The sequence below is a fragment of the Larimichthys crocea genome, chromosome X (genome assembly GCF_000972845.2).
Source record: "Larimichthys crocea isolate SSNF chromosome X, L_crocea_2.0, whole genome shotgun sequence".
Taxonomy (NCBI): domain Eukaryota; kingdom Metazoa; phylum Chordata; class Actinopteri; family Sciaenidae; genus Larimichthys; species Larimichthys crocea.
The window spans coordinates 3997209-4060246 of NC_040020.1; the positions used below are offsets into that span (position 1 = coordinate 3997209).

General features: G+C 40.2%; 6 protein-coding genes across 10 annotated transcripts; 1 reads left to right on the forward strand and 5 right to left on the reverse strand.

Annotated features, from left to right (window-relative positions):
- The first annotated feature begins 5295 nt into the window (after positions 1-5295).
- On the forward strand, positions 5296-19608 carry LOC104927261 (calcium uniporter protein, mitochondrial). The gene is made up of 8 exons (XM_010741298.3): positions 5296-5698; positions 16042-16111; positions 16308-16475; positions 17828-17932; positions 18101-18261; positions 18430-18633; positions 18878-18994; positions 19303-19608. The coding sequence occupies exons 1-8, from the start codon at positions 5588-5590 to the stop codon at positions 19378-19380; spliced, it is 1014 nt and encodes a 337-aa protein (XP_010739600.2). The 5' UTR covers positions 5296-5587; the 3' UTR covers positions 19381-19608.
- A 136-nt stretch (positions 19609-19744) lies between these two features.
- LOC104927260 (caspase-6) lies at positions 19745-31375 on the reverse strand. Of its 4 annotated transcripts, none has more exons than XM_027282970.1 (8): positions 30554-30653; positions 30249-30290; positions 29042-29084; positions 28797-28937; positions 28545-28621; positions 28212-28387; positions 22045-22195; positions 19745-21886 (listed from the first exon to the last, which is right to left on the reverse strand). In XM_027282970.1, exons 1-8 carry the CDS (start codon positions 30582-30584, stop codon positions 21651-21653), a joined length of 897 nt encoding a protein of 298 aa, XP_027138771.1. In that variant the 5' UTR covers positions 30585-30653; the 3' UTR covers positions 19745-21650. The 4 variants fall into 4 exon arrangements, with proteins under 4 accessions (XP_027138771.1, XP_027138769.1, XP_027138770.1 ...); XM_027282968.1 differs by lacking the exons at positions 28212-28387; positions 28545-28621; positions 28797-28937; positions 29042-29084 and adding exons at positions 22277-22452; positions 22594-22670; positions 22792-22941; positions 23037-23079 and having other exon boundaries at positions 30554-30652; XM_027282969.1 differs by lacking the exons at positions 28212-28387; positions 28545-28621 and adding exons at positions 22277-22452; positions 22594-22670 and having other exon boundaries at positions 30554-30652.
- An 816-nt stretch (positions 31376-32191) lies between these two features.
- Positions 32192-35674, reverse strand: pla2g12a (phospholipase A2, group XIIA). Its single transcript, XM_010755763.3, has 4 exons — positions 35286-35674; positions 34967-35043; positions 33433-33598; positions 32192-33132 (listed from the first exon to the last, which is right to left on the reverse strand). The coding sequence occupies exons 1-4, from the start codon at positions 35482-35484 to the stop codon at positions 33014-33016; spliced, it is 561 nt and encodes a 186-aa protein (XP_010754065.1). The 5' UTR covers positions 35485-35674; the 3' UTR covers positions 32192-33013.
- Positions 35675-38307: 2633 nt separating this feature from the next.
- dnajb14 (DnaJ heat shock protein family (Hsp40) member B14) lies at positions 38308-45679 on the reverse strand. Its single transcript, XM_010755764.3, has 8 exons — positions 45425-45679; positions 41414-41588; positions 40602-40747; positions 40307-40495; positions 39924-40009; positions 39678-39787; positions 39368-39540; positions 38308-39247 (listed from the first exon to the last, which is right to left on the reverse strand). The coding sequence occupies exons 1-8, from the start codon at positions 45561-45563 to the stop codon at positions 39123-39125; spliced, it is 1143 nt and encodes a 380-aa protein (XP_010754066.1). The 5' UTR covers positions 45564-45679; the 3' UTR covers positions 38308-39122.
- Positions 45680-48256: 2577 nt separating this feature from the next.
- On the reverse strand, positions 48257-54100 carry LOC104939256 (tetratricopeptide repeat protein 39B). Of its 2 annotated transcripts, none has more exons than XM_010755765.3 (18): positions 53895-54100; positions 53437-53462; positions 52960-53064; positions 52732-52863; positions 52381-52457; positions 51957-52089; positions 51751-51856; positions 51522-51587; positions 51325-51433; positions 51168-51235; positions 50993-51052; positions 50695-50856; positions 50519-50610; positions 50310-50430; positions 50110-50221; positions 49905-50022; positions 49063-49179; positions 48257-48851 (listed from the first exon to the last, which is right to left on the reverse strand). In XM_010755765.3, the coding sequence occupies exons 1-18, from the start codon at positions 53922-53924 to the stop codon at positions 48737-48739; spliced, it is 1749 nt and encodes a 582-aa protein (XP_010754067.2). In that variant the 5' UTR covers positions 53925-54100; the 3' UTR covers positions 48257-48736. The 2 variants fall into 2 exon arrangements, with proteins under 2 accessions (XP_010754067.2, XP_010754068.2); XM_010755766.3 differs by having other exon boundaries at positions 51957-52086; positions 53895-54095.
- Positions 54101-56583: 2483 nt separating this feature from the next.
- Positions 56584-62923, reverse strand: LOC104929370 (snRNA-activating protein complex subunit 3). The gene is given in 12 exon segments (XM_027282520.1): positions 56584-56703; positions 58251-58381; positions 59484-59631; positions 59634-59709; positions 60084-60102; positions 60105-60161; positions 60246-60290; positions 60293-60395; positions 60496-60597; positions 60746-60823; positions 60912-61008; positions 62679-62923. Coding segments are annotated over 12 exon segments (1206 nt in total). The 5' UTR covers positions 62909-62923.
- Positions 62924-63038: the final 115 nt, after the last annotated feature.

The window sequence follows — 63038 nt, forward strand, 5'->3', positions numbered from 1 at the left end:
ACTTTAATGTCAAAGTGAAAACAGATCTCTATAAAGTGATCTAAATTAATAAATGATTACAAAGCCCATTGGAAGTCACATAATTAGTTAAATTAAGACCACCCCTGTGTAGTCAAGTGTTTCATTTGATTCCAATAAACACACACGTGTGTGTGTGTGGAAGGTCCAACTCTCGGTGAGTCAGCAAAACACACACCATGAAGACAGATGGACGCCTTCTGTAAAAAAAAAAAAAGCGTCTTTTTCTGTAGATCAGTGACAAGAAAGCTACTTTGTTTTTTGTTTTGTGTTTTTTTGTAAGACAATAAAAGATAAAAGGGCAAGAATATTATTTAGAAGCACTCAGGCTGCACAATTAATCAAAATATTGCTGACATGGCAATGTGAATCACAGAAGCTGAAGTTTTCTGATAGAGGTAAAATGCGTGACAATATGTAATGTATTACAGTTCTGCAGAGGTGCTGTTCTCCAGATGTAATAAAACATGTTTGTTTGGTACAGACCCCAACAAACGTCACATCAGTCCCACAAATCGTGAATCTTACTGCAATCGTAATCACATGATAAAATATATATATCTTTAACATATCATAAGATAGGATAAGTTCAATAAGAGAGACTTTACTGATCCTACTCCAGGGAAATTCACTTGTTACAGCATGAAGCCCTAATAGGCACTATATGTTAAACTACAGTTGTGCTTCACCCTGTGTTACACCAGCTAACTCCCAGTGGTAAAACCCAACAGATTTGACTGACAACAAACAATCTGTAAAATGGCAACTATTCAAATAGACTGGTGAATGCAGTCTGAACACACAACCCACTGAGCGACATACTGTAAGTGTATCAGTAAACTTATAGGTACATATGAAGGTTATAGAGAAGTTTTCTAGATTTTTCTCTGTCTTTCTGTCTAATTAACTGAAGTGCATTTGACTTGTTACGGTTCATCTATAATTTTTCCACAGGCCTTTGATATTCAGTCTGCAGATATTAAAAATTCAGGGTTAACTTGTCTCCGAGCCCATGTGCCTCTGTGTGTGCAACGGTCTCTCAACACAGGGAGTTTGGATTTGATGTGATATGCAGACAGAACCACAGGAAACTTTTGTGAAATTCTTTAGTCACTTCTATTTTTAATGACATCAAGAAACTGTAAATGAATGAGTTTGCCCAAAAAATTGGAACTATTCATGCTCCTAAAGATGTAATATGTTTTTATACATGCGTGCGTGTAATGTTAGTAAAACCAAACTGTTTGACACAGACATGCACTTAACTTACCAGGTATTTCAGACATTGTTGCATCATTTTAAACCTGTTTGAACACAGTCAGAACGTGAGACTGTGTGATACCACAAGATGGTGCTAACCATTCACAGAGTGTAAGCTTTACAGAGAGTACCAATGTTGTTGTTTTGTTTATTTTTTTTTAACTCTAACCATAAACCTTTACACTGTATGGTACACTGTTCATTTTAGTGTAATTAAGCACTGAATCCTGAAGGTCAGCACTTCTTTATTGGCTGTACAGTGCTTCATTCATTGAGCATTATGGTTTTGTAATGCTACTCCACATACACAAGGTGGCAGCCTTTGTCTGCTGAACAGGATGGAGCACCCAACTGAATTTTAGAAACTCACCAATCAAGCTCTTTGTTTGAGTCTTCTGCCAATCCCAGCAAACCGTAACCGAGCAGGTTTTTTCAAGTCCATATTACTGCAATATACCTGCAACACAGACCAGTGGAACACATGAACAGATAAGTGGAACACTGAGAAAACCTCTATAGTGTAGTATACTATCCACAATCTTCCATTAAGTGTGAAAGAAAGAAAGAAGTATGAAATATATTTCAAGTTTTAGAATTAAAATGTAAATCTAAATTTAGATTTGCCAACAGAAGACTTCTGCCACCACAAATATAGAAACACCAGCCAGCATCACCTTTCCATTCAATAATTAACTTCCAAACAAATCTCTGTGCAAGCAGATTGTGTTATTAAAGTGCAGCTTCTCTCAACGGCCAAAGCACACTAGCCAACACACAAAAAAAGAAACCTGGCACACTTCCACATAAATAACTTTATTCAGCAGGAGAGCCAAATGCAGTTTTTACTCAGTCAGCTGGTGACAAGGAGGCATAATGGCTGACAAAGAACAAAGAAGATTAACTGGGGCAGAAGATTTTATTTGCAATTTCTTTAATTAGAGGGTTTATACCAAGTTAAACTTGCACATGGTGACTGACAGTTTATTATGAAAGCCAAAGAGGCAGCATTTTCTTTCCACTGTTTCTCTGTAGAAATGTTTAAAAGACTTCTTTGCCAAAAACATATTGATTGCACCCGGCCATTTTGCCACCCCTCTCTGTCTTCTCTAGGGGAGTATGGATGACTCGCACCAATCTGACAGGTTTCATTACGCTGCTGTGTAGGGTTCGGCATAATAAAAAAACTTTTATGAAAAACACCCCCCTCCTTCTTTATATCTAATATTTTTTGTATTGGAAGTGGTATTTTTTTTTTAGCCTGGGAAGTTCGGAGAGAGGAGTAATGTCTCAATTTGCATCCGCTCATTGCGTTACAGCTCGTTTGAGCCTGGGAAACATTCTCCTTTAGGGCACTTATGAGGATTAACATAAACCCAGGTCCATGAACAGTTATAGTAGACGCAATTATGTGTAGAAAGTGAGGCATTTTATACAAGAGTGTGTGCTGCTGCAAACTGCAGTCACCAGTCAGCTGTATCTTAAATGTGACCTTGTGCCGTTTGGTCCCACCTATGAGTATTGGTCACTCCTTGGAATGAGAGGCATGAGCAATTTCCTTCTTTATTGACACAGCTAAGAGGTTCGTTGATTAGATTGGAGGCAAAGAACTAATAGGTCCATACCCATCAATCGACGTAAGGTACAGTTCGGGGCAAGCCATCAATCAGACTGATTAAATGTAATGGTGCACAGGCTCTCTATGCCAATATATGTATTTTCATTCAAACCAAGCATGTGCTATGTGATAATCACAGAAGGAAAATGCTTCCGTTTTCAATGTTTGTCACACGAATAGTTAAATGACACTCACAGGCACAAATATACAGGCAGTGGTACATAATTCTCAGTCAAATATTTATTTATACATTATTTATTTTAAAAGGATGAATGCATGTGTGTTTCCTGTGCTTTGGTCTTTGTATAACATCGTAACAAAACAGCAATTTAGCTCCATTCCGCACAAATGTAGACACATTTTTCCAAATGTATTCATCATTTGTTATGTCGATGAGGAAAGGCAAGGTCAGTCTAGTTATACCCAAAGTCCAGGAACCAGAAGGGATCTCTGAGGGAGCGTAGTTAACTTTTTTATTATTATTTATTGACCTAGCCAAATACAACTCGTTCTCTCTCTTCATCAATCGTTTTTACAGTCCCACTGAGATCATATTCAGCATCATAAACCTTCACAGGTTTGGATTGGACAGAAAAAAATCCCATCACTGCCTAATGTGAGAGCGCCAAAATAGTTTACAGCTCATGCAGCGAAAAGCAGGACAGTGGGGCCATGTTTGTTGTTGTAGCTGAAAGTCTGGACTGGGAAATACTGGACTTGAACACTGGTTTCCACAAGGGCAAAGATGTTCTTATCACAAGCAGACAGTGCAGCACACTTCTGAAAATACCTTGGAGGTTGCAAAACATTGCCAGATAACAGGTTATGAAAAATCCCTGATAAGGTTTGTGCTGAGAAGTATCCAAAGTGCAGAGATCACATATGGGGCCACCACCGTCTTGGCTGTACTGCTTCTTCCGCCTCCCAGCTAATCTAAATATTGGCAAAGATGTGGATCATCAGTGGACCTAAGGTGGACCAAATGATGCCTGGGTGCTCAGATAAGCCTTCTGTAACGGCACTTGACTGTCAATCAAAACGGTCACGCTGTTAATTATGCACAACTTTAAGCCTAAATGTCATTTGAATGAGTGAGTAAAAAAATAATAACAAATTCACCCTTTGTACAGTTGTCATGAACGGGGACCAAAACTGTTTTTTTGTACCAGGCTGTAAACATGTTTATTTCTGCTGCGAACATGGGCACTTATGGAGATTTGGGGCTCCTGCAGCATGCCTCAAGCGGCTTACAGTTTTTGACACTTCCTTATTGGCTTTACTCTACAGCCACATCTTTGAAAAATCCAAGATGGCAGATATAAATTCTTCCCTGCTCATTGGAGTGCTGCCACTAGTGATGGGTCGATCGTGAACGAGCTGGTTCGAAGAGCTGGCTCTTTTAAGTCAACAACGGGAGCCGGCTCCTGTCAGCAAGCTAGTTACTAGTGCATTCATTGGGTCTGTAAATGAAATGAAAACAATTGGCTACAACAATTTACTGATTAGTCGTGGGCCGATCGATCCAAATATCGATAGTATCAATACCACGTCGGTATCGGCTCTTTTGCAATTGCAATGCTGCGGGCATTTTCTATTTAATTATAAACTTTGTCCTAATTCTGTCCTGGGTTTGAAACACTTAAGGTCATGAAAATGTATTGAGATTTAGCAATTCAATGCTGCATCCACCTTATTTATTGAAAAGTATAGGTATCGGCGATACTGGCCAGTATTTACCTGGTATTGGATCAATAATAAATGTCATTTTTACTTTTGAATACTTCACTACAAAGGATGTATTTAATAATTTAAGTGCTTATATATATATATATATATATAATATATATCTATCTATATAATGTGTGTGTGTGTGTGTGTGTGTGTGTGTACACATACAAATCATAGGCTATAAAAGGCAAAAGTGGTTAAAAAATGAAGAGCCGTTTGGGAGCCGAAAGAGTCGGCTCTTCTTGGTGAGCTGATTCGAATGATCTGACTCACTAAAAAGAACCGAACTTCCCATCACCAATGGCTGGAAGGTGTACTGCAACATTTGTTTGTTTGTTTGTTTGTTTGTCATGTTTTGAAATATTTGTTATATTTTCAAATTTCGGCCTGAGATAGCAAACCTACCTAGAGTGAAGTGATAATTAAAAATGAAAGAGAAACCAATGCTGTGAGGTGTTGTGAGTCCAGGACTGGTCCAGGACATCTCTCAGAGTCCTCCAGCTTCTGTTTGCGCTTCATAATCGGTAGCAGCCCACACACAGCATGCTGTTTCACCGATTAACACACATTTACCCGGATAATCACTGTGTTCAAAGCCTATGTGCGTGTGTCTGTGTGTGTTTGGATGTCACTCACTTCGGGGTTGCTGGGACGGTCAAGTCGCTCCAGCTTTCCCCCTGTTGGCTACTTCATGCAAAACACAGAAACGAAAGAGAGAGAGAGACAAAAAAAAGAGGGTGGGAAAGGAAGCGAGGAAGACAACAGTCTGGCACTGACCGCGTTTGTTGTTTAAGGAGGAAATGGTACGCAGCTCAGGCCGGGCTGCTCCTGCCTCTGTCCCGTAGCTCTCAGCTCATCTGTTTGTTATTTACGCACGGCTCGCTTTGACGCACGGAGGCTCGTTACCGTGGAAGTATTTCAACCCGGAATGCCCGAACCAGCGGCCGAGCTAACACGGTTTTAACGATGGCTTCGGTGCGGATGGTCGGCAAAGTTACGGCGAGACTTTTGGGAAGTATTCATCCTCCTCACTGCTCTGCTCTCCAAACTACTCGTCCGGTTACGTTTCTGCACCAGGTAACCATTAATCTAATGCGTCGTGGGTTTGTATTAATTTGAAGTGTGCATTAACATAGTTGACGAACTGGTTTCCTGCTTTTTTTGACGCTTTAAACAACTTAAGTCATTTAAGGGCACAGAGGTAACTCCTTATTTTCTGCCACATCAGACAAACATCTCCATTTGTGCAAACTTTAGAAAAATCTTGGTTGTTGGATCTATTTTTTTTCCCACACTCCCTCTTGATTGAGGTTTGTATGACTGTGAGGAAAGGCATTTTCTCTTTTCAGCCTGCCAAGCTCTCTGTGATTTTCAATCAGGACTTTACAGGGCTGCAGATAAATTATTCAAAGCCATTACATAGCTTTGCAAAGGGTTTAGATGGTCTAAACGTGTCTACATAACTGACTGATCATTACTGTCTCATTACTGTCCCCCTGAGGAAGGACGTCCCAAGATGTGCCCATTTGGAGAAAGAGACCACAGGCTGCTAAATATACTTCTAAACTTTAAGTAGAGACTTGAAACATTGCTGTATTCTGCAGCCTACAGGTCAATATCTTATAGTATCATATGTCAGTGTTGTGCATAAGATGCAGGGTGAATGTCTGCACAAGTGCATGCATGTTGGTGCATGATGAAATGAAATTGAGATCTTTTTTTTGTGGTGTGTGGTTTAATAACAAGGTGTTTTTCAATTACCTTTCTTTTTTGTGTGGTTTAATAACAAGGTGTTTTTCAATTACCTTTCTTTTTTTTATTTTTATTATCCATTTTATCATCCACTGCAAGAAATTGCAGAGGTCAGCTAAGTCAAGAGCAAACAGATCCCCCGAGCGGGTGCCTCACATCCTGGGCAAGTGCAGGAAGAACGCGGCACACACACTGTATCGCTAAATGTGGTTAGTGTCTCCACATCGAGTGAATATTGACGTGCAGTTTGTGGGATTGAGGAGAGGAGAAGGAGAAAAAATAAAAAAAGGCATTCTTTCTGCGAGATGGGCAAGCTGTCATGAGTCACTCCTGCATGGCAGAGTGACTAAGATGACTATTTTTAGACTGAACCATATATAAAAATCAGAGCTGCAGTTTCCCACTTTTCAAACGACATATTGCGAGAAAGGTGTTCTCACAGCAGGCCTTGTTTACCTCTGTGAACACAGTAAGAGCTCCTCTTCATTGGTATGCTGAGTATGCTCCACACAAGTCATATTTTCACCAAACTATGGTTAAGGTCACCACTTCCTATTGTGCTGTTGCCTTCCCTGAAGCCATGAAAGGGACAGCAGGAGCATTTAGCCGCCTTAAACACATCCATCAAGGGTCCCTGCAGGTACATGGTCAGCATCTTTAACCCCTAGGTCACCAGGATGCCCTTCTACATACGTGACTTATGCCTGATACTCAAAAAATCGATTTTATGCCGAATATTAAACAGGCTGATTCAACGCTGTGTACGTTTCCATATCCAGGTAGAAAGTTCTCCATCATAATGTGAGATGGTAAGGTGTTGAATAAAGTTTAAGCTGTATGGCTGCATACAAAACTACTTGGACTCCAGAGGTTGTGGATTCGAAAATGAAATTGGTTCCTATACCCCCTTGTAACAGCAACTATAAACAACATATAGTGAGTGTAAGCTGGCATGAACTGAGCTTTGTGAGCTGTTGTTTAAACCTGAGATGTGTTCTCCAGTGGGTAGACTTGAAAAGTGTCACTTTTTTTTTTTGCCACATTTCATTTTAAAAACAATAACAATGTAAAGCTTTTAAGAGCGCACAGGAGATACAACCTCCAGCAACTCTCTTTCAAATGCTGTAATTTCTGTATCGCCTCCAGCAAAAGTTTGAACATTTTCTATCCAAGCAGACATTTCACTTTTATGAGACAAGCTTTAGGGAATCTGTCTTTTTTGTCAGTAAGTGGTGGTGCTGTCAGATAATTTGCTTCTTCTCTGCAGTCAATACTGGCAAGCTATACCGGTGATACAGTGGAGGTTGAAATGCCTCTAAGCAGGGCATCCAATGCAAATAAGTGATGTTTTGCAGCAGCAGGTCATTTTTCATTTCCTGTATTTGCAGTAACACATAAAAGGGACAGCATGCAGAGTACATTTGTTTGCAATTTTTTCCTGAGTGAGACGAAAGGATCAATATCAGTTTCCCCTGTCTGTATCCAGTATCGAAATGTTCAGGAGGCAGAACAAAGACGGGGAAGTGTAGCTCCATTAAAAGTGTCCAAACCTTTCTTATTTACATTTCTATAAACATACATAGTACCTCCTGAAATGAAATGCTCTTTCTGCAAACCGCAGGGCATGACGACACACATTATAAAGCACACATGATATATATACTGTTTTCATAGCAGGTTGCCAGTTCATAAACTCTACTCCCTCTGTGACTCCTACCAGCTCGCTGTCAAGGCACAACATGACAGCTCTGGAGTAGCGCTTCTCCCTGCTCCCCGTTTTTGTGCCTACTGGGTTAAATCTACTCCTAACACACTGAACCTTCGCACAGAGATAAAGACTGTCAGGATGTACTCCACCACTTGACAGTTGGTGTTTGCGAATCAAAATGTCCTAAAATATAACTTTGTTCCTTTTGAAGTATGGACACAACACTGCACAAGCAGGGTTCCCACAGCTTGCAGGAATGAATCAGGACTAAATCGCATCGTTGTCGTGGTCAGTCTGTCACAACTATTTGGTTTGTCCTTTCTGAATTAATGAGAACAGTTGTGCCTGAAACGAAGACAAATTTCTGATATTGCACAGAAACGATGAAACCGCCCTGAAAAACGCTGCGACAGCTAAAACAAGCTTCACTTTGTCAGCCAAAGGGTTGACATTCTTTTGCCTGACAGCTGGCTCCATCTGCTGCCGCGCACATTTCATCACCTGGACTGGCACCATAATGAAAGATGGAAGAGGTTTCATTCCAGCAAGACTTGACTGCCCGTCTCAGTGTCAAGAGTGGCCATACCAGACGCAGAGATGTGCTTTATTAGTGTAGTCTCCACAGAAATAGAATGAAAATGAACTCCTGGTATATGCACATAGACATCACCCGTAGGGAGACTTTCAGACTTGTGTTTCACTCAGTTGATATCAAGCTCTTGAAGTCAAGGCCAGCGCTGCACAGAGTGGAAAATTCCTAAACAGAGCTGTAGTGAGAGAAATAGTGCAGCAGACTCCATTAAGTATTATCATGTATTCTGGGACGTCTGGTGGCCTAGTGGTTAAAACGGATACCCTATAACCACAACACGCCCAGTTTGATTCCACATGGGGACTTTGGTTACCCCTTTCTCCCTCTTTGTCCCTCTTTTCTACTATCGACTGTCCAGTAAAGATGAAAAATGCTGAAAAAATTTGGATATCTAAACTGGAAAAGGGGAAATACAATAATACGAGCTGTATACATGCAGGACCCATTGCAACTGGAATCCTATCAGACAGAAACCCTCTGGAGGTGGGCTGTCTCGCAGTGTAATTAGATCTGAGTCAGGTGTGAATGCAGTCAATAAAGTTAAACCACATTTTGTGTCCTCCTTCTGTCTCAAGCAGGACTGTCAAAAAGACTGCAGACAAGCTCATAGTTTGGAAACGAAAAATGAGTTTGGTCTGCCAACCTCTTTTGCACACTTTGATCTGCAAGTCAATCTGCAAATTGCTCATTGCTCAACAAGAACACTTAATACCAGACGTAAATGCAATTGCATCAGACTAAACAGATGATGTGAGTAGATACAAGAAGGTTTTCTGATATTTAGTAAGTGTGGTGTTGAAAACTTTGGGTGTTTAATGTGTGAGGCAGCTTGACTGATGCAACTGTGCAATCGGCAATGGTTTTAAAGTGAAACTGAGAGTTCGAAACACCAAATACGCCTCTGTTGAGTCATTCCACTTTAACTTCGATAAGAATCGCAAGGTACTGCCAGGTATAAATAAGGTTTTAGTTTTCAATCTTCCTCCAAACTTTAGAAGTAATAAAATGTTATGCAACACTTATATATATATTGAGGAAGTTGAAAGTGTTATTGTGCCTCACTTGATACCTGAATATCTTGAATATCTGGCACTGGCTTTAAAGCTTACACTTGAGCTAAGTGGAATGAAAACAATGACAACATGTACTGATGAGGATGTTCATTGGACAAGGCAATCCCAGAGAATCTTAACAGTCATACAACACAAGTGAATTCATTTCCTTTGGCTGCTTAACCGGAGTCGTTTTTTTTTAATCTAACAACTTGCAGCAGTTATCTCTTGTGCTTCTAGTCCTGGCATGACCTTGTGATGATGCACAGCTTTGGCTATGCGTGACCCAAGAGGGAATATGACTCACTCATTTTGGTAAAGACAAAGTTGTATGTGGCAGTTTTGCTTTTCAATTCAGGGAAGGAAGTTGTATTTGTTGTTTTTTCTGTTTTTTCTGTTTTTCCTGGTAGCCGCACTGGACCTTTCCACATTTTTTTTGTCCTCTTCTTTTAAGCATTCAGACTCTGTCGTGTTATGCTGGGCTGCATAGTGAAGAACCGTTAGCTGATTTAAGCTTGGAATATCTAATAAATATAGGGATTTGGGCTGAGCTATGATTAACTTTAAGAATAAAAGTGCTATGAGTGCTTCGCCTTGATATTCTGCACCACCCATGAGAAGTCCATCTTTATATTCGTAGTATGCATTAAATAAATTAAATCTGGCTTTTTGTTTGGCGTAATATTGTGTATTTATAGTTTCCACATTGTTTTTATCCTTTGTTTTTTATAATATATATATATATAATACATTTTTTACCAAACATTTAATAAGTGCTGTGCAAGCACAAACCTTGTCTTTCCAATACCTGCATGCCCTCATACTGCAGCCAGCTTCATCCAACTGTATTTCCACTCCATCCTTCTAGCTCGACCGGTTCATTAACCAGATAGGAGAAGACAAATGCTCCGATGCAAAGCATTCTCATGGTACAGCGCAGGCTGTTCTTGGTCATGATGGCAACAGGGACTAATTCAAATTCTCATCTTGGCAGCTTTCATTTTTCACCGGGGCCTTCAAGCCATTTATCACCTTCACACATTTCCTTTCCGCCTGCTTCAAGTCATGCCTCCAAGATACTGTAAGTCATTTCATTATGATCACACGTGTCTGCCTGTGGAAAAGTCACGTTCCTTTACTTAGTGGTATCAAAGCCTTAACGAGAGTGGTAGGAGATGCAAGAGGCCATAGCTCAGTTATGACAGGATCCATAATGGAGTGACCTGCTGGAAGACTGCAGGAAAAATGAGGCTGCTTGTCACAGTGATAGCCCTGCTCATTGTCGTGCAGGAAGACTCGGCCTGCTTCACCGCAGAGGAGGGACATGGCAGTTTGTCTCCATATTGCACGGTTTTCACTCCCCGTCTTCTCTCTCACTCCCTCTTGGTATGGCATAAATAAGAAACGCATCGCTCGCAGGGTAAATATACCTTCAGCTTATTGTTTTGACAATGAACAGTTGGAGGAAATTATTTTGGTGAGGAGGAGCAGGTGTGCAGCGTTGTTCCCTACAGCTGTAAATTGACAAAAATGTGCAAAGGACAACTGATAGACAGCAACCACCCTGCACTCTGATTAGTTCTATAATTGGGACTTGTGTTTTGTTTTTATAAGCAGACAGATGTTCAGCTGACATGCGTCATCTTGCAGAATAGAAAGGAGAAGAGCCCACTCCCTTCCCTGCAGGCTGTATGTGTGTCTTGTGACATGGCATTGGGTGTGATCGCATGTTATTCTTGTGTTTGCTTTGCATAGGCTTGTTCAGGCAGTACAGTCTTCGCCCTGTATCCTCTACAACCCTTTGCAATGTGTTTGTTTATGGGTGTGTCTCTCTTTGCATGGGAGTAGCCCCAATGAAACAAAAGATAAAGCAGGTTGAGGTTGGATATTTTTAGTAAGTAATTGGTCGCATGTAATCTCTGTCTACCACACATAAAAATACTGACTCGAAAAAGCAAAAGTATGACCTGAATGTATCTTAAATTCAGAATGTAAGTCACGTAATTAAGATTTTATTTTAATTCGTCTTTGTCAGTGTCTGCATTGACAAGTGTTATGGAAGTCAGCAATAAAAAGTGATAAATGATTAATTAAAAGCTATCACCACCCAACTATGCCGGTAGCAGGAAGGCTCTTTGTTGGTGCACCTCTTTAATGCAGATTGCAATATTGAAATAAATATTGGATAGTGTCCAGAGGATTAAATTTAGCTTTATGACCTCCTGACTTTTCCTCCATCACATCCAGAAGGTTGCCTTTTTTTTGTGTGTTGAGTGAAATATAAACGGTTTACAGTGTTTTCCGAAATATAAGCCGCTCCTTTTTTCCCACGCTTTGAACCATGCGGCTTATACAACGGTGTGGCTGATTTATAGATCTTTACTGGGCATCGGCCAACGGGAAGCACTCTCTAGCAGTAAATCCAAAAGTGAGACAGACATGTAGGGAAAGATTATGCACCAAAGAAGACGCTAGTTTTGGATGCATATGATGCAGCTTTTAAGTTAAAGGCAATCGATCTGGCCGTCAAAGAAGAAAATAGAGCTACTGCACGTAATCTTGGCATCCTGTGTTGATGGCGTGTCTTAAATTAAAACTTAAAAAATCTTCCACTTACCGTCTTTCTGTGTAAATACCTCATGTTACAACTTGTAAAACCTGCGGCTTATATTCAAATGCAGCCTATATACTGTATGTACAAAATGTATTTTCTTTTCAAATTTGGCTGGTGCGGCTTATATATTCAGGTGCATGCTGACATCCTAAGATATATGCAATGACAGTAAAAAGAATGGACAGCGCATGTGCGACGTCACCCGTAGGTTTCTGAAGAGCCCTTTTGAAGCTCGAAATGTGCCGAGCTGGCCGCCACCATGTTGGCTGTCCTGCCTAATCACAAAATCAGCAAAGACGTGGTGAAGTCAGACATTTTAATACGGGCAGTTGCGGAGGTTGAAACGTTGAAATGTTCTGTAGCCAGCCTCAAGCGACCGCTCAAGGTGCTACACTTTTTGGCACTTTCTCGTTGGCTTCATTTCCCAGCCATGATGATTGAAACTTTAGGCAAAACATCAATATGTTGATATATATGGTTCCATGCATTAAGACTAGCAGTAAGATTATTCCCATAGGGAACATAAAAAGCATCATTTCATTTGCTCCTCATGTGTCGGTCATTGAATGTAATGAGACCACAGGCCTCATCTGCGGCTTTTTAATAGTCTTGTTCAAAAACTCAACCCCAATGTTCACATATTACTTAACACAACATATTGTGGCTAAGCTGTTTTTTTTAATGTCCTGTACATAGAATATTTTTAATGCAGTGTGCTAAAGACTGTAATAACACAGCGCGAGCAGCGTGGCTTTGGAAATGGACTATCATTCATCACACAGCTGTCGGACTGTATTATCTGCCACAGTAACCTCGACGTGTTGATTTAGAATGGGAGTGGTATATGTGCGGCAACATACTCTATAGAGTCAGTCAGCTGTTGAATTGATTTTGGTCAGTGATCCTGCACATACACACACACACACACACACACACACACACACACACACACACACCCTCCCATAAGGTAAACAGCCCAGTCTCGCTCCAGATCTGCTGTTTTCACATCAGCAGTGCACCAATGTGCAGCGTGAGCTCAAGTGTTTCTCGACTCACTCCCCTGTTAAGCTACTTTGACATGAAATGTTTGCTAATGAGAGCGACGGAGTAGAAGCATTTTATTCAGAATGCGGCTGCTGCATTTGTTAGCAGTCAGCGCCTGCACCGCTCAGTTTAATGAAGCGCTTCCAGGCTGTTTACCAAACTACTGATGTGTTCGCTGTCTGAGGTTAACTAACAGAAATACCAGACTCTTCCAGGGTTCAGAGACAGCATGGTTATAAACAACTGTTCAGTGTTTGGGTGATATGATGACAGTGAGATATTACACATTTGGCAGCTGTCTGGTATGGCACTGCTACTACCTGCAACCCCTCATCACAGGTTATGGCGTCAGTGTGGACATGAGTTGCAAGCAGTCCAACCAAATAAATACTGGAACTATTTTAGAGGCCTTAATGAACCGGTGTATAGGATTTAAAGGCATGTAGCAACGTAACTGCAATTGCAACTGCATCACCCTTTCTCTATCCGGTTGTGTTTTTCACACTTTTTGTGCCACCATAGTCCTATAAAGAGCCAGTTTTTAGTGTTTTCACTCTGGGCTGCTGTAGAAGCATGGATAATAAAATCTTACACACTGGACCTTTTAAGTATATCGTATTTTCATAAGAAAAAGCAAAACTAATTGAGAAGAGTCCAAAAATTATATATATAAATTTAAGAAAGAATTCAATAAAGATATAAACACATAAAAAATATTGTGACCCCTGACTCTGTTTGTCCATAAATAGGCTTATTGTCATAAATGGCTTGTTAATTTATCATAAAATTACACATACACAGGGATGCAGGATCACCCACTCTATCCTGCACTGTATGTTTCACCACTTAAGACTTCAGATCTTTCAAAGCAGAGAAAAGTCATTAACGCTTGCAGAGCTGCAGAGCTACATTAGTTAAGTCAGCGTTGAGTCATTTTATAATAAAATATGGCCAAATTCTCTGATTTTAACTTCTCAAGTGTGAATATTTTTAATTATCTTTGAGTCTGCTATGGCAGGAAAACTGAATATGTTTGGGCTTTGGGCAAAATTAGACACTAGAGAACATTTTTCTTGCATTACTGGACCAAGCAAAGAATCGAAATCAAGAAAATGATTGAACCTTGTTAACCCTATGCTTTGTGTGTGCAAGATTTATGGGGCTCTATTTATAGAATACGGCAGGAATCAATCATAGTGTGCATAACAATGTTTTCATTAGAGCAGTAGTCCACCATGTTGAACCACCATGTTTCTACAGTAATGAACAAACACTGGCTCTAGACGGGGCCTTTTGTGATTTTCATTTAGTTTTCGTGTGTTTCTGCATCCTCCATAGTTTCTTTTTCATGCTTGGAAGGACGGGGTGAAACAAGGTGGCTGTAATCATCAACTACACCTCAGGATGCCGTTAAATCCTACACACCGCTGCTCTAACTTTTATGATCGTAGATGCCACCACGCTTGTGTGATTATATCTGGTTGCATGAATTCTAATTTGTCCCCTGAAGATATTTTCTCTCATTGTCCACAGAGAGCCGGTGTGCTGATGTGTAGGTGGTAAAGCTCTGTGACAGTTTTCAGCTGTATATTAACAGCTGGAGATCTCACACAAGCTGAGCAGATAAATCCGGTCTCACTGGGATCACTTTGTTTGGCTCTTTTTGGGACGTAGAGTGTTTATAGAATCCCCTTTTCCGTCACAGTATTGTGCATCACGTCATTAGCAAGCTGACAAAGATTTGTGGTTTAAATTTGTATGAAATCTCCAGATGACAAAAACCTTTCAAGTTGTCTTGCCATGTTTCTTTCTGTTTCATCTTCTGACCACTGTAGTCCACGCTTCAGTTTACTCATTGCACATCCTAACCAGTGAAGCGCGAGAGACTAAGGAACATCTACTCCAGCACTGAGCCCCAAGACTTGTTTGCTTCCCCAGCCCATGACAACGGACTGCTCCCTTTCTCCGCTTTAATGTGGTATTGATTGGACGAACTCCCTGCTGGGGGACAAAGGGGTGGGAGAAAGTGATTGCCACATCCTTAGATGTCAGTCGGAGAAAGATGTATTCATGTGGGACGGAGTCTCTGTGGAGGAACCTGTTTCACAGGCTCAAAAGGCCCAAGGTTTTACTGTTAGACACCCAAAGAATGTCAAATACAGGGCAGCGACGTGATCCTGCTCACTATGATAACGAGATGTTCCTTGTGGATGCTTTCTCTATTATCAGGTGTGTGGGAGAGAATCAAGGCCGTGCAGAGCAATAATATGTTTCATTGGCATTTTATTGAGAATTAAATGCATCGCGCTGAAATTTAATTAACTAAATGCCGTCCATCAGCAAAAAGGAGCCGGTTTAATGAGGAATCAGGTCAGATTACACACCATTGAGAAAAGGCGGTGAACCAGAGTGCAAACGCCGGCGAAGAAAGCCAGAAGAAAATCATATTAACGTAAAAGCACTCTTGAGAGTGAAGCCGAAGCCTGAAAGAAATCAACTCAAGCCAATTCAGATCCTACTTTTTCAGGATGCTCTGCATGTGTTGACTCTCAGATGACAGCTGATGTGACAGTTTACCAAGGGAGGTGTGTACTTTGAATATAAAAACAAACCGAGTCAGCTGATTATGTGTCTTTGTTTTGTTTTTTTATCTCTCAGGTTCAGCGGAGACTGCCTCTACTTGGAAATCATCAAGCACTTTTCTACAGTACACTCCCACCCTCCAGTGGTAATACACAGTCACTACAGCCACATGATGATAAATTGCTGTATGCCACATGGCTGCCCTCTGTCCGGGGCCTTTACAATCACTCCTGCTGGGTTATAAAAAAAATATATGTCAGCTTGACTTGATTACCTCAGCACAAGACGCATGGCATAAAAGCACAAACTCGACATATTTCAACCCCCTCATTGTGTTGCAGATGTGTCCTTGAAGTATAAATATGGTCGTTTGGTTCTGGAGGTCCCGTTGTCCTCCAGGAATGAGAAGTGTCTTTTCTTCCTGAGGCCGATGCTGATGAATGTTGGAGACCTGATCTCAGACCTGCAGAAAGAGGACCCAGGAGCCACTGCCTCCATTCTCTCCAAAGGTAGGACACCACAATTGTTGGCTAAGCATGAACCGGACAGGTCACATTCCTCCGGATCACTCATTTTTATTGCTATGTGGTCGGGCAGGTTGGTGGAAGTGAAAGCTGAAGAGCAGCTTGGATTAGTCCGGCACGATGCCAGGATTACTTCACGAACCATTAATTCATTTTCACCACTGTTGCAGCATTCACCCTAAAGGTTTTAAAGGTTAATCAGATCTGAACAGAGAGAACAGTCATTTGTTGTACTTTGCTTGTAACAGATATAGGAAATGTATCTCATTTGTAACAGCTCAGTGGTTTCTAAACCTTTTTGCTTGTGAGAGCTTAAAATAAACACATTTCTACTTGTGAATCTTTAACGCAGGTTATAACCTTACAGGGGAAATCACACTGTACAAGTCATTGCATAAAACTGTTTGCGGCTTCAAAGGGAGCTGTGTGAAGTCTAAGTTACCTCAAGTCTTGTTGGTGTCAGTTGGGTTTGAAGACGAAGCAAATCTCCAACCACATTGTGAGCGGTTGATGATATCGTGCAGTATCTGTGGTTCTGCTGCATCAGTTTTAATGGTTCTTTTAAAAGAATGCCCACCATATGGCAAAGGTTAGGTGGATTAGGAGTGCAGTCCTAAATTGGTGGAGTATTCTATGTGTAGTACTTTATTGTGGCTCTGAGTTCAACCAACCGTCTTAAATTGTTTATTTTGTTGGATTTTTAGTCCCCTGAAGGGATGAAAGTCTAATATTTCACAAGACAAAAAAAAGCTGAATATTCCAGAAAAGTTGCAAAAAAATTTTTTTTTTTAAAGTGAAAATAAAGATAGTTTATCGATTTTTTTTCTTTTCTTTTTCTAGCCTTTAACCACCACATGACTCCTCAGATCTATCTCAGTTTGGCGACTGCAGCAAAAGACCAACTGTAAATGAGATAACACGATGTTGACTCCAAGGCACTTACAATGAAGTCAAACATCTTAGCTATCCTCATTGGCAACACTGCTGCTGTGTAATTATGGGGTATGACTCACATTCTCCTGACTGGAAAAACATGTTTTTTTTTCTGTAGTAATCGCTCTATCTGTCTGTGTATCTACACCACCCGAATGCGACACATGCAAATCACCAACCGAGGCAGGCTGACTGGTTACCATTTCAGGAAAAGAGGACATGTTGACAAGAACTGTAGTTTTACAGTGATGAGTTACGTTGTTTAGCCTGTGGATACTGACCCCAATCGCAAACAAGGTCAATGAGGTTTATCTAGTGTATTCAAGGAGGCTCCGACAGGCATTTATTTTATCATGTTGCATGTCATGAAAGTACTTAGTTGGACATCTGTCCTCTTCTAACAGATGGAGAGCGTGTAGCCACCACGACGCTGATCGATGCTCTGCTGGACAAGGACTTCCAGCTCGTCATCAATGATACAGTTTATAACGTCTGCTCTCCTGAAAAGGGTACAAACACATTTCTCTGCGGTCATAAATGGTTCTAATTTTGCCTGCTTGGTAATTACAACTCAGGCCTGCTGATAAATGGCAGTTATTATCTCTCCAGGCGTGACTCCACTCGCGTTTCATTTCACTTTCTCATCCTCATCCACCTTGCTGTACCCTCTGCTGCAGTGTCTACGTCCAGCGAGCATGCCATGGGACTGGAGGACATGAAACATGTCGTGCATCTGCTGCACACGGCGCTCCACCTGCCAGAACACCACATACTGAAAGAGAGGCAGCTGCTGGAGAGACTGGACATCTTGAAACAGGAGCTTTCACCTCTGGAGAAGGTAGAAGATGCGTCTCATTAAACATTTCTCCCTCGTTACATCCCCTTGATAGTCTGTTTTTAGTAATGTTTTTGGAAGGAACAGGCATTTGTGTCCTGTTAGTTTTGTTGGACAGGGTAGTATAATTTGGCTGGTAACCCACCCCATCTTTTATTTACTGCCCAACAGATGAAGGCACAGCTGTCCCAAACAGCACAGTTCCACACATCCAAGGTTGTCTGGGCAGGTTTGGCCCTGTTGTCTGTGCAGGGTGGTGCTCTGGCCTGGCTCACCTGGTGGGTCTATTCATGGGACGTCATGGAGCCCGTCACTTACTTCATCACCTACGCCACCAGCATCGGAGCCTTCGCCTATTATGTCCTTACCAAACAGGCAAGTGTCAGGAACAACAGACAAAAAGTTCCAGTCATGGACTGATTGAATTTAGATTTTTAGATCAGTACCACTGTAATGTCCGTGCATTAATGAAAGTAACTTAGTGGATTTCCCCAATATGTGGAACTATTTTTCTTTAATGTAAAATTATTCAAACCTGCAGCTCAGTTGTACAAAATCATGCATGTGTGCAGATATGTTTGTGTTTTTCCTCCTCTCACTGCTTTCTTCTTCCCCTCAGGATTATGTGTACCCAGATGTTAAAGACAGGCAGTTCCTGAATTACTTTTATAAGGCGGCCAACAAGAAGAAATTCAACGTGACAAAATACAATGAACTGAAGGATGAACTGTCTCAGGTTTGTTAAATGGTTCACTTTTTTACAGTCACTCACTCATACACTCGTACACTCATGATGGTGCTAAATGAAAAGTTAAGTAATCACCAGATACTATGATTCACTCTAAGGCTTGTATAACTGTCATGACATGCAATAGTTGTTGAGACATTTTACTCATGGTGGCACTAAAGGAACTGTCAGGGCATGACCAAAGCCTCCACTTTCATCTGTTCATTGACTTAAGACACCAACAATGATGATCCACTGCTTCCAGGAAATCAGGCTGAATTCATCTTTAATAAGTGGTCTGTTTTTTTCTGTGTTAGGTGGAGGAGGACCTGAGACGTCTGAGAGACCCAACCCAACTTCAGCTACCACTCGAACAGATCCAGCCAAATCCATGAACGGAGCCAAGCCTTATATAATGATCACTAACGCTTAGACACTCCAGAGAAAAAAACAAATGTCCTGCTTTATTTTGATAACGGTGCATTTATACCAGGAATCCATATCATTCTGTGTTTTGTTTACAGTCTTGATAATGATGCCAATTATATCTTTGAGAAACACACAGACACTGCGGACTATTGAAATAAAAAGTATTTCCCAAAACGTTGGGAGAATCCCCTGTCTGCCTCGTGTCTTTTAAGGAAATGTGTTGTGATTGTACTCACTGCTGGTAGACAAATAGCCCAGGGTTATTTCAGAGGACTGAGATTTGTAAACAGCTTCAAGGAACGGATTTTTTAAAAAAGACATGACATGACATTTTCCCACAAAAAGAGTCAAAGTTTTATGGAACATGATCACTCAAAAGTCACTAAAAATCTAGCACAGATTTTACTTTACAAAGTCACAACAGTAAGACTGCAAAAATACAGGATCAGTGTATGCTGGTAATTTCATTTTTTTTTCCTGAGTTGTAGATAATGTGACACAGCAAGGAAGTCCACAGTACAGTTTTTAAAAAATAACCCTGAGGTACTTTCCACACTGGTGTTTGTTGCCATTTTGGGTGCAAATACGCATTATTAAACGTAGTACTGCAAACTGCTACAACACAAAGAACAGCACAAACATGAATTCCCTTTTTGATGGAGCGAAACACAAACAGCATGTTTATGCGCTGCCTGGACAATCTGTTACGAGAGATAACAAACCCTGATGTGGATAAAAAACAGAAGTACCTGATTGTCTGCTGTTATGTCACCTGTCTCTCAAGATATGGGTAAGTTGGATAGTATTCGTCCTGTATATATACCTGAACCTGACTGCACAGCCAAGAAAATAAGAGAACTGAAATATCCGGCTTCCTCCGAGACAACGTTTAGTCTGAGAAAAGCCCGTGCGAGGCCACCAGAAAATTTTAGCTTCTACTGTCCTCTTTAGCTTGCTTGGGGAAAAAAAGTCAGCTGCAGGATAAGGCAACATTTATCAAGAAAAAGTGTGACAAACGGCTCAGAAAAGTATCTGTGGTCCATAATAATCCTATAGTTTCAAAGCAATTTCTTCAAAGTGCAACATGTGTATTGATCTACAGGGGCTGGACAATATAACAGGAACAACATGACATCATAATGCAATCCAATCCAACAAGACCAAAAGTTAGGGTCACAATAAGCAAAATAAGTTAGAATGATACAAATTGGTTATCAGGTAGATTAAAAAAATACGGCAGATACTGGCAAATATATGTAAATATGTATTTAGCTCTTTCGATTTTAATTCAAATCAATTTAAAACAAATATTACCCCTCTCCGATATATGACATTTGCTGTGTAAAATGCTGCCTCTTTTCTATGAAGGTTGTCTTATTTTGTAAAAGTATATTAACTTATGTTAGAGCGGTGGTTTTGTTTGTTTTTAGGTCACTGCAGCATACAATCTTGTGAGAGTTGTGACAAATACACACTAGAGGCAGGATATTTTCAGTTTAACGATGTATTAACTGCCCAATGATATGATCAGATCTGTGATATAGTATAACAGTTGAGCATACCAGACAAATTATTATGAAACTGTTTATAAGATCAAAACCTTTTTCCCTTCTTATCAGACAATGCATATGTGTGGCTGTGATAAGTCACTGGTCTAACTTTGCATTACTGCAGGTCTGTTGTATTAAATTGCATCACAATGTCTATTATATATTTGCATTCGCATAAGAAACCGGATTAGTGTGAGAAACCGGCTTCAGATGGGTTCAATAAACCAAGTAAATCAGAAAAACACGACGTGTTTACCAGCTGCTGGCTCCAGATTTCTCATCTACCTTTATCAAAATGCAAAAAAGCTGAAAACACCCGTTATAAACCAGGTCAAGGTTTTACTTTGCCAAGAAATCTGGTTTCTCCAGAAGAAACGTGATGCATGAAACCACTGTTTATACGAATGACTGGGTTTGGAAATGCAATGATTGCCTCAGGCAAAGAATATCAATATGTCAGTGCATGTCAATGCAAGTTGTTCCTGTTATTGTGTAACCACTGATTTCACTGTAGATACAAAGGCTGACAATTAGCTGATTGCTCTATGCTTATGTAAATTAGTGTTCATGATCAACATATAGTAGAAGACTAGAGAAAAACAGCAAAATTCTTTAAAAAATCTCCCATGAGGAAGTTCGGTTTCCTCTGGCATGGAGATCAACCAGCTCATTTGAACAGAAACTGTTTACTTTTTTGGTCTGAAGTAGAGCTTCTTGGTCAGCATTGAAGCAAAGCAAGGTACTTGCTTCTTCCCGATGGCATTACGGTCATTACAGTTCCCGACACTCCTCATTGACACTTTCCTGTTGACCAGTGTGAGTAATTCTGCGAATTCAAGCGAGTTTCCATGCTTCCGAATCAGCTCACACAGATCCTGGACATACCAGGAGCCGTTTATGGTCTCCCGGTGGGAATAATAACCTTAACAAACAACACAAGGGACAGACAGGACAGGATAGTTTGCAATAAGCACAGAGCGAGTAAAACTTTCACTATAGTTTCCAAGTTTGAAGCATTAACTGAATCAAAAGAAGTGGATCTTTAATTGAGAGTTTTAAATAACATCCCTGCAGACTCACCTTCAGCCACAGAGTAGCACATGATGAAATCAGCCCCAGCAGGGAGGGTGTGTACGGCACTGGCGTCCACCACCACCTCATTGGTCTTCAACTCGCTGTCCACATCATCACAGGCGGTCACTGGATTATCGTGCTTGTCTCCACGGCACGCCTAGACAGACGCAGCCATGTTTACTTTGTGTTACCTCCAAATGAAGCATTAAAAAACAAGTAATGCTGCACATTAGTGTACCTGCAATATAAAGATCTTTGGCTTTCCTACAAGGCTCTTGCACTTATCTCCTTTGAACAGGGCTGTGATATCCTGGATGCAAATTTTTCCATCATAGGTGTAAACATGATCGTTCTCGCCATGGCTCAGGAAGACAAGTAGAAAACAGTCTGCGTCTGAATGGTCGGACTCTGCGGCTGTTGGGACATGAGATATTTGTTATGTACAGCAGATCACATGATACGATTATCTGTACAGGACAACAAAGAAACAGTAAGAAAATGAATGTAGTTCTGCCTCCTGAACATATATTTAGTCATTTTTGTGCCTGTGCTTACCTTCACTGATTTTATCTAAGACTTCCACCTGTTTATAGTTATCATAACTCTTCACTTCGAAGTTTAGCTCACTCAGTCTAAAAGAGAGGTGAAAATAAGTTCAGTATGTAACAAATGACACGAGCAGTTCTTCTGTGTTACCACAGAAAAGACACACATTCGCCGAACAAATACAGACAGCTGGCTGGGACGGGATACCTTTTCTCCAAGTTTAATCGGTCAGCATTGGTTCCATGTCTCTCATTTAATCCCAAGCGCCAGAAGAAGCGCTCTTGGTTGAAGATGAGTGCTAGGCCTCGTCGTTTGTTGTTCATTTTGTACTCCTCTGCAGGATCCAAATCTACAGAGCTGTTTCATGATGGAAAAAGATACAAAGAGGATAATAAGTGCTGAACCGAAGGGGAGCTGATCCAACCACACAAATAAAAGAAGAAACAGCTTACCTCCTGATGAAGGCATCAGTCTCCGTTAGGTTCTCCGTGCACGCTGTAGAAAACAACACACACGTGAATTACTCCAGAACACATAGGAGGATTGAGCTGTTCTGGCTTTCGCTTCTTTGTTGAGCAGCACAACTACAGGTGCATGAATTGCTCCACTGCTGCTGGTATGGGGTCAAGCAGCCATTGTTCCATCAGCTTAGAGTCCCCTGTGGGCTTCAATAGCTGGGTGACAGGTGGAGAAAGATGGCAAAGGCTGCTAAAAGAACAGAGGGCAAAAGTGACACCTCCACACCCCACCCTACAGACATGTAGGTTTGTGTGTTAAAGGCAGCAACTTGGAGAGTATTATCTGACTTATGTTTGCTTGTGTGGCTTTTTTTTGTTGTTATAAACCAGTTAGACTAGATAAAGCAAGATAAAACTAATGCAGTGTTATAGTTTCTCTTTCTAAAGAGCTGTAGCTGGAGATGGAGACAGATACACATCTGTAAAACAGCTTTAACAAAAAGCTGCCAGTTTACTAGATGAACCAATGTAAAACTAATGCAGTCGAAGAGAACAAACCCAGTAACAAATCCTAATATCATGAAGGACCTAGTTTCATAGAGGTGTATCCAGAGATAGAGACAGATGACCGTAAAAGTAATTAATCACGTCTTTACAACAGCTTCGACAACCTTAATTAAATGAGTATTTATTTCAGAGCTGTTGAATTAAACTTCACTAATTTGAGCTTGGTGTACCCAATACAAGTTGTCTCATGTTTAATGCTCAATACCTCCACACACACAAAAAAACACCTTTATATCTGACATGTGTTTGCTTGAGTGACTTTTTTTGTTGTTAAACATCCAGTTGTCAGTTTATTAGATAAATCAAGGTAAAAAATGAATGCAGTCTAATAGAACAGGCCGGTAAATAAAGCCTAATTCCATGAAGGTCATAGTGTTTAGTTTCTTTTTTTAAAAACAGCATTAAAGAGGTGGAGCTAGAGATAGAGATAATTAACAAGGCGTAAACAAATAAAATGAGCATTTATTGCAGAGCTGTTGAATTAAACTTCACTAATTCTTAACTTAAGCACCATGCGGATCTAATGTTTCTAAATGACAGATGCCGACAGGGAATATGATATGAAGTTTGAGTTGATGATTAATCACACATCCTGTTTAGATTGACTGCAGATTTCTTTATCATGTTTCACTTTTGATTTGCAAACCTCTTTCTCCTCTATTATTTGAAAACACAAAAGTAATGTTAATAACAGATTTAGTATAGTATAGAGCTAGATAACTGACCATAAAAATAATTAATCACGTCTTTACAACAGCTTCAACAAAAAAAAAATGAATATTACAACCTTAATTAAATGAATTAATTAAATGAATTAAACTAAAAGCACCATGGGGATCAGTTTCTAAATGACAAATGCCGACAGGGAATATGATATGATATGAAGTTTGAGTTGATGATTAATCACACTCTGTTTAGATTGACTGCAGATTTCTTTATCATGTATCACTTTTGAACTTTTGACTTGCAAACCTCTTTCTCCTCTATTATTTGAAAACACAAAAGTAATGTTAATAACAGATTAGTATAGTATAGATAGATAACTGACCATAAAAAAATAATCACATCTTTACAACCGCTTCAACAAAAAAAAAGTATTCACACCTTATTAATGAATTAATTAGATGAACTAAAAGCACCATGCGGGTCAGTTTCTAACTGCACATGCTGACGGGGATGATCTGTTGGTTTGGTTGGCTGCTTCCATGCGCCCTCCTGTTTGTTGCCTGCACTCTTTCTTTCTCTGTTCCTTTTTCATTTACCGAAACTCTTTCTCCTCGTCTATTTCCAAACGTCATGTTACTAATACTTTAGCTCTCTTTCACCTTCGTGGCCCCCCCCCGACGCGGTCTGTTTTGCTGTCCTGCTGTCTGTAGCAAACACTTCCTGGGAAGGTTGACAGAAAGAGCATTAGGTCCTGACTGGAGGATGTTTAATGACATTTAAAAAAGCTGCCTCACATGTTGTATGAACTCAGAAAAGAAGATTTAAGAGTAAAGGAGTGTCAGCACTGGTGTAAGGACACAGTAAACGACAGTAAACAGCTTAGTAACATCGGAAATTCAAAGTATTTATCTCTCTCCACACGCAGAGGAGTCCACAGCTCATGTCTTCTTTTAATTAAACTCATATTATATAAAGTCGTTACCTCCACATGTGTCTCCTGCCGTGTTGGACATGTTCACAGGTTGTCTCCTCTCCGACTGACACCACTCATAAATAAAATCTGCTTTGTCAATCCCCAACCCCGACCAGCCTCGATTAAGCCCCTCCTTTGCTTCAATCTCATTGGCTGAGCGTGACAAGCAGAGAACGCGATTGGCTCACCTCGTCCGTCAGTCAAAAGTTAACAGCCTCAGGACTTCCGTGTTTTTAAACAAAATAGCAGCATTAAACATTTTAAAAACAGAGATTTAATAAATTATAAACGCTGAGAGTGAGATTAGGAATGATGCAGACGATGATAGAAGAGACAAACAAGCCGATTCAGGGTTTATTTCTCAGAACGTCGACTTTAAACACACGATGGAAAACGCCTTTAGGATGAGAGAAAGGTCAAAGGTCCTCGGTGTGTTCACAAAATACACAATTACTACACAAAAAAAGTGCTGTGATCACAAGTGACCCGCATGGCAGTTTGTTTTTATATATTTAATCACAGTTTAACACACGTTTTCCTCATAGTGTTAACCAGAGATGTATATCAGTGATGGGAATTTCGGAGCCGGCTCTTTTGGCTCCCAAACGGCTCCTCACATTTTATTAATTGGTTTTATTATTATTATTATTATTGCTGTTATTATTTTATATTTTTAAATGTTATTATATTTTATTTTATTTTTGACATTATAAAGCACTTTGGTCAGTGCATGCTGTGTAAAAATGTGCTATATAAATAAAACTTACTAACTATTTAATTAATTTATCACCCAAAATAATGCAAAACTGCCTGAAACCATTTGTCGTTTTCTCTCGGTCTCTCGTCTCCCTCCTGTCGTGTTTGTCCTCCGCGACCGCTGTGTGTGTGTGTGTGTGTGTGTTACCCCTGCCGTGGATGCTGCTATACATCTTGACCAATTACATGCGGCTTTTTACACAAAAAAAGTTTTTTCCCGTTTTCCTCCACTTTTTTAATTGAAAGCTGAATGCGATTGGTCAAGATGTGTGAGAACAGGCATGGCACGAGGGAGAGTGTCAGGGAGACGAGACAGTGAGACAGTGAAAAAAAAAACGGCTCCCTAAATCGGCTCCCGTCGTTCACTTCAAAGAGCCGGCTCTTAGAACCGGATCGTTCGCGACCGACACATCACTAATGTATATCCCCCCGACTACCACATCATTCCTGAAAGAAAAGCACACCCTGGGCATATGAGCAAGATTGATCCAATGAAAATGTCGTATATTCAGTGGTGATGCAGTTGAAGATGTTTGAAGAAAAACTCCGCCGACACTGTCTCAGTTGTATAACAAATTTATTACAATAAGTTCAGAATAATGATAAATGAGACTCTCCTGAACTATGCGGGGAAAGCCCTTATATACAGTGGAGGTTATGCTCCCAAGACATGTAGTCAAAGTCAACAATAGTATAACTCTTGTGTAAGAGAGGGACAGAGAAAAAGAGCGGCCCCTCTCCCAGGATGCATTCCACATGACTCTTTTAACATAAATTGTAATACATACATTAACTAACTTGACAGTGGCGCCATAAAAACACTTGACAGTGGCGCCATCCTGGCGGTTCTCCGGTACTCCTATCCAAATAACCTCAAAGTCCGGATGGACCAAAATAACAGCTAGCGACACAGCGACAAGTATCTCAATGTAAATCATTTGTATATAACAGTACTAGTATTAGTATGTAACTATGCATCTATGTGCAGACAGCTCAACAATATTTATGTTAGAAAGTTGATTCACTCTTAACAAATTACTTATATTGAACAAAAAGGCAACGAGTGTTTAAATGGAAAGCTTTTAGTTCGAGAATTTAAACCAGGGATGTATGATGCACTCATTTAAAGGGTGGACAGAAAAAGGAATGAATTTGAAGGACAGATTTGCATTTAAGAATCAAGACTTGTTTAGATTTCTGCAACTGAGAGAATATTACATTAAAAAAAAAAGGCATTACTAATGGAGTCACAAAGGCAGTGAGACAACTCCTCTACCTCTGCAGGCGATCTCAACATCCTCGAGGTTAAGGTGCTGCAGAGGGTCTTATTTGAATTACTACAGGACTGTTGTGTATTATATTGAATTACAATGTCTATTGTGTGTTTGCATTCACATAAGAAACCAGATTAATGTAAGAAACCAGAGAAACCAGTAAATCAGATAAATTTGTGTTCATGATCAACATATAGTAGAAGACTAGAGAATAACAGCAAAATTCTTTAAGAATCTCCCATGAGGAAGTTCGGTTTCCCTGGGCATGGAGATCAACCAGCTCATTTGAACTGAAACTGTTTACTTTTTTGGTCTGAAGTAGAGCTTCTTGGTCAGCATTGAAGCAAAGCAAGGTACTTGCTTCTTCCCGATGGCGTTATGGTCTTTACTGTACTCAACACTCCTCATTGACACTTTCCTGTTGACGAGCGTGAGTAATTCTGTGAATTCAAGCGAGTTTCCATGACTCCGAATCAGCTCACACAGATCCTGGACATACCAGGAGCCGTTTATGGTGTCGCGGAAGGAAAAGTAACCTTAACAAACAACACAGGGGACAGGATAGTTAGCAATAAGCACAGAGTGAGTAAAACTTTCACTATAGTTTCCAAGTTTGAAGCATTAACTGAATCAAAAGAAGTAAATCTTTAATTGAGAGTTTTAAATAACATCCCTGCAGACTCACCTTCAGCCACAGAGTAGCACATGATGAAATCAGCCCTAGCAGGGAGGGTGTGTACGGCGCTGGCGTCCATCACCACCTCATTGGTCTCCGACTCACTGTCCCCAGCAGCACAGGCGGTCACTGGATTATCGTACTTGTCTCCACGGCACGCCTAGACAGACGCAGCCATGTTTACTTCATGTTACCTCCAAATGAAGCATTAAAAAACAAGTAATGCTGCATGTTCAGTTGGTTTGACTGCAGTGTACCTGCAATATAAAGATCTTTGGCTTTCCCACAAGGCTCTTGCACTTATCTCCTTTGAACAGGGCTGTGATATCCTGGATGCTAATCTTTCCATCACAGGTGTAAACCTGATCGTCCTTGCCATGGCTCAGGAAGACAAGTAGAAAACAGTCCGCGTCTGAATGGTCGGACTCTGCGGCTGTTGGGACATTGGGATATTTGTTATGTACAGCAGATCACATGATACAATTATCTGTACAGGACAACAAGGAAACAGTAAGAACTTAAACTGCACTGACAATGTTGTAGTGCTGCCTCTGGAATATATACTAAGTCATTTCGGTGCTTGTGCTTACCTTCACGGATTCTAGCTAAGACTTCCACCTGATTACGGTTATTATAAGTCTTCACTTCGAAGTTTAGCTCACTCAGTCTAAAAGAGAGGTGAAAATAAGTTCAGCATGTAACAAATTACACTAGCAGTTCATCTGTGTTACCACAGAAAAGTCACACATTCCCTGAACAAGTACAGACTTGAAGTTCTTGAGCACACAGTCATATAAAATGCAATGTTCCATCTCCAGCAGCAGCTGGCTGGGACGTGATACCTTTTCTCCAAGTTGTCTCGGTCAGCATTGGTTCCATATCTGTCCTTTAACCGCAAACGCCAGAATTGCTCCTGGTTGAAGATGAGTGCTAGGCCTCGTCGTTTGTTGTCCATCTTGTACTCCTCTGCAGGATCCAAAGTGCTGTTTCATGATGAAAAAGATCACAGAAACAAAGACAGTACTAAGTGGAGTATTGAACCACAGGGAAGCTGGTCCAACCACACAACTAAGAAGAAACAGCTTACCTCCTGATGAAGCCATCAGTCTCCGTTAGGTTCTCCGTGCATGCTGTAGAAAACAACACATACATGAATAAACCATGTGCAAAATGTAGAAGATAATTAAACACATCTGTAAAACAGCTTTAACAAAAACTGAATATTATGACCTTAATGAAAGCAGGATTTAATTAAACTGAATTCATTTTAGCTTGGTTCAAGGCTCTTTGAGTTGATGATTAATCACATCCTACATTCGACTGTACGTTGCCTTCACTGGCAACAAACATGGATTTCTTTATCATGTTTCACTTTTGATTTGCAAAATTCTTTCTCCACTCTTATTTGAAAATACAAAAGTAATCTTAATAATATATTTAGTATAGTATAGAGATAGATAACTGACCATAAAAATAATTAATCACGTCTTTACAACAGCTTCAACAAAAAAATGAATATTACAACCTTAATTAAATGAGTATTTATTGAAGAGCTGTTGAATTAAACTTCACTCATTTTTAGCTTAAGCACCATGCGGATCAGTTTCTAAATGACAAATGCTGACAGGGAATATGATATGATATGAAGTTATCAGGGTACTTTGAGTTGATGATTAATCTGTCGTATATTCAGTGGCGATGCAGTTGAAGATGTTTGAAGAGAAACTCCGCCGACACTGTCTTAGTTGTATAACTAATTTATGACAATAAGTTCAGTATCAGAGCAAGTAAAACATTACTTAGAGAGACTCTCCCGAACTATGCAGGGCAAGCCCTTATATACTATGGAGGTAATTCTTTCCATACATGCAGTCAAAATAGGCAACTCTTATTTAAGAGAGGGAAAGAGGTAATTATTTCAAGACATGTGATAGCAAAGGATGGTTATTTCAAGACATGTGATAGCAAGGGATGGTTAGATTAGATTAGATCTAACCTAATACCAGGATGGTGACTTTCCAGCATCCCTATCCAATTGACCCCAAAGTCCAGAAGGCCTTAGAATACCAGCTAACCACACAAATAAGTGTCTCATGCAACCCATATATATATATATATAATAGTACTATTGTTAGTATGTAACTATGCATCTAAATCACACCCTGTTTAGATTGACTGCAGATTTCTTTATCATGTTTCACTTTTGATTTGCAAAACTCTTTCTCCTCTATTATTTGCAAACACAAAAGTAATGTTAATATAGATTTAGTATAAAACTTATGTAAAGCACTCACCCACGCTGTCTGTTGCTGTCCTGCTGTCTTTAGCAACACTTCCTGGGAAGGTTGACAGAAAGAGCAATTAGGTCCTGACATGGAGGATGTTTAATGACATTAAAAAAGCTGCCTCACATGTTGTATGACTTCAGAAAAGAAGATTTAAGAGTAAAGGAGTGTCAGCACTCGTGTAAGGACACAGTAAACGACAGTAAACAGCTTAGTAACATCGGAAATTCACAGTATTTCTCTCTTTCCACACACAGAGGAGTCCACAGCGCATGTCTACTTTTAATCAAACACACATTATTTAAAGTTGTTACCTCCACATATGTCTCCTGCCGTGTTGGACATGTTCACAGGTTGTCTCCTCTCCGACTAACACCACTCATAAATGAATTTGCTTTGTTAATCTCCGAACTGATAAACCTTGACTTAGCCCCTCCTCTTTTAATGTCATGCTATTCTTCTCCTTCCTCATGCGGAGTACACGATTGGCGCTCAAGATCTTCAAAGTGCTTACAACTTTTAACAACGTCTAAGGTGATAAACTAAATAATTTCCCTTCTTTTACTGAATCAACTAGTGTTAATGCCATTCAGTCACAGTAATTTCCCAACTAAGTGAAAGTGGAAGTGGACAATTAAGGCACTTTGGGTTAATGATTAATTTCACCCTTTTTATGACAACAGTATGTTGACATTAGTGCTAATAAAACATGATTATTGTACAACGTTATCCTGCTTGTTTTACTTTTGCTTTGTGAGAATAAACCTTTGTTCCTCTCCTATTCGAAAATCTGGAATGATCTTTACCATGGAGCAGTGTGATATCCCGATTACTGGAACCCATCCTTTGGTCCCTCCCTCCCCTTTTTTTCTTTTTATAAATGGGAACTACCAACCCAGTCTGCCATTCTGCAGGGACTGTACCCAACCACCACACAACAGTAAAGAGGCATGTCAGTTAAGACAGCCCAACAATGTCCCAGGGTGAATCTCATCTACCTCTTTATTGAGGAGCACCATTAAGCAGCTTTGTAACTACCTCAGAGAGCTCTACCAACGATACAGGTGTGTCTTCTTGAGTCAGAGGACATGTTGGTTAGGTTCAAACCTTTTCCCAGTTAGGATCAGCAGTTATCCTCTGCTGAACTCAGCCTGAGCCAAGCCCAGTTTACCTTCCTGAAACATCTAGTGGTTCACCATAACTTCCTTGAGGCTTTGGTGACCACCGGATCATTTGTAGTTCTCCTCCTATCCTTCATGACCATACGGCCTCCATTACGGGGTTCATGTCAGCGAGGGCATGACTTGGGCTTACCATACTAATGCAGTCACTGAAGCTGTGAGACAACATCTCTTCCTCTGCAGGCTCAGGAGTCTCAAGACTCCAGGATACTCTGCAACTTCTACCACTGAGTGTATCGTAACTTGCTGCATCACTGCCTGGTTGTGTCACCCTCAAGGTTAAGGTGTGGCTAGCTCTGGTTCCTTCCCTGTCAGAATAGACATTGCCTCCACAAGGTGGCAGCTCTTTGTAGTTCTTTCAGACTTTGCATCCTGTGGACCTCCAAGATCTTGGCTGTTGCCATATTCCAAACAAGGTGCTCATTCTTGGCTTATTCATGGGGTCTGTGAATGGTTCCTTGAGGCACCAGTGATCATAAAACATTCAAGAAAAGGGATTTAATAAATCATGAATAATAAAAGTGAAATAAGGCTTGGTACAGATGAAGATTAGGAGAGATACAACATCTAATCCAGCCCTTATGTTAGTGGCTTTCTCTTACAACATAAATTACAAAAACAAGCTCTTTTTCATCTTTTGAATGAGGGATCAATGAGAGTCCAAACAAAGATCCTCAGTGGTCCTCGGACTCCACTCAGTCCCTCCATATTAAAGGACGCTGCTTCTAACATATAGTTTCTACAAACATGTCTATGATGATGAACACAGAGTTATCAAGAAACGTATGTTTGTTTATTTTTTACAGGTTTTCTTCACACATGTATCACATCTGAGTTAACCAGTGCACTCCCCCCATGTGATATTTTACACATTTTTATAAAGAACCACAAATACGGCAAGTCATTTATCACGTTCCTAATCAGGATTATGGGATGTGGGACCCGGTGGTAGTGTTTTATTTTTAACGACCCATTATACCCTAATAATTTCTTCAAAGTTTCTGAGAAAGAACTATGAAAATTTGGTGCTGATTACAGAAAAAATTAAGACAAACTCCTGAGACTGTTAATTTAGTTAGAGGAACTTTCTTGAAAAAAGAGCACCAAGTACATTATTATTCATCTTTTTTTTTTTTTTTTTTAATGGAAACAGTGCACTAAGTAAAAAAAAAATCCTGGTTTTAGCATTTAATTGGAATAAAGTGGAAGAGTACCAACTGTACACTGTCCCATGTTTTATTGATAATCAGTGCCAAATTAGTTTTTAGTGTCAAATACAAAACGTCTTCAGTATTTATGAATCTATAAAATAGTGCTGGCTGCTAACCAAGCATCCAAAAGCCAGGGAAACCCTGACCACCCTGTTTCTAGTCCATCACATGAGACACACATTACACAGTATTAACAAACTATAAATAATTATCTGCATAGGAAAGATATTAATTGTCCACTCTAAAAACTCTTCACATTCACTGTGTCTAATAGATTTCTGAGGCTCTATCCCTGAGAAAATAAACGTTTATTGCCGGCGTCCTTCTGTCAGTGTTGTGCTTTTCAATCAGTCTGTTCCACAGTCTTGATCCTGTGGCTGTGTCACAGTTCCTTCTTCACCTCATACTGACACACACAAGCTTCTCTCTGGCTGTCCAGGTATGGCTTACATCCCATGTGCATAACGGCGTCAAACAGCAGAGTCACCGCTGACTCACAAGCTGCAAAGATGGACAGAAAGAACAAGAGGGAGAACATGAGCAAACACGCAACAGGAGCAAGGTGAGTTGGTTTAGACCAATACAGATATTCTAATTTCATATATGACAGAGTGAGTTTGATGTTGTGGTTATGAGTCAGTACTGAATTTGGGTCTCCCTAATCCAGATGACAGAATCCAGATTTAGTTTTACCTCTATAGAAATTAGCTCTATCTTGCCCTCTGCTGGACATACTGTGTTTCCATTTGTACATGTGATTCAAAGTGAAATTATTTGTAACCAACTGGCTCAGCCTCTCACCTTTGACACTTTGGGCTAGTCCCAGAGTCCTTTGCACATTCCTGCAGATGGTCTCAAGGCAGTCCTGGAACTGCTCATCGCAGTCATGCTTCTCGCGGCCGCAGGTGTCGTAGCAGCGGTCGTGTTGGTTACAGCATTTGGTCATGGATGGGATTCCTATGTCAAACTGGAAATAAACACAGGTTTGTTACTCGTTTTTTGGGCTTTTTTAAGCTTTAATTAGATAGAGACAGCTGAAGAGTGACAGGAATGTGGAGACAGAGAGATGGGGAATAACATGCGGCAAGGACTGAGCCTTTGTACATGGGGCGGATGCTCTACCAACTGAGCAAACCCACACCCCAACACAGGTTTGTTACTCTTTATAATGTATTAAACTGCCTGCAACCGTTGTGAAAGTTCAGTGATTGGTTAGTAAAAACAGTTTCAGCAATAAAACACTGTTCCAGGTAGGACTTTCTTTAAAACCAATGAAACTTTAAAACTGATCCTCCTCTTCTGTTCTGCTTTACATCACTCAAACATGTGGGGAAGTGAGCAAAATAAATGTTATTTGTTTATCTTTTAGTATCTTATCAATACTTGATCAATATCCGATATCAATATTTGAAAGATGGAAAATCCAATAACAATATATCGGCCAATATTTGCCTAATCTTATGGCATTAAAAAAAATGATAAGGCTTCCTTAAATCTGGTTATAGAGTTGCGTCTAAAACAAACATATAGTACTTTTGTGTGGACAGTGTATGGAATGGCGACACTATTGGCAAATTATCCTATCAACAGATATCTGGCATGTCTGTAGTAATACACTTTCTGGTCACTTATAAGCCAACATATGTGCTGACACAAATATCCCTGCAATAAGACGACATCAGCCTGGGCCACAAAATCCACAAAGTACCTCAACTGAATTAACATGTTAGATGACACATACCAAACATCTCCCCTCACCTGGATAATGAATACACTGAGGATGATTGGCAGACAATATATACGTTAAGGTGACGAGATACAAGATACTTCATAGATTACATATTACCCCTGTTTTACCTTAAACAAATCAAGCAGTCCATTTCCCCTTTGTGCATTAAGCGCAATTAGGGTGGATTTCTATTATTTTTAGGAATGTAAACTGATTTCCAGATTTTGGACAGATTATTTCGAAAGGTAGTCAGTGGTGTTTTCCTCTTAGACCTTTCCTTTAGGGGCTAACACCTCCCTGCATCACTTTACAAGCCTTTGAAAAACGTTCTAGTCGCTCGAATGTGTATTCTGGAAAACTGGATCAAAACTTTGAGCTCGATCAAGCGTCACACTCTGATAAAGAAAGATTTTTTAATATCCTCCCTAACAAAATGTTACAAGCTGTTATGAGAGGTAAAGGATGAGCTACTCTTGAAGGTTTGGACACCTACATACCTGCAGAACTTCAATTTGTGCATGATAGGCTGCTGATGAGCCTTAACTCATGCTTGCATGCTGCAGACTGGGGGAAAAAAGAAAAACCTCCCAAACTGTGTCAGACTACCTGAAATCCAAACAGCGGGGAGCCACATCCATTGGGTGGTGGGTGCTTGTACCCGGGGCGATGCATCGCCTTGTAACCTGTGTGAGAGAGAGGAGCAAAGGTGAAGATGTTTCCTGCCACAGTCAGAGTTATCTTGCTGTCAGGAGATAAACACATCATGTACAGACACAGTTAATGGCTCACTGTGCCACTCCAGAGGTGATAATGTATATCTTCTGCCTGCCAAGTGTTGCATAAACATCATTTAACTTTAGTTAAAGTCGGTCCAGTCAGCATTATTCAGTTACTGGTTACAGGTGTGTTGAAGAAGCTGGCTCACCATCACTGCACCTGTAATGACACAGTCCATCATCGCCTCCAAACAGGTCCAGTGCTACGTTCAGGTACGTGTCAATCTTGTGTATTCCGTTGCGGATAGTTTTCAGAGTCATCCTCCAGTCGGGGGTCTCTGGTTCAGGTTTGCATGCGGACACGCATGAGAGACACAGCCCCCACACAACAACAACACTGATGTTCATAGTCCACTTAACGTCAGAGCCAGAAACCAGCGTGTCCCCCCCAAAATTCAGCTTATTTAGTCCTTAAAAAAGTTTCTGTCTCGGCCGCATTTCAAGTTTCACATCTGCTTGTTTTGTTTTGAGAGACGAGCTTCAGCCGCAGTCAGCTGATCATATCGTTTCCGGGTTAGACTGCTGTCATGTGACCGCCGATGAACCAATCAAAAATGATGCAATATGTTGCAACCATAGGTTGCAACTAGTGATGGGAAGTTCGGGTCTTTTTAGGGAGTCGGATCTAGCGGTGGGAAGTTCGGTTCTTTTTAGGGAGTCGGATCTAGTTATGTGAAGTTCGGTTCTTTTTAGGGAGTCAGATCTAGTGATAGGAAGTTCGGGTCTTTTTAGGGAGCCGGATCTAGCGATGGGAAGTTCGGGTCTTTTTAGGGAGTCGGATCTAGTGGTGGGAAGTTCGGTTCTTTTTAGGGAGTCGGATCTAGTGATGGGAAGTTCCGTTCTAATTAGGGAGTCGGATCTAGTGGTGGGAAGTTCGGGTCTTTTTAGGGAGTCGGATCTAGTTGTGTGAAGTTCGGTTCTTTTTAGGGAGTCGGATCTAGCGGTGGGAAGTTCGGTTCTTTTTAGGGAGTCGGATCTAGCGATGGGAAGTACGGGTCTTTTTAGGGAGTCCGATCTAGTGGTGGGAAGTACGGGTCTTTTTAGGGAGTCGGATCTAGCGGTGGGAAGTTCGGGTCTTTTTACTGAATCGGATCACTTACTCTCGCACGGTAAATTGAACTTATCTTTTTTGAGTCATTTTGTTCATTTACTATGTTGTAGCCCTCTTGTGTGCGATGTAAACGTGACAAATGAATAAAAGACAGATCTGTATGAACGAACCGCTGTGCGTACTGCTTGTCACACTGAGCTGCCTGTCATATGACAAATGAACGAGAGAGTCAAACTTGAGGACACGTTGAGTCGTGAACTAATCATTTCTGTTTCCTGTGACAAGGGAACGTACTGCATGAAAATTAACAAATCACTCACTGAGACTACTCGTTACTCCCAAGTCATATAAAAGATTAGTTCAAATTGAACGATACGTTCACGACCGACACACCACTAGTCAGATCATTTGACTCAGCTCACCGAGAAGAGCCGGCTTTTTCATTAACTTGCTTGCTTGTAGAACCACTCTGCTACAAAAAGCAAATAGAAACACCTATAAAAACTATAAAAAATACATAGAATTGCTGCTTCTTTTTCACTCAACGGCTCACATACTGGAGGCGCCTCTTTGAACCGGCTCGTTCACCACCACCACATCACTATTGCCATGATTCAAATGTTCATTCAAACACAGTATAAAACCTGTTTCATAGTATTCCAGCAATAAACCTTTATAGTATAATAGTACAGTCAACGCAGGTGTTTCAAATGATACTAATTAAGGTTCCACTTATTGTAGCAGACTTTCTAGTGAGCCAACAGTCACCACAGCAGCACCCTGATTCTGTTTGACCTGAATGAACTTTAATTAGTGTCATTGGTAACACCTGGGTTTACCTACTATGTCATGTCAGAATAGCTGCTGTTAAAAAGGTTAATAAGAAAGTCAGAACAGTACAATTTTACCTCCAGCCTCCCATGCCATAATAACACCCAAAATTTAGCATACAGATAAATATTTTATAATCTTTCTAGCATAAATGACTGAACTTGTAATGTAATTTAGAGTACATAAAAAGGAGTCCATGGAGGCTGTCTGTACATGAGGGGTCCACATTGTCTGTGGTGTCTGTAGACGTGTTGACTACATCTGAAGGACTTTAGCACATTTAATGTCATTCAGTACAAGAACTGCAGCTACAACATTTTACATTTTATGATACATTGTACTCTATTTTACAAGAAAATCTACTTTTTGCTTTCACCACAGTCATTTGACAGCTGTACTCACTGCCGACTCTAGATTAAGATTTTACTACAAAACCTATGATAATTGTTAGAAATTAAACTTTACAACAAAATATACAGTTGTTAAAGTATCTCCATAATGACCAGCTGCAGCAGTGCTTACAGGTGCAATGATAACACAATGTACATAATAATATCAAACCATGTAAGATGGTCCATTCTGCATAATATACCTGTAATTTTACCTTTTAGGCACATTCAGCTGACAGTTTTGCTTTTACTCAAAGATCCCATATTGTAGAAAGTGAAATCTGAATTCCTTTTTATTAGGTTCTATAGAAGTAATGTGAAAATATCAAACCGCTCAATCCACTGAGAAGTACACACAGTCGGTATTCAGCCCTTCTTAATGAGCTGTCAGGACTTCCATAAGGTTGTGATATCACGACTATAGTCACATCCCCAGCATGTCCCACCACCCAGGTAAGCTACAATCTGTTACATGTGGTTGGCCTGGTTGTGCGTCACTCATACGGGCATATCAGAAAGCTCATTAATACTAATGAGAGAGAACATGGAGTGCCCTGTTCTTGCTCGAAGATGCACCCTGTATTTAGTTAGTAGTTCAAAGAAATGGAGGGACTCATTTCTAAAGGCAGTGACCTCAGCTCCCTCCGGTGGCCTGATCTGGCCATTAAATCAACACAATAAAATATAATAAATGTAGTGTATGTTTTGATAGTAAAGCAAAAATTACTCTTAACAGTACAGTAAAATGTACTTTGTTACAGTCCACCACTGAGGCATGTATCAACAATTGTCCCCAGTCCCCATTGTTCCGTTCACCTCCACATGCAGCGGCAAAAAAGCCAGATATTGTTTTTTAGATAGAATTTTGGTGAATTTGACATCGAGTCAGAAACGCATACATCCAGTGTATGGTAATAATTTTACTTTATTTAAATGATTAGGCGAGCATTGAAGATTGTTTCTTCTATAGTTACTTAAATAACTGCATAAACTTCAAACATTCAAAAATGAAAATGTACAACCATTGATGATTAACAGTTTTGATGTCCTTCCATAATCCATTTAGTCCCAACCACCTTCACATTTTGAAGTGGACAACATAAAACGTCCTCTAGTAGCAAAATCACAAGTGTCTCTTCATACTCCATCGATCATCACTCGGAGGTGAGTTGGCAGCTAAAAGAAGCACTGTGTTTTATTTTATTTCCTTCTTTTCGTTCCCGTCTTCTTCAAGAAATGGATTTGGCTGGAGGACAGCACCTCCAGGTGAATCTACAAAGTCTCCCATCTTATATTTATGTCAAGCAGATGATGCCGAAAGCAGTTTGTTGATCTTAAGACTGATTTGCTTGTGCGGAATTGCCTCTTTTCACTACTCGAAGCACATGCCTTTACAATCAAGTGTCCTTGTCCTTCTTGTTTTCAGCAAAAGAAAAAGAAAAGTTTAAAAAAAAGGAAAAGGTCTCGGGCTGTCTACCGTGTGTGGAGATTTTTTCATTAAGACGTAACAAGGCGGTTCCCGGGGTCAGGCTGGAGTGAGGAAGGAGAGGAGTTGGCGAGGTGGGGATACGAGGAGAGAGACATTTTAAAACTTCAACAATAGAGCTAAATTATTTCAGTACATTTTTTTGCTCCTAGTGTAAAGACTCTTTCTTAAAAAAACATGAACATACACATCTATTCATATACATTTACACGATCTCAAAGCGTCCAACTCATCCACCTCTGTATAGGTTATTTAGTCTGTCCAGCTCTCTACAGTTATCCATGGTCATGAGTTCTGCCTTCTTGCGCATTCGGTCGTCCCTGTACACCTTAGCAGCGTACAGCAGGTCTGTTTCTGGATGAGACAAGTAGAAGAACAACGTGACTGATAAAACAACAAAAAGTGCAACGCAGAAACTCATTATTAAATTCAATAAGCTACTACTGAGGGTGTATTATAACCATGGTTACTCACTTGTCTGTCTCTCCTTCCAGCAGTTATTTCTGACATTGGCTACATAGTCCTCCTCCACATTTTTCTCAATCTGCTGCAGCGCTGAGCCCTTAAACTCCGACTTGAAATCTCTGGTGACGTAGTAGTCGACACGCAGGTTTTCTGTCTGCCGTTTCACAGTCTGACCTGTGGACCTGGAAGAGATGAAAGTACAAGCTGATGTGAAAATGCTGACAACTGAAGTTATTTTATAGTATCATTAAAATGTGAAAGAAAGGCTAGATAAAGATGGACTACATGAAAAGGAGTGTGTGTGTGTGTGTGTACGTACGGTCTAGAGTAGAGGCTGTAGGGTGGAGGAGACACCATCATCTGGCTCAGTATTGACACTAAAATCAGGACCACGATGGGCATCAGCTGGATAAACATTGAGAAACCCCCCTGGAGACAAACACAGTACAATGAGTGCTTCATTTCAACACACACCTGAGATAACAAACAGTCAGAGCAAGTAGTTTCTGTAGGCACGAATAATGTTTTTGAATGCAGGATACAAAATCCGAACACATCTACATACATCTCCTCGTTCTTCCGTCCTCTCTTGTCGGGAATCCGTCTGATGGCTGTAGCTTGTTCTGCTGTTCGTGAAGGTGTGTGGACTCGCTGTAGGTCAGATGCAAAGTTATGGATTATGTCAACAACTGCACCTACACCTTCTCAACGATCCGTACATAAAACTAGATTTTCATTCTTCGTGATATAGCCCATTGTCTGAATCTAACATAAGTCTGAGCCTCTCAAGATTCACCAAAAAGCCAAGATAACATTGTTATATCTCTCACTTTAACACTCTACATGCCACAATCAGTGACTACACAACAATAAAATCAATATATTTGGATCAAACAACTCAAATTTAAGTGGGAAATTATGAATTTATGCATATCAGGTGTCACTTACAGGAAGGGAAGCCACCTCCGAAGAACATGTTGAAGAGGTCCTCAGGAGTGATGTCTGCCTCAAAGCCCCTGTGGAAGTCAAAGCCTCCTCCGTGTGAGTGACCCGGGCTGCTCGGCTCCTCTCCTCCTGTCAGGTCATACTGCCGTCTTTTGTCTGGGCTGCTCAGCACTGCATACGCATTACCGATCTCTGAAGGAGGACATGGTAGATGTATCAAAGAGGGTGTGTGTGTGTTGAAAGACAGTGTTCAGTAGTTATTTGTCGGGTAGATCATTAAAGAATTGAATTAAATTACTTTTGAAAGCCTCTGTTGCTCCAGGCGCATGATTTTTATCTGGATGGAACTTGAGCGCTAGTTTCCTGTAGGCTTTCTTCAGCTCGTCCTCACCGACGTCTTTACTGACTCCCAGTACTTCGTAGTAGTCCTTACACCGCTTTATTCTGAGAAACAGTGACAGAGAGAGAAGCGGCTGAAAACAATCCATTCGATCATGAAAGGCAGGTGGGAAAACTTTCTTTCACTCGTCATTAAATACACTAAAAGTCAATAAAAGTCTACCTGTCATTGAATCAGACAGTTATGCACAACCAGTCTACTTATTCTCGGAAGGCATGATGCAATTTTTACCCCACTGAAGCCTCCCTGGAGGATTTCGTATGGAAACCCAAGAGAGTAAAGCGATCCTCTGCGTGTTCACACAATAGGATCGAGTAATGATCCTATAAATGAACTCAAGCTGACGTCTGCAACGTTCTACTATCTAACTGGAGGCTGTATGAGCTGGATAACAGACACTGACTGCCTACCTCTTGCTCTCTCGTGATCTAAAATTAGAGCATGTAGTGGTTACCTGGTATCTAGTTCACACCGCTAAATGTATCTCACTTTCACCCCTCATGGGCATGACACCAAGCTGAAGAGCGTCCCGTGGCAATAGGTGTGTGCACACAGACACACAACATTGTAGCCACAGACAAAAGGTTTAATCATGTATGATAGAAACTCTACTGCTGACACAGGGCCGATTGTTGGGCAAATTGCCAACTGTAGTAGGATAGATACAGTAGAACAAGAACAAGAACATGAAAAGGATGCTAAATTCTCACCTTTGCACTCCTTCCACCTGCTCTTTGGTGAAGCCTTTAGAGGAGTCGCCTCCTCCGGACTCTTGGCTTTCCGTTTCTGGCTGGCCACCGTTGCTCTGTGAGCTTTCTGCTGGTCTCCTACGATATGCACCATTACTCGCCGAGCTCCCATTCTTCGTTAATGCGTCCAACAAAGCTGAAGAAGAGAGGAAGAAGCTAAAGATGAGTGAAATTACAAATGGTTCCCTTCAGAATCAGTCCAGGATAAACAGACTCGAAGAGAGATGGCTCGTCTCACTGATAAGAAAATTGGATTTTATGATTAGGATTCAATACAGTGTCGATACAGGCACCTGGGGCAGCATCGTGATGTGTTGTTAGGAGCACTTTGAGCTAACAGGGTCGGAGCAGGTTGGAACCATGCGACCTTTAAATAGCTCTTAATTTACAGCAGAAATGAAAGGGCCACCTTTCAGCCAGGAAAAACAGTCAACAGGATCAAATTTGGCACAGCACAAAGAAGCACTGGCTTCAATCACCCGATGAAACAGCTTGCGAGTGCACAGAGGGAGACGTGACTTGCAAGCACATCAGACTAAGAAGTGATGTTCAGTGTATTTGTTTAAAAAGAAAATCATTTAAATCCAGCTGCCAGTTCCCAGCCAGTGGGCAGCTACTTGTCAATGACTGATAAAAGTACTGTTACAGATTAACAACACGGTTCTTTGACGGTAACTAGTAAAATCTAATGCGCACTATCCAATCACTGCAGACCGTGGGAAGTCCCTTTGTATGACGATTGTATAAATACAAAACATGCCCGCTGTGCCCCAATGACAAGCAGTGATGAGACTCGAAAAGAAAACTTGAAATGTGCCTCCTGTGTTTTGTTCAGTGTGTTACAGAGACCTTGAGAACGACACGCAGTGTCGCTCCAGTGGTCTGATATACACATCTGAGATTGCTATCCATATAGGAAATACAGTTGTCCCTCGCTATAACGTGGTTCACTTTTTCGCGGACTCGCTGTTTCGCAGATTTTTTTGTGTAATTCTGCATGCTTTTTTTTACAGCGTACTGTACAGTATGAATGCGCATTGTGTTCTGCGTCCTGATTAACTAAGGGAGTACTGTACAGAATGCCTGTAAAAAGGTGTAAAAAGTGTGTGGTTTGGGGTTTTACGGCCTTAAAACATGTATAATAATTGTAAAACGTACTTCGCGGGTTTCGTTTATTGCGGGTTATTTTCAGAACGTATCCCCCGCGATAAACGAAGGACCACTGTATAACAAGTGATGCAAAAATGTAAAATCAAAGACAGTGCAGCAGCCTGATCATCTCTGGCTCGGCACCACACATGCTTTTAACTGTTGTAATGTTCCTGATTGTTTATCAATGCATTATTTAGCATTACATAGTCTGTCCTTGTGTAACTTAAGCACAACTGTAATCCCTCTTTCCTACAGCACAAAGACACATTTCCCCATGTTGAACTGTTCACAGCTGCAACAGCCTAATTTGCTCAGTGATCAATATATCCTCTCGGTGCTGTGTTTTCATACATTATTATATTGACATCTTGTTACGATCTTTCTCGGCAGCAGACGCCGGGTCAGATAAGCCTGTTGATAATCATCTCACTGACGCCAGATAACTGAAAGACAGATATGAAAGACCTCATGTGGCTGCTGTGAAGTATTCTGCTATGAAGCTGCTGCCTGCCTTTGTCTGTCAACCCTTTGTGTGTGTGTGATATCCTGGATTACAACATCAGGGGATGTGACACACGTCCCTCGTCACTCAATGCCAGACCTGTGCACATGTAAAACCTCCGCAAGCTTGTTAAGAAACCTACAGGAACGAGGAGACATCTCACGGCGTGGCGTCGAACAGCACTGCAGAGCACACACACCTTGTATACTGAAGGACCTGCTGTTTGATGTCCAGTCCTCGTTTCCTGTTATTGTTTTCACAGCTTTACTCACTCAATAGATGTTTGGAAATTCAGTCCCAAGAGTGTTGGGGAATACTTTAATATATAAGAACCTATTTTCACCTCCCTTATGTGAGGATAACTCATGATTACTCCTTCCAACAAGGTTATTTTCTGTAATTACATCACCCTGCCTGTTAGCAGGATAACAGTAAAGTTATGAACAGCATCACCTCGAGCTTCTTCACCCAAATAATACAGATTATGAACTCTAATCCCTTTACTCCCCTACACACATGCTTAATGTGCATATAACCCTCGTTGGTACCTTTTGTTTCTCCCGTCTATTTTGGGTCATGCCTTTTTTTTACATTGGGCATTTTGTTTACACAACATTGCTGCGATGCCTCTCACCTCACACCCTACGCTGTGCATGTGGATTGTAATAACCTTTGATTTGCACATATAATTATAGGGGTGGGCGATATATCGAATATACTCGATATATCGCGGCTTGTTCTACGTGAGATGTATGAAATGACTATATCGCGACCATCGAGTAATTGTCACGTAAATGTTTTAAGCCGTCGGCATTTAATTCTCCGGAGTTTTGCCTGTCACTCACTCCTGGTGCTACTCATAGCACCCAGCACACTTCCCGGCCCACCCAGAAAAATCCCCTTTATATTGTTTGAAATGTCTTTCTCAGGGGATTCTTGTTGAATGTACGTTTTTGTTTCTGTTAAGGGTCTTTGAAAACTAGGCCACAGTAGAAAGGCCTACCATGTTATTATTTATCTTTATTTGTTAAAAACTTGTGAGTGTAGCACTCTAATTTAAAATAAAGGGGGTTTGCTAAAATTAATTTGATTGTGCTTTTCCACTTTTTGCATGCAAATTAACAAAAACTCTAATAGATGGGTCTACTTGAATCATCATACTGATGTTTTTTTTTGCATCGAAGGGTTGAATTTAACATTCATAGTGATTTACAGGAGAAATTAAAATAGAGATATATATCGTGTATATAGCTTAAAAATATCTAGATATTGGTTATAGGCCATATCGTGCAGCCCTATATAATTATATTTATTTTTTGCTTTGGTGACCCCATGCATGCTATTTAGTTTTTTTCCAAAGGTGCGGCCTTGACAAGTCTGTTATCTTTGAGTTTCATGTGGGGAGCGGGAAATGTCATTAGCACTTTACACACACACACACACACACACACACACACACACACAGATAAACCTGAGCAGTGACATAATTAAGCTTTCAACAGATAATAGTGGACGTCCATACACAACTACTTTCAATTTCGACTGACAAGCCACAATTTAAAAAAAACACCCGAGGAACATTATGCCTTTGCAAAACACTCGTGTCAGCTGCATCCTTACTTAACTCCTGTTTACAGGTGTGTGTGTGTGTGTGTGTGTGTGTGTGTGTGTGTGTGTGTGGAGGATTAAGCCTGCTCTGTACTTCGAGGCTCTCTCTGGGTCAATCATTCAATTAAAGGATTTGACTTGCACCTACTAACCTAACGCCACATCATTAGTCTCTCTGTCTTTTCTATTTTATCTATTAACCATAATAAGGAAAGTAAAGGTGTGTTAGCTGGAGTGAAAGTTAAACAACAACCAACAAACATCCTTTAAAAAATAAAAACAGGCCAGCTAGCCTCCGGTTACAGTGAGTGACAGCTACGAGCTAAATGAGTGGCTTGGTTAGTTTCACGGTTAGTTACCCTGTGTTAGTCACTTGTATTTTCATGCCAACACTACAGGCTACGACATATATTCATTTAAACTCACTGTGTTCGGTATTTGCTTATTTTTTTAATTTAAATAAACAGCTAGCTGCGGCAGCTAACACGACGCTAGGCCCGCGGAGCTAACTCGGATGTATGACGCCAGCTCGGTTCGGGTGTTGCTTTATCTTCACTCCTGACTGACTTTAACTAATCATACACATATGTATTAGTCAACAGGTGACCTGCTGTGAACTTAAAGACAGTCAGCGGTGTGTTAACAAACGTCAAGCCGCTGAGCTAACGCTTCGCTATGGGTGATAAAAAATAAAACACACACGGCCTCACCTCTGGCTCTGTCGGTCGGGTACAGCTTCTCCGCTTTGTTGAGAAACTTCACCGCTTTCTCTTTATCCCCCGCTTCGAGAGCTTTGGTCGCTATGTTTATACATTTTTCAGCTTCGTCCCTGTTTCCTTCCATCTTCATTCTTCCCTTCCTCCTCCTCCTCCTCCTCCTCCGGCTGAGTCAGCTGATCATCTCAGAGAGAGAACACGTGGTCACCGATCACTGACGCGGAGAGTCATGATCCTACCGCTAGTTACTGTGGATTTGTGGGACTTTTACTTTTTTAGAAACTTTATTAGAAATATAGTACAAAATCCAACATGGAAACACAGCTTATTGATACACATACAAAAGAGGAAAGAAAAAAAAGACAGTTTAAAATACACACGGGTACAAAGCCATATGTACACATGGACCCTGACATATGTTATACTCATACATATATACACACATACACAATATATGAGCAGAATACAAAGCAATCAAATTGTCAAAATATGCCATGGAAGACTCCTCTTCTAAGATCAGTCACTATTTGTTTAAAAACTGACTCGCTATCAATCACTGTCTGGTTAATAATCATTTTACATCTAGTTTGGGACTTTACCACCCCCTGGCACTGTTTTACCTCTTGTTACACATGCAATACATGTCACTGTGTGATATGCATATTAATACCTATTATAAAAATTAGGATTATACTGGGGTGCAGATGTTTTAACTCATATAGATAGTGTGTGTGTGTGTGTATCCTGCCCAGATAGCAAATATTTTGGCTGTATTATGGCATACATTTGGCATTTTTGGCATTAAGAAAGTCTTTTGGCTTAACTGTGGTATGATTAGGGTTATCCATAATAGATAAGGAGGCGCCACCACAATTTGTTTTGGGTGAATTTTGGCTCCCTTTTGGTATGATTTTGGATTTCCTAATTTGGGCCAGACATCCACCCATAACCTTGCTAAAATGCAAGCCAGATTTGGGCCAAAGCGAAGCCAAAAGATTTTGGCTATCTGGGAGTCCTTTGCATTAGATTAGATTAGATTATACTTTATTTATCCCACAACAGGGGAATTCACTTGTTACAGCAGCAGAAAGTGTAATATACACTACAGAAGTAGAATCAAATAAAAGGGCAAAAACCCACAGAAATTAAACAGACAGAAATATCTATAACCTACACAATAAACATGAAAAAACATTCAAAACATCCAAGTACTGAGGATGGAAGTGGCATGATATATAAAGGTATTGTAATGAAAGTGACCATAATATACTTCCCTTAGTTGGCCACTTATTTACTGAGACTGTCAGGGAGGGACAATTATAAATTAGTAGTACAAGGAAGGGGCGCTGCCAGGAATTTTGGGCCCCAAGACAAAAAAAAAACAAATTAGGCCCCTTCTGTGCAGCTGTTGTCAGCACATCTCTAGGACCTAACTATCCCATGAAAAGCTTTACATAACTCTAATTAATTAAAGGCTGTTTTGCGTATTGCAGTTCAATACTAGTACTAGCACAATATTTACTGCTGGTGATTTGTACATGCATGCAAGTCTGCATACAGTATGCAGTGCAGTTCACTATTTGATGCGAGATTAAAAGCCACCATAAAAATGTGCTAAAGGCCATTTTTATTTAGCTTTTACTGCCCAAAACACGTAAAGACAAAGAGATAATTAATTTCATTATTATATTTGAAATATATATACTCAATGATGATGGTTTAATAATTTTATATTGGTGTTTACATATTTTTGGGGCCCCTGTCAGTCGTGGGCTCTTGGAATTTGTCCTAACATTTCCCCCCTATACGGCACCCCTGGTACAAGGACAGGAGAGACAGGCTTGGGGAGTATCATTTGGATATGAAACATAATGCTCATTACTGAGCAGAAAACCAACTAAAGGAATGTTGTGATGTTATCCGTATCAGTGGGGAGGTGTCCGGGACACTGACAGCCCATTTTTGAACAATGTATAACAACCAACTGTTAGAGCTCCTCAGGGAGCCTTTTCTCTGTAACCCTCTTGTGTGTTGCACTGTTAATCGCTCCTTCTTGTACAAGAATAATAAATTCAACTTAAACTTTGATACTTTGAATCCAGTCTTCCTTATTCAAGGGTTCTTCTTTAAAAATTCTCGTAACAATACCCATCGGTGAAAGAATCCTCAGCTCCTTTACTCAAGTAAAAGTACATCAATGTAAGAATACTCCATTACAAGTACAAATCCTCATTTTACATCCTACTCAAGTAATATTAGCAGTAAAATTACCTCTTGACTGATATAGCATGCATTACATAATGTAATTCCAAATACTGAAGCCTTCATGTGTGAGTAGTTGTATTGGTTTTGCTGGTTATGGTAGAGCTAGTTTCAACTACTTTATGCACCGTGATCAGGACATGGTGCAAGTGTGGGAAAAGTACAAATGAGACCATTTTTTAAGGCTGCAGATGGACATAATCTGTTCGCTTTTTCAAAAGACATTGATTACTCAACTTACTTGAGATTTTGCTATAATTATTGTTTGCTTAGAGTAGTTTATTCTTTTGGTTTTGCCTTTTATTCAGATAACTGAGAAAGAAGAAAAAAATCAAATTTCACCAAAGTGCACTCCTTCAACCAGAGGCAGAAAGACTAATCAGGGACACTGGCAGTGACCTCCTTATACTACTACATAAACCAGACACGTATTGAACTATTTGAAGAACATTCATTTATCATGTGGTACTGACGAGCCTTCGAGAAAGCCATTTTAGGAATTTCTATGCGATTAAAGGGTAGATGAAGTTCAGTGATCAAAGTACACATTGCAGACGGTCATAATTAAGCATGATTCATAAGCTTTATTCATATTCAAACTAAAACAGATTGGTTCATACTGCACTGAAAAAGGATAATACTAACAGTTATTTACAAGATGTTATCTGTAGAACAAGGCTGAATTGTACCTGGACATATAGTTTATAAAATCATCTTTAAATATTGAAACAGGCTTAAGCTCATGAATAAATAAACTCCAACTGTATAACATTATTGGACACTTAAAAGATTTTAACTTTCCCAACACTCACTTAAAACCTTTTTTTGACCCCGCAAGTGCCACCTATAATCATCTTCAGTCATTCATATCAGGTTGCCAGCAGAGTCTACTTCACTGTTCTAGCTTAAATTCAAAAATACATTTTAAAACAAAACTACAGAGGGTTGCAACTGAGAGAGCTCTGCTCTACCATACTACCAAAGTACCATTATTGACGGGCTGACAGCAAGATGCCCATCTGGACAATTCTGCCATGGGGTCTTTTAAGCCGGCGTACGTGAAGGGGGAAGTTTGGCTGGAAAGGAGCCCATGGTCTCGAGTGCTGCATGGATGCGGAAGTGTAGTCTCGACTCCATGTTGTAGTCTTTGTAGTTCGTCCTACAAAAAAGATCACTCGTTAGATCTTTGTGTAATATAACAGTATAGATGTTACTTTGACTAACAGATAGCTGCCATTTTTGCACACATTTGGTGCATTTGGCATTTGGTCATTTAATTCACTTTATTGAACAGCTGTATTTTGTCAAGGCATTTGAGGGAATTTCCACTTTGACTTAAAGACAACATTGGATGGGTTAGAAACACTTACTTGGCCTTTTCTATCACAGTGATGGCTGTGCTGGTGTCACCTTTCTGCTTGTGCAATAGACCCAGCTCATACATGGTAAATGGCACCAGGTAGTTGTCATGCTTGATATTGTTTTCACTGCAAAAATGTAAAAAATATATTTAGCAGGCAAGAGTGCATTCCACATTCAATGTCAGTCAATGAATTCAAAACTCTAGGATTTACATAAATAACTTTATAGAGTGTGTAACCTGTAGCTAGAGGGAGGAGAGTGAAGGAGGACGAACAGTGATAAAAACTTCTGACAGACTAAAAGGGGAGTTAACACACATTGAATGTGATGCAAATGAGACTCAGCCAGTGTCATCAATGCAAAACACAGAGAGTAGATGAGTTTTATATAAACAAATACTTTTCTGACTAGGTTTCATTTTATTCACAACTGTTTAGTTCAATCTGCAAAGTTTGGGTTCATCCAAGTCTGATATTTCCAATTAAAACCGATGAACAGTAAGTGGTAACTCTGGATGGCTTTCAACTTGTGAGAGTGTACAGGAGAACAAAGGAGAGAGCAGGCAGCTGGAGACAGATAGGAAAGCAGGGAGAGAGAGACGGAGGAGAACACAAGAAAGGACTACACCCCAGAGTCATCAGTCATATTTTTCTTATCCACCTTGTATATTGTAAGGCGCTGTAACAAGAGAATTTCTCCAGTGTGGGATCAATAAAGTCTATCTTTTCTTAAAAATAAAATCACTCATTAGATTTTACAATTATTACAAAGAGTATGCAGTCACTGGACTGAGCACAAGTCCACAGACTGATGCGAGAGTACCAGACTTGTAGTGTTAAGATAACCGCACCTGGAAATGACATAATTGAAGCAGAGCTCAGCCTGGACCAGCCGTCCCAACTGTCTTAGACACAGGCCCTTCAGCAGCTGGACAACACACTGGTCATCCTGGTGATACTCTGATGGGTCTACACGTCACACAAAATGCTGTTAGTTTAATGTTGGTGCTAAAAAAACAACAACAACATCATATTCGTCACTGCTTTGCTTCTCACTTTTCTCCTCTCCGAGCTCATCCTCTGCTTTCTCTAATGTGGCCAAGATGCTTTCAGTCAACTCAGGTCTTTTGCCAACTATTGTGAAACCGTTCCACACGTACATCATTTCCTATGGAAAAGAGATGGTTGTAAAAAAGGACCGCTCACTTGATAACAATGTTGATTCAGTTAAAGTAGGAGTTTAAATGCGTATTCACCAAAGCAGGGACGACAAGTTTCACGGGGTCAGAAGACAAGTATCGCACCGCCTTCTTTGCTGCAAACTTCTCTGTTGGAATCGACTTCCCAGCAATCCTCAGTCTGAGACCATCCACCTGCCTACAAACCATGTGTCACAGTTACTGTATGATGATTACAGACCTTAAAAACTAATTGTATACACAGATAAAAGTTCTCTCTGGCACACCTGAATAATTCCACCACATTTTCTCCCAGTTTAGACACTTCCTCCTCTGGTAGCATGCTCAAGATGGCAGCTTTCTGGAAAACATACACAGCCTGCAAGAGAAGAGCAATCCAATAAAATAAAATATTTTAATACATGAGCAGTTTTACAACAGAGCATAAGGTCATATTGGATACCTGTGACCACTTGCTCTCTTTGCATAGCAGATCAGCGTATCGATACGCCTCTCTCCAGTTTAGTTCAAAGGAGTAAGCCCACATCAGCTCCCAGGAACACAGGTGGTGAATCTGACGCCACTCCTCCTGTGCTGCAATACATGCCAGGAATTTCTCCTGGGCCTGCAGAGAAACACAAACTTATGAGTTTTAAGTTTTCTTTGACTGACTGCAACAACAAAAAAAATACACTAGCTGAGATTGCATTTTTTTAAAAAAAACAAACACTGGGCGACTGTAGATATATTCCTGTACTCACAAATGTGAAGTTTCCTTTGAGTAAAGCAATTCTTGCAGTGTAGAAAAGAATGAGAGCTCCCTGTGGACAGGACACAAATAAATTAAATTAAAAAATGATGCCATTTCAGTGAAGGGGGCAATAAAAAAGGTGATGTCTTCCATCAGTAAGAAGCAGTAAAAAACACACTGCTCACATTAGGGAATTTATCAATGTAGGGCTCCAGCAGAGCTTCAGCCTCAGCGAGGTTTCCTTCACCAGTACCTGTTCAGAGAGTATTTTCTGACCATTAAACATCTGAGTATATAAAAAAAATGCTGTTTACAGGGATTTAAACCCAGCAGTGCTCTCACCCAGAATCACTGTAATGTAGAGATGAAACATGAGCAGAGTCAGGGTGCTCAGGATAGAGCGTAGGCTGTTGCTGGCTGCTCCCTCTCTCAACTCGGACAAACCCATTTCCTGTAAGATTATTGGCAAATAAACAAACAATACAATGGCTATAGTATATAATGATGCTCTGGCTTTGCCTATAGACGATGGCACCTACCCTGTCTCCTGAGAAGCCCAAGAACTCCATCAGTCTGAGGACTCTGGATGGGAGCAGAGACAGCATCTGATAACAAGGAGGGAGGTGAAAAGTTGGTTATTATACAGCTTAACTGAATTCATTTAACCTTCTTTTTACACACTGTATGCCAGCATATCTGTAGTAGAAGTGCAGTATAAAGTTATGACAATACACTTTTATACACTGCACTGCCTTCTCTAGCTCTCACCAGATTAAATGATCCAATGCCCATGCTGACGCCACCTCTGAAGTGAATGTGCGTTCCCTTCTGTTTTTCTATGTCTTTTGTGACATTTGCCAAAGCCTGGCAATCCCTGGGAAGGAAGACAACATATCATTTTAAAACATCGTCTCTGTGTCGAGTTATGGCACGATGTCTCCAGAAAAAAAGCTCTATAAAAAAAAGATTTTTACTTGAAAATCTGGTAACTGTTGCGGATTTTCATCCCTCCTTTGATGAAGCCGATTATACTCTCGTCCAGGAACGTGAGAGCCGCTTTCTGCAGGAGAACTTCAGCGTAGCAAAGCTCTGCATGCATCTCCTCTGCTGACCAGAAAGAGAAGGCACACAAAATAATGTTAAGTAACCTTTTTACCAGTTGAAAGACTGATTTAACAATTCAGAAGAAACATTTTCTTTAAAACAAAAAAAAAATGCATTTGAAACTAGAGATAGGCAGCATATATTTTAAACTACAAAATAAAAAGGTATTTTCTGGCTACACAGGTCTGTCATGGCTTAATCAGCTATCCAAATTCCTTTAGTTGCCTTAAAGTCGTGTCACACAGGATCAAATGTGTATATTCACAAGGGACGCATAGTTTGGAAACCACTTACCTTCTGTCAGGTTCTCAACTGGTTGTCTGTTCCAGAGGTTGGTTAAAGTCTCCATTATTCCAGTTTTCTTCCGAAATCTAAAGTTAAGGAACACACATGTACCGTGTCAACACAAATAGGTTGCTGCTAAACCCATACACAAGCTCAATGATTAAGTTCTCATAAAAACATAAATTATATCTTACATGTTTAAAAAGAACTACCCTTTTATTCCTACCCCTTTCCTGATAAGTATGAATAAATATACACATACTGTACATGTCATATATGCACAGACCACATACCACATGTTGTCACAATGTTAAAGTAGGAACAACATACTGCACTTTAATGAAAATATTTTGTTGAAACCTTTGGCATGTCTGCAAAGACTCTGTCAGTGAATTCATGGCAGCATCCATGTCCTTCGGTTCAAAGGTCATGCCTGCCTGCATCACCAAGATGCTGCTATAACCCATTGAGTGGTACATGCTCTCATCCTTCCTGAAACAACCAAATGCAATTTAAAATAAATTTTTAAAAAAATAAAAGAGAAAATGCATTTGAAAGTGTGAACGTGAAGTAAAACTCGTGACTCACCAGGGTTTTAAGAGAGACAGAGCATCAGCAAACCTGTTGTTCAGGAAAAGATCAAGGGCAGTGGAGCATTCCTTCAATGCGGTCTCTAAATCCATTTTAAATGACCTGAATGAAAGACGGTCAAATTCATTTTTGGCTTCCTCATCCCATCAGAGATAGATGCACCAGAAGACAAAATCAACTCATTCTCTCTTGCACGCCTACTCTCAGAACAAGATGTCAGACTTATAAAACCATGAATGGAGTGTGTGAAACAAGTTTTTAACTATACATGTATGCACAGTTTGAAGAATGAATGAGTATTAAAGTATCAGGACGATATACTGACTACTAATGTGTGTGCACTGTCCATTACAATGAGTACATGTCATCATATTTGCAAGAATAAATAAATATTTCTGTAGGATTTTCTGCAGTTCTGTATTTGCCTTATGTGCTAATAACAGAGCCCTATACATTAAATAGTTTTTAACTTACATTGTATCTTCACTGCTCAGATCCACCTGAAAATAAGGGTGAAAAAAAGTATATAACTTTAAATGAGACTGGATTCTTGTGATCTATAACTGAGTGATGAGAGAGCAGTTTAACTTTGTTTAACATGTCATTTATTTATCTGCAGTCATAATGTAATATCCCAGTCTGCATGCCTCCTGTGAGCTTACTGTGAGCCGTCTAACTTCACAAGCTCAGATCTTTGGCTTAGGTGAAAGTATCAATGCAACAAAGTAAAATGCTCAATACAATATATTTAATAGCCAGTAAGAGAATCGTTTAAGCTTTTTGCAAGTGAACATGAGGCTTTGAAAGTAAAAGAAAACTTTTTCCAACTTCTTTGCTCCATCCTACACTTTAATGATGATATTAAAATAAAGAAATTAGCTTTAAAGTTTGTTCATTAAACACCTGAAGAGAAGTTGCAGTATATGATTTACCTGTTGTAGAGAACTGCCTGTCGTCTCCATTTGATGTCAGATTACAAGAAGCGTTATGAAGAGAGGTGATGTCTTTCCTTGTTAGTAATGTAGCAGCCTCTCTGTACTGTTGCAGACAAGGCAACAAAAAAAAATTTCCTCCCGCGATATTTATTTGCTAATGAGTCGGGAGTGGCCGAGGTTTGCACGACCAGCCCACAAAGGTGTCCATACATCCTACAAAACGTCATTTTACGCACGGTCACGTAAAGATAATTCCTCCTCTCAAGCTGCAAGAAAGAAAAGAACTGAAGAAATATTATATATTATAGAGTTAGGAAGTTCAAAAGTACATTTATATATAACATACAATAACAGGTTCCAACATCGACCACCGGGAGACTAATGAGATGCAGGCGCACAGGCAGGTAGCAGGTCACGAGGCATGCGCAGTGGTGTAATTAACATCAAAATGAGTTGTGTCCTGAGGAAAAAGTCCTGCTGCACAAATCTGCATTCAGTTTATTGACTTTTTATGTGATAGAATTGATCGTTTGACCTCTTTAGACCTCAAATTTAGTCACAACACTTCACTACAGACCAAAAAACGTTTGAAACCACTGATTTAATCTGTAATAATTTGTATTTTATAAGATTCTTATATGATTTTGTGTGTGAGATCCTAATCTGCAGAGTAATATTAGTCTCATCTGTCAGGTGTGGAGTTAAAGTGAAGCAGAATAATAATAAATACAATTAAAAATAATAAAAAATACAATATTTTTTAGATGTACTTAGTTACTTTCTACCACTGAGAGAAACAGGAATTAATGGCATAACCATCACAAATTAGTAATAATTATGTTGCCTAAATTCTTTGAGCTGCTCCATGTCCAATCATTAATCGTTATCTGCATGCATGTGATGTCCCTGCCTAACCCGATTATCTTTAGTGGTTTTGTCATTTCTCCTGCTGCACCTCCTGAAGCTTCGTTCAAATGTTAAAGTTCATGAATGGAGTTTTTTTTTTTTCTGGTGTAAATGTGTGAACTTAACTGACAAACTGTGCTGCTATTGCTCTCTTTTCCTTTACATGTAAATAAATATGATCATACTTTCAACCGCTGAAGCTTCTTGTAACTTGTATAGTTAAGTTAGTAGGTCCTGTCTTGGCTTTATTTCTGACTTGCAAGAGTGAAATTAAAATAAATTTAAAAATATTTAACCAAAAAAAAAAGGGAACCATCGTAATATCATATTTTATTTCATATATTTATTTAAATTACATAATATCACACCGATATTTTTTAAATATTTTAATTGCAATTACTTGCTTTTTTATCTTATTTGATTTATTTTTTTTTTTTATAGAAGTTCATCCTCAACAGTATGCAACTACTGTTTTCAGTTTTCAGCCTAAGGCCTTCAAAAATCATGTCCGAGAGTCTATAATGCATCAAATTAACCATGATTATCGCCTCAAGGCCTTTTCAATCCCTATCCCTGTTATTGTTATAATTAATCACTATATTGTATCAAATGTCAAGTTACCTTAGGCTGTGCATTGCTTTATTTCCATAGGTATCTGCATATGTGTTTCTCTTCTCAGCTGCTGATATCATTATATCATATTATAATGATGCATACAAGTTACAAACTACAGGAAGAGTAAAGTAAGGAATCCTGCTGATGAGTTATTTTGAAGCTTGTAGTGTAACAGCCCAGTGGGAACCGTTGGCTCAGTCCATTTAAGTTGTGTGCCATTGTCAGAGAAAACAAATCTCTAATTGGTAAATATCAAGAGCTTTGAGTTTCAAAGCTCAGTTTGATTAGTTTTTCAGTATAAAATCAAAATTGTGCCATAATCATGAGGCACGTCTGCTGGGTATTGGTAAATCGAGTATGACCAGCTAAGTCACGTATAAAAACCAACAAGAGACGCTGAGGCTACCAGTCGTCTCTTTTGGACATCACAGGATCTCTCTGGTTAAAATTCTCAGTATTAAACACTGACTGTAATCAGAGGTCCGCAGCCACATCCTTGCTCTATTGACTCCCTCACATGCCTGTACTGTATTTCCTACCAAAATGTGAAGGCTCTCCTTTCTACAGCAAAGGCATGCCAAATTGTCGGAAAATTTGTATTTATCCAAGTAAGGTCTGGAGCTCGGCATGTGTCATCACATGCTCCTGCGAGTTCTCCCTCTGCGGTGGTTTAGGATTTGTAAGTGATGTTCTGTGACTGGACTGTGTGTGTGTGTGTTTATTCTCTGCACCGCCTAAAGACAAGTGACAAACGGTGATATCAGCCCGATGAGAAGAGCAAGGATGGAGAGGAGAGAAGCTGCTTGAAGACACCTCAGTGGGAGAAAATCACAGGTAGTTATACAACAGTGCGGATTGTGTTCCCCCTTTAATGGTCCCTAAAGTGAAGCCACAACATTGGTGTGAACGCAGGATCAAGGCTTGGATAAAGCATTTTTTTTCCTGCATTTTTACAAGAAAAACAGTTATATCAGCACATATTGGACAAACATATACACCTAGTACTGATGTGTCTGCTATAGGCCGATATCGCCAACCCATATGTGTTTGGGCTCTAAGATTAACCGTGTGGTTCATTCGTGTGTTTCTGACAGCACGCAGAGGAAGAAGCTACGATCCTGTCTTACATATTTGTTTCTCGTCTTTGGCTGTAGTGTTCCAAAGCTCAGGAAGAGTCCACTTGAGAGTCCTGCATCCTTGAAGAAACGAAGAATAATTTGCTGCTGTACTCATAACAACTGTTGTCCATACTGGGCTGACCAACTGGGATCTCCCACTCCAGTTCCTTTCGATGGACCGATAACGATCACTGGTTTCCAGTTTACTGACTGTCTGTGTCATTGTTGCTGCTCAAAGGTTTCAGCACATCAAACCCCCTCAAGTTGAACTGACTGACTGCATATTTTATTTTTTTACTTTGTGTATCTTTGCTTTTCAGACACCTTTTGTCACATGCTCGTGTCTCATTGGTTTAAGTAATCGTGTGAAGAGTTGTAGAGTAAGAACGTTTCTGATTGTTCTATCGTATCGTTTCTTGTGCGTTTAACTTGCTTTTTACATTTACAGAATCAACAGTTTGATCAACTTCACTTATTGGGGTACAAAGGTTTAGTCGTAGTTAGGAGCTCTATGACCGTGTCTTTATGATGAGTACATTAACATTTTCTAGATGCATATTCACTTCAGATAGCCAAACGAAAATTTGCCAAAGTTTATTTTGCCAATTTTCAACCCTGTTCAAATTTTTTAAAAGTTGGTCGTTTTTAACATAGATGTAAATAAGAGTATTTTTTTTTTTTTTTTGTGCCTGTCTGATGACCTGTTTCAGCAGCCAATAATAAAGTAGCGCATCGATATAGTACTTTTGTTTTGTCTGTAATCATATTTTACACAAATCATCTTAAAAACTGCTGTCCATACTCTTCTTTTGATTACTATTGTAAAGTTTGAAATATATTTTAAGACGTTGCCTGTTCGATGACACAAGAGCCCCTGTGATGAAATGGGCAAAGTCTAGGGAGCCATTGTTGTGTCCTGATGTGATGAGTTGCTTTTGTTGCCAGGCTGCTTCATCACATCTATCATACTACTGAACAAGCCGAATAACTGAGATCTTGAAATACACTGACCAGCCATAACATCGTCACCACTGACAGGTTGAGTGACTAACCGTCAGTGGGTGGGATATATTAGGCAGCAGGTGATATTCTGTCCACCAAGTTGCGTTGTTAGAAGCAGGAAAATGAGTAAGCGTAATGATTTGTGCGACTTTGACAAGGGCCACATGATGATGGTTGACGACGAGGAAAATCAGTAAACCGTGACAGGTCAAGGCTCGTTCTCATAATGCTGGGAACAAAGGCTGGTCCGATCTAGCAGACGAGCTACCGTAACTTAAAACTGCTGAAAAGGTTCATGCTGGTTCTGATAGAAAGGTAAAGTTTGCTGCTGACCCATGCTAATGTTTAGGCTCAATGTGTATTATATAGATGATTTTTTTTTTTTTTTTAGTAAAGATATTTCAGGTTAAACAATAGAAAATATAAAAAATTGAAACCATGTTTTCAGTGTCAGAGAAGACAGAATGACATCTGAGGACTTGAGTGCAACTTTACTGGGCCTTGAAATGATTCCACCTGAATAAATAAACATTTTAGGTCATTTTATGTTTTATTTCAAACAAGAAACTCTGTAAAATCAAAGCATTGTGTCCAAAAACGAATTTCTCTTTAAATAAATATAACTTTCCCACAATATGAAAACATTCTTTCAGAAAATATAAAACATTGAACTGTATTATACAGCATTAATCAATGCATCAGTTAAATGCACCTGGTCCACGTATGGATAGGCCAGGAACTCTCCCAGCTTTTTGCCTGCAGTGCGTAGTGCAGCGCCTGAAGCACTTGTCACAGAAGGGACACGGGTCACTCGGGGCATACTGGTCGTTGGTCGTAAACCATCTGGAGAGGATCGGAGACGTTAGACCTGTATACACGGTTTAGAAAACACCAAAGCTGTTAATGCACTGCTGATTTACACACCTGCCATGAAGAGGTGGCAAACGGTGCACTTCTGTGTGAGGAGTCTGTCCTTTCGTATGAGAAGTGGTACAGCTTCTTGTCCAGGCAGTCGCTCTTGTGTCAGCCTGTAGTGTGTAGAGGGGAGTTATGACGACTCAGATTTGTCTCACATTTGTGATATTAAGAGCTGCTTTCATGTGTGGTTACCCTGCTCACGCCAAAGATACAGCTCACAGACGCATCTACTATTACGCATTTCCTAGGATATGGGGCAAATTGCTAGGAGGTCTTGTGAGACGACCTGACAACGAAGTGCTTTATTTCGACCAAACCACCGTGTATAACTACACAAGTATAGTCGCTTATTAAAGGGAGAGGATGACCAAAATCAGTAGGATTATCATCTGGGGACTGTAAATGTCTGGCCTCACTGTGATCCACTTATTCAGGAGATATTTATTTCTAGATCAAAAGTCTGACCCAAATAGTCCGCAGAGCGTTTTTTTGGCTTCACAGTCATGGAGGTCGCGCTTGAATTAAACTACTTTGATGAATCCAGTCTTACGTCTGAAAGCTGATTCATTCTCGATTGATCAAATCTATCTGTGTTATGTCATCTTATTTCTGACTTATTGAGCTGCGGGCTCTCTGGCTGTCAGCCAGCCGGGATCAGGTTCCAGTTATTATCCGGCTACTGAAAGAGATTCAGCCTGGAGCCAGCAGAGGTTACGGTGCTGAGAGCCACCATCGATCATACAGCACGGCAAAACCCTCCTTAAAGCTACAGTTATTCAAGCACTGACCAACATGATATGAAACCATATCCTGTTATATTGAACTAACAGTATTTATTTATTTATTTAAGGTTTTAATTTATGATTTACTTCACCAGGACCAGAGGGGCTGTGTGTAATGTAAGACCTGTAAAGATGACACACACCAATGGTCCGTGAAGTCATAGCCTATCCGGCAACTACCGTGTATTTAATAAATAACAGCCTATCAAATAGCCTCAATGATACATGTTGATAAATTATTACACCTTTCAGTAAAAGGCTCGGTGGGTCTTGAGAAGCTGGATCCCCGAGTGAGACAGAAACAGCCTGACTGATGTCTGTGATGATGACGAGATGTTCGCAGTCTCCCTGGTGACAGTAGAGGTACGGGAAGCCCACTTTAATCGTCAGATCCACCGAATCGTGTTGTCCTCCATCTTTGCCTGGGTGTAGGCTGGGTAGTTGCGAGCCTTTGCCCATTCAATGGTAGTCCTGTATTATGAACACAAAGAAAGTCCTCTCAGATACGTGTGCCTGATCAGTTATACACGTTATGAATCACATTAACTATTTTGATCTTTGTTGTTTTTTCATTGTGGCTGGAAGCAGATCAAGTGCGATGTTCCACCCCAAATATTCTACCCGCCGTCTTTGAGCCTGATTATTTCAGTAAATGTCAAGATCTTGGAATCACAAGGATTCAATTAATATCCTCCCCAATCAAGATGTCCTGTTCATGCCACCATCTGTGAACTTTTGAGATTTCATGGCCTGCTTTATAAATATTAAAAGGCACTTCATGACGGTTTATAGGTTCTACTTGCAATAGGAAAAGTTTAAAAAAGAAAGCCACATAAAAAACGTACTTGCTGATGTCCTGACATTCGGGAATCGCATTTCGTTATAGAAACTCCCTCGAAGAAAAAGAACGTGACTTAAAGATCCTGAAACAGAAAACGTGGAAAGATTACCTCTAGGGTTTATGGGTCAGTCTTGTGCGTGTGTTTAGGATTTCAGATGAACTGTACGCTTGTTTACTTTGCTGATGAAGTCTGGAGCTAAGTCCGGCGTTTGCTGAACTCTCCGCACACTTGCAAGTCGCTGACACAGCAGATGGCGTCTCTTAACTCTGCCAAACTGTGGGAGCCCGTCTCACAGACTCATGTGGGCTGGAGGTGCTAATCTGAGGAAGAACGAGGACAATGTCATGAGACATGGAGATTAACATTCAACAGAAAAAATGGAAGATGGTCAGATTTGGAGATCCCAGAAGCTCACTCTTTCAGAATGATCGGTAGTAGCGTTGATGGTTAGAACGATCTCTCCTTCAGGGATGATGTCAGCTGTGCTTTCTGGTTTCCTGCCAACGATTAAACGCTCCTGGAAATCACACAGAGAACAAACGCCTTATATTAAGATACATGTCCGGCACCTCCTCTGAGTCCATATCTCTATAATTTATTATAAGTACATAACTGTTCAAATCTATTGTTCTGTCTACATTTCAGCAATTCTCCAATGGACCCCCCAGTTCATCTGCGTAGAGGTCGTGCCTATTCTTGCTGATTTTCTGATTAGCTCTGTGGTCTTGTCTCTTTTTCTTTGTCTGTTCAAAAACAAACAAAAAAAATACAGAGCATTGGATTTTGTTTGTTTGCTTTATCAAAAGACACAATATAATAGAAATTGTAAACATGAGGAGGGTCGTACATTGTGTTTGGAGCATCGGTTCTGGAGGTACAGTTCTGTATCAGGCTGCTGACCCTCAGGATGGCAACGGGTGAATCAGGACTTGAAAGGAAAGCATGAAAATAAAGTCAAGTGACTAGTTTGCAAACACTTCACCACTCTGTTAAAAAACACGTTGTTATATTAAATATCTAAAGTATAATCAGAAATCATTAAAAGTAACAAATGTCCCCTGTGACTGTTAAACTATTATGTATTATCACCAACCAGCCATACAATTATGACCACTGACTGGCCACCTGTCCGTACGTGGGATAATTAAGCAGCAAGTGATATTTATCCTCAAAGTTTATGTAAGAAACAGAAAAAAGATAAAAATAAGGATTTGAGCACAGGCTGGGTCAGAGCATCTGCAAAACTGAGCTTTGGTGGGTGCTCCAGGTCTGTAGTGTCAGCACTATCAGTGATCTGGTGAGGGGTGGTCAATCTGAGATCAAACTGCTGAAAGAGTTAATGCTGGTTCTGACAGAAAGGTGACAGTGCCTTGTTGTGGATAAATGCTGAAGTCAAAGGTCAACGGTGAGTCAGGAGGAAGAAAGTGTTCAGGAGCCTCTGATGTTTATGCTGTTTATTTATTGACCTTGATCAAGGAGAATTAGAGACACTTCAAAGTTTCAGAAGTGCCTGAGTCGGTCTCACATTCTGCCGAACTTGTGCTGTGGACCGACTTTAAACCCCAAGATAACACCACAAATACTATACCCCAGAATAGTCAAAGAGAATTTTTTATTCATGCAGGTGTTATTGTCACATATTCTAGTCTGGAGACACAGATGTCTGTTTACGCAGATGGAAGTCAACGCAAGCTATCTATTATGACTAGGAAGGCAGCAATAGGTCTCTTCGACCCCGGCCTCCACAGTGTTGATATGGTGGCACCTAGTCAAAGACAAACACATTATACTGCCGAGGACCCCAAGGCCCACACGTGACCTCGTGTTACCTAAGGATGAAAATTCCATAACAGTGCATCAGTTTGTTTTGTGTGTGTGGAGCGAAGACCAGTCCAACAATGGGCATGTGGCATCATGGAGCAACAGAAGACGGAGGCCTGGTCTGATGAATATGTTTTCTTTACATCCAGTGATGCACAGCATGTACACCAGATCTAATCCAAACGAGCATCTGTGTCATGTATTGGACAAACAAGTCTGATCCACGAAGGCCTGCCTCCACCTCGAACTAACTAATGTACAGACACCAAAGCCACCACCTTCAGAGGTCCAGTGGAGGCTCAGGACGGGCAGGGTCATGATGTCAAGGCTGATCAGTGTATGCTCCTGTCGAGACAAACTTAATAATAAAATAATAATAATAATAATAATATAATAATATTTTATTTCATAGGCACCTTTCTGTCACCCAAGGACACCTTACAATAAATGAGTAGACAGCAAATAACAGAAACAAACAAAAAGAACCATAAAAGTAAATCAACTTACAAGAATACAACATTAAAAACAGGTTAAAAGGTGAAAGGCTGTTTTAAACAGGTGGGATTTTAATGCAGACTTGAAGTTTGTGAGAGTATTATTATATATAGTATTATTTATATATATGTGTACATAATTTGTTCTGACATGTAAACTGCATTTTAATTAATTGTTTTCTGCAGTTCAAACCTTGTCAGCCGTTGTTACACAGGCTAACGTTGGCTAAACGTTGGTAAACGTTGGCTAAATTGTAACGTTGGCTAACGTTGGTGTGCGTACCTGCAGATGGACTTCAGTTCAGCCATGGTCTCCGCACCGACTCCCATCTCCTTCATAAAGTTGGCGTCAAACGTGTCGTCGTCTTCCCGCCGGTAGGAGTAGTCGCTCGGCTTCAGTCTGTTCAGCCACTCGTGTCTGAAGGAGCCGACGTGAAACGGTTTGGTGTTCACGTCGAGGTACTCAAAGTCCGGGTGTTTGAGTTGGAGTTTCGGAGGGTGAGACGACGCCATGTTTTCCTGAGTGACTGCCGCTTGGGAGGTCATGGGTAATGTAGTTTTTTTTTTTTTTTTTTTTTAAATAAATATATTTTTAAAGCTTTTATTCCTCTTATTTTAAAAATACACTTTTATACTGCCTCAA

Bases quoted from the DNA above. Each gene is read 5' to 3' on its own strand.
- dnajb14 (XM_010755764.3), bottom strand. From the start codon at position 45,563: ATGAAGATGGAAGGAAACAGGGACGAAGCTGAAAAATGTATAAACATA. The intron at 39,788-39,923 runs GTATGTAGATGT...GTTTGTCTCCAG, and splicing joins GGACGGAAGAACGAGGAGAT to GGGGGTTTCTCAATGTTTAT. The intron at 39,248-39,367 runs GTGAGTAACCAT...TGTCTCATCCAG, and splicing joins CTGGAAGGAGAGACAGACAA to AAACAGACCTGCTGTACGCT.
- LOC104939256 (XM_010755765.3), bottom strand. From the start codon at position 53,924: ATGGAGACGACAGGCAGTTCTCTACAACAG. The intron at 51,236-51,324 runs GTGAGAGCACTG...CTCTCTGAACAG, and splicing joins CTACATTACAGTGATTCTGG to GTACTGGTGAAGGAAACCTC. The intron at 50,023-50,109 runs GTGAGAAGCAAA...TGTGACGTGTAG, and splicing joins TGAGCTCGGAGAGGAGAAAA to ACCCATCAGAGTATCACCAG.
- LOC104927260 (XM_027282968.1), bottom strand. From the start codon at position 30,584: ATGTCCAACACGGCAGGAGACATATGTGGAG. The intron at 30,291-30,553 runs GTAACAACTTTA...CAACCTTCCCAG, and splicing joins GGCAGGAGACATATGTGGAG to GAAGTGTTGCTAAAGACAGC. The intron at 22,453-22,593 runs GTAAGCACAGGC...ATGTCCCAACAG, and splicing joins CTTAGATAAAATCAGTGAAG to CCGCAGAGTCCGACCATTCA.
- LOC104927261 (XM_010741298.3), top strand. From the start codon at position 5,588: ATGGCTTCGGTGCGGATGGTCGGCAAAGTTACGGCGAGACTTTTGGGA. The intron at 5,699-16,041 runs GTAACCATTAAT...TTTATCTCTCAG, and splicing joins CGGTTACGTTTCTGCACCAG to GTTCAGCGGAGACTGCCTCT. The intron at 16,112-16,307 runs GTAATACACAGT...ATTGTGTTGCAG, and splicing joins TACACTCCCACCCTCCAGTG to ATGTGTCCTTGAAGTATAAA.
- pla2g12a (XM_010755763.3), bottom strand. From the start codon at position 35,484: ATGAACATCAGTGTTGTTGTTGTGTGGGGGCTGTGTCTCTCATGCGTG. The intron at 35,044-35,285 runs GTGAGCCAGCTT...TCTCTCACACAG, and splicing joins TCATTACAGGTGCAGTGATG to GTTACAAGGCGATGCATCGC. The intron at 33,133-33,432 runs GTGAGAGGCTGA...CCATCTTTGCAG, and splicing joins ACTAGCCCAAAGTGTCAAAG to CTTGTGAGTCAGCGGTGACT.